General features: G+C 37.2%; 1 protein-coding gene and 1 long non-coding RNA gene across 12 annotated transcripts; one reads left to right on the forward strand and one right to left on the reverse strand.

Annotated features, from left to right (window-relative positions):
- Nucleotides 1–14,354: 14,354 nt before the first annotated feature.
- On the reverse strand, nucleotides 14,355–18,324 carry LOC141920450 (uncharacterized). Its single transcript, XR_012622344.1, has 3 exons — nucleotides 18,191–18,324; nucleotides 15,402–15,559; nucleotides 14,355–14,952 (listed from the first exon to the last, which is right to left on the reverse strand). It is a non-coding gene; the product is annotated as an uncharacterized LOC141920450 (long non-coding RNA).
- PEX2 (peroxisomal biogenesis factor 2) lies at nucleotides 18,050–42,081 on the forward strand. Of its 11 annotated transcripts, none has more exons than XM_074817146.1 (4): nucleotides 18,290–18,424; nucleotides 21,514–21,612; nucleotides 22,579–22,682; nucleotides 38,110–42,081. In XM_074817146.1, the coding sequence occupies exon 4, from the start codon at nucleotides 38,127–38,129 to the stop codon at nucleotides 39,039–39,041; it is 915 nt and encodes a 304-aa protein (XP_074673247.1). In that variant the 5' UTR covers nucleotides 18,290–18,424; nucleotides 21,514–21,612; nucleotides 22,579–22,682; nucleotides 38,110–38,126; the 3' UTR covers nucleotides 39,042–42,081. The 11 variants fall into 11 exon arrangements, with proteins under 11 accessions (XP_074673285.1, XP_074673193.1, XP_074673247.1 ...); XM_074817135.1 differs by having other exon boundaries at nucleotides 22,582–22,682; XM_074817110.1 differs by lacking the exon at nucleotides 18,290–18,424 and adding an exon at nucleotides 18,699–18,789.
- Nucleotides 42,082–72,089: the final 30,008 nt, after the last annotated feature.

A 72,089-nucleotide genomic window follows, 5' to 3' on the forward strand; every position in this document is an offset into this window, starting at 1 on the left:
TAGCACATTTTTAAAACGGAGGTATTTCCATGCATCTCAAGACACTTTCTTTTCACTGTAAGTATAAATTAATGTTCCATACTCCTCTCATACAGAATCACAGAATCACGGAATTGTCTAGGTTGGAAAAGACCTTGAAGATCATCCACTCCAACCATCAACCCAACATTAACAGTTCCCAACTACACCATATCCCTCAGCGCAAAGTTGACCCTACTCTTAAACACCTCCAGGGATGGGGACTCCACCACCTCCCTGGGCAGCCCATTCCAACGCCCAACAACCCGTTCTGTAAAGAAATGCTTCCTAATATCCAGTCTAAACCTTCCCTGGCGCAACTTGAGGCCATTCCCTCTTGTCCTATTGCTTGTTACTTAAAGAGACTCATCCCCAGCTCTCTGCAACCTCCTTTCAGGTAGTTGTAGAGGGCGATGAGGTCTCCCCTCAGCCTCCTCTTCTCCAAACTAAACAACCCCAGTTCCCTCAGCCGCTCCTCGTACGACATGTGCTCCAGACCCTTCACCAGCTTCGTTGCCCTTCTTTGGGCATGCTCGAGTAATTCAATGTCCTTTTTGTAGTGACCAAAAAATAAACATTTTCTAAAAAGTATTGCACATTTAACTGAACACATAAACTAGTCAACTTAATTAAATATATCATTTATATGTAAGAGAAATTAATAAAAAATATTTCCTACTTCCATTTGAAAGCTTAAAAAATACTACTTTAAAAGAAGTATGAAAAAGATACAACGTGTGACAAGTGAAAAAATCCAGAACAAAATCTAAAGTTAGTATTAAAAAATTGACAAAAGAGGTACACAATAAAGTTATCTCTACTATCACGTTTGACATAGAGAAACATTAGAACTCCTAAAATAAATCTTGTGATTATCCTAAAAGAAAAGCGATACAGGTAAAAAAGATTTTACTATCTGCACAAAGCAACAAGAAGTTTACTAAATCAAACTGCTATAAAGATACCAAATAAACTAAAACTGAATAAAAATTAAAATAAAAATGAACTGACTTGTTATCTTTTCTATATTACCACCTGTGAAGGGTAAAAGAAAGCAAAATAACTGGGATGTTATATTGTTTTCTTAACAGTTCTTATTCCCAGTTACCACATACTGCTAATTCTGTGCTCCAGGAATCATTCTGAAAGAAGCACCATGTAATTGGCAGTGATGGGTTACAAAAGATGAGTAAAACAAAAAAATAAATATTTAACTACTCACAACATATGGCAACATGTAGCAGAAAGTCTGTGGCTTTCCACGTATAAGATGGTTTATCTTATTTTTAGCGTATTAGGAAGAATAAATGTCGCCATTTTAAACACAGAAATTATAATAAATACACTAGCCATGTCTGGTTTTGACACTAAAGAATAAAAATATCATGCTGTGTAGTGCCCTGTTTTCCACTCTTGGTTTTGCATCATAGAAAGAAACACAATTTCTGATGGTATCTCATTGATACATCCTGATTTCCAAGGATAAATCACAGAAAAATGTATATATATATATATAAAAGAAGATTAATATATGTATGTTACTTATATATGTCTAAGTTAAACTTTAAATACATTTTGAATTTGCCAGTTAAGCTAAAATTTTAACCTTGAGTATTCAAGCTATTTGTCCTTTAAATGAAGGGACCTAAAAGAAGTTTTTATTTTTGAAATTTTTTCAACATTTTTTACATTTTAAATTTTTCCAGACCTCAAGGTTAAAACAGGCAAACTGTTTGTTTATGTGGTGCATTATCTTCCTAAATCCATCACCAACACCACACCCCTGACATTACAACACATTAGTGGCAAAAAGCATAAACAGCTAATAGTAAAAGTGCATCTTGTCACTGTATGGAGGAAGTGTTAAGCAGCGCCAGCACTCAATATCACCAAGTAAACAGTAAATGAAGAACAAGCAAAAGAGAAATACATTTTGATGTCAAAATATCACACAGATCTAAGTTTAAGCTTACCCAGTTCAACCAACACATGCACCCAAGAGCATTAGTCTTAGAGGAGATTCAGCTGTCCCCATCAGCTGGCAAAACTATCTCCTACAGCTCTAGAAAATGGTCCCAGGGTAGAAACATCAGATGTGCCCAAGAGTTATATGCTACTTGTCAGCTCAGCTAGAATTTACACACCACAGAGCTAAAGAAAACTCTAATAAATGATATGACACTTGGATAGCATACTCTATTTAGTAATTCATAAGCATGATAAAATTTGTTTCAGATGAAGAATAATTTGCCTGTTCATGATACTTCAATTACTTTTTAGATTCCTGTTTTTTTCAGCTCTTCATTTTGAAAGTTTCATTTGAGGAAATCACATTACAATTAAATGTAGAGGTAAGCATTACTACCTTGATGCAAATGCAAGTCTAAACTTTTTTTTATTTTTTTAAGAAGGCTCTTCTAAAAACACCCATTATCCCATATTCACATTTTGCTTTATGCACATGTATACATGGTTGAGAATCTGCGAGACCTGGCTGACTATCAACTCTTGCTGCCTCCAAGAGGAAGAAGCGGTTGTTGAAAAGATGCTGCTTCTTGCTTCCTGTTGGAGGGCTCAGATGGCTGTCTCTAATCTCTACTGCTGCTGACTTCCATTTCAGGAGAATGAAGCACCTCCCAAGGAGGACAGGAGCATTTCTCTCTTTCTCAGCATAGAAGAATGACATAGGATTAAGTTGAAGCACTATTCAGTGATGCCAGTACTTAAGCACCAACCTCTCTTCTCTTCACACTCCCATCCTTCATATCTGTTGTTGTACTGTGAACTGACAGACCAGGCTTCCCATCTTTCAGTAAGGTGGTCATTTTAGTATACCTATCCACAGGAAACAAGGCAAAGGTTTCACTACACTATGCAAATGCCCTAAAAGCAGACATGCTCAGGCTGTAAATGAAGGACAGAGCAAGTGCCTTCCTTCCATCTGTAGCCCAGGTACTTTGCTTTCTTGTTAGAGAAAGACATACTAAAGGGGTTGAAGAGATGCTGGAGTGCTCACCTTACATCTACAATCAAACCTTTTTCCTCTAAAAAGGTAAAACATGTATATATAGACTGGTAGTCTATATATCTGCCAACTGCACCCAAGTCAAAATATGACAGGCAGTCATACGAACAAATGTTGGCATTAATTTTAGCTGGTTACTCTTTTTTGTTGACTTGACCAGTAATTAAAGTTAATTTGTCTGTCAGAGACAACATAGGCACAAAGGCTACTTACTATATGAGGTAGATGAACAAAATCCATTAAGAAACTAAACTAATGAACTCTACTTAAAAGCAAGGATTTCCTAGCAAAATATTTATGCAGTTGCTCCAAAAGAAATCAAAATGCATTATACATTTAACTGACATTTGTTCCTTGCACAAATGGGAGAAATTCCTCAAAAATAAAATCCTTCCAGGAAAGTCAACGGCAACTCCAAGGGCACACTGAGGCCATCCAGTGCATTGTTAATGTTAGAGACAACTAATTAGCACTAAATCAGCTAGTATACTTACATGGCATATTAAAATATTATACAGAAACACTAGCTTCAGTCCTAACAACAGAATAACTTCATTAGTAGCACACTGTGCATAGGCTAATTACTTTTGCATTGCAAGGTGCAGATAGGCTTTTAAAATTCCCTCCCACTTCCTATTTTGAATGAGAACATCTTCCTCCCATTAGCTAATTGAGTGCCATACCTATGGAACATCATTCTGGGTAGATATCTAATAAATAAGTGACAGATCTTCTGTCACAGTATTACACATTACTAGGACAGTATTGCACAGTCACAGTATTACATGTTACTGTGTTCTTCCTTTACCTTCCTTGCTAATCCAGTATTTTGCTCTTTCTCACATGGGTAAGAGCTCAAATTGTAGATTTATAGAACCTAAGGCTATGAAAAACATTATGATTATCTACGTTGGCCTCCTGAATAATGCAGACAACAGAATTATATGATTCCAAATTAAATCTATAAACTCCTGCTAAAGCAACAGTTTATTGTATTCAATGACCTCCAATTCCAATTTAAAAGACTTCAGGCTCTAAAGAGCCCATCATATTCCTATACCATTTGTTCCACTGGTTAAGTACCCTGACTATAAAATTAAATCTTATCTAAATCTGCCTAACTTCACCTACCATGCATCAATCTGCTTAGCCTTCTACCAGATGCATGAGTCTACCATCAGAAATCTCCTCTAGGTTTCTGTAAGTTTCTTAATTCTTTTCTTAAACTTCTTTAGTTAAATCAGCTTTCTAGTTTCTCTCAGTCATGGTGGGCTGAGGAAGATAACATTAATCCAATTTAGCAAATATTTTGGAGAATCAGTAAACCCAAAGTTTATGGAGAAACATATGGGCAAAAAATATACAGTGAACACAGGAGTAGAAAGATAGAATAACAAACAACCCTAAAGATGGAAGAATGATCTTACATTAGTTATCTGCTTTCAAAAACATATCATCGGACTGAGCAACTTCGTCACTGGATTCCTTAAAAATATTTAGCTGTTTGAAGCAAAACTCTATTTTGATCACTTAGATCATTTATACAGAACTGAAATAGTCTTATTTGCACATGAATTGAAAATAAAAGAAAAATTAAGCCCATAACATTAAAAAGGGACCACCTCATTCAAACTTTTGGCATTTACCATGAGTTAAAATACTCATTTGTTCCTCAGCTGTCAACATTATTTCATCACGTTTCTTTTTTTACTAATTGTCCTAATAAGCATGCCCATGTAAGTTAATATGTATTGAAATAAAAACAACTAAACAGAATCAAAACGTTTAAAATGTAGCCCCAAGGAACTGCTGAGGAAAAGGGCAAGATTTCTTACTTTTATTAGAAGTTTAGACTGAACTATGGGTTAAAGGTTCTGTAACATTCTAACAACATGGTTTCCTTTAGGGTATAGCTTTTGGAAGTTTACCAAGACAAATTTTAACTCCTTGTACAATTCTAAACCTGTTTCTGTACAAACTTCTTTGCCTCATTCAGCTCCTTCCTTAAACTCATGACTGCCACAAAGACTGGAAGAAGTGAAATTATTTTTCTAACTCACAGTGAAAATATAATATTTATAATTTTCTACAGCTTCATCCTTTTCTCCATGTGAACAGGATTTTGTCTCCTCTGCAAAACACCAACATAGTTTAAAGTAATAATTAATTGTTATATGAATATTTTAAAAATAGAGGTTCTATACAACAATGGATTCTATACATTTCCTACAAGTGAGCTAAAACAGTATCATGTTTGACCAAACCAGATTTCACATGAAACTGATAATTATACAGAGTTGTGCTTGAAGATTAAATCACTGTGTCCTGGTTTCGGCCAGGATAGAGTTAACTTTCCTTCGGCTGAGGGGAGCACAGCTAGCCAGATCAATCATTGGAGTATTCCGCATCATGGGACGTCATGCTCAGTATATAGGCGGACACGGGCTCTGACAAGCCCCATTTCAGTTTCCAGGTCGGTGTGGCGGGATTTTCTGGTGCAGTCGGATCGCTGCTGTTGGGGGGCGGGCTGCATACCTGTCGCCGTGCTTGGTAAGCCACTGCTGCATTTTACCCATTTTGGACTTGCTGTTGGTTTTGTTATTAAATTTTTTTTATTCAACCTACGCATTTCTTCTATTTCACCAGGGCGGGGGGCGGGGGGGGAGTAAACAACTGTCCACGTGGCAACTGGCTACCAGCTGAGTTCATACCACAACACACTGAAAAAATGCTGAAACTGTATGATGAGCATCAGAAAGAAATACTTTCAACAAAGTATGGAACCAGGAAATTAACTTCCAGAACAAGAATAAAAATGCTATTAAGATAAAAATATAAAAGCAAAGTGACCTAACCAATTGTAACCAACGGAAAAATGAGACACACTGTTCAGAGAGAGTGAGGACATTTTCTGAAGTGATACATTAGTCAGAATAAAGTAGGCTATTTGAGAGAAGTCTGAATGAACAGAAAGCTGGAATTTTAACAAGAAAATTCACATGTTGACTAGATCTTCGTATTCCTAGGGACTATGAATGAAATGTAAGTCTCAAAATTATTTTTAACCCAACAAGTACAGTTAATTGCTTAATTAGGAATTATAACAGCTGTACTGTAAGAAAGAAGAACCACTAATTAAAAATACGAGAGAGACAGGACCTCAAATGCAATTTCTCAGCTGGTCTTTCCTATTTAATACCACTGTAAAAGGAACACTCTTATTAGATGCCTACATAAGACTAAAATTCACTGAAAAAATTCTTCCTTTGTAGTAAGCATCTTATTCATCCCATGAATGATAATGTAAATACCTTACCTTCTACAGAAAAAACATCAGAGAAAAAGTTAGTGCCCTCCTTTTTTCTCCATAGTTTTGTATGGAAACAAGAGGTACACAGTATGTTATCTATCTATTCATTCATCATGTTTTACTTAGCTGTAAATGAGCATATTTTATAGGCTTTAAGTAGCAGTAGCTGCAGTGGTGACCTATATGGGAGGAGGTCATGAACTGACATGTGTCAGTCAAAATTGGCTCCAGTCTGTCCTAAATGAGATAAAAATGGTGGAAAAAAATTTCAGTCTACCAGAGAAGCACACAGCATCCCTGCCTAGACATATTTAAGACAGACAAAGGCAAGTGTGAGGGGCTGGAAACACTTTTGGTGGGGATGGGGCACTCCAAGCCAAAAGGCAGTAGGGACATACCTGAGGGACTGTGACTGTGGGCAAACCACAGCAGGGCAGGGACACCCCTAAGGGTCTGTGGCTTACCTGTGGCCACAGGTGATCCACACAGGAACCACTGGCACGGATTAGCAGACAGAAACCATCACACAGACCACCTCAACCTTCTGGCTGCCCATTGCCACACCAGAGGTGTTTGCATGGACTGAGTACAATTTACAGCAAAGTAAGTACAGTTGGACTGGGGCAGGGGGGGACGAGATGTTTATGTAAGTATGTGCCTAATTGCTTGTCATTTTCTTCTCAACACTCAAAACAGTGACCAGAGACTCATGCTGGTTCAGAAAGAATTATCTCAAGTAAAATTCCTAACTCTAGACTGTCTCACTGACTATATTACCTTAAATTTTAATTCAGTGACCTAGTTCTACCAAATTTGAGAGCGACTGAGTTGCCAAAGACATTACAGCTGTTGTGGTACTCAGTAAATAGAGGTGGGGGGGGAGGTGGGGGGGGGGGGGGGCGGGGGGGCAGGGGATAGAAAGGTGGGTATAATCTCTAATTCCCTGGCTGATGGTGGAACAGAGAGACTTTAGATGTTACTCACTGACAACTGCCAGCAGGCCATTCAGCACATGCATTCTTTGGAATAAGCACAATCTTTGTTTGGAATACACCAATGCACATGATGCCTTTTGCCTAGCTAACTGAAGCAAAAGGAAGCTGAAGGTACTACAAGCATATGTTTTCAAAAGGACATGAGAAAGAAATGTGAAAACTGTAGTGGGATTCATGTATAAGGATATAAGGGGTAGCGCTTTAGAAATCCCTAGGGAGATATAGGAGTACTACTGAAAGATGCCAAAGAAAGAGGGAGGTAGCAAAAAGCTGGATTTTACAGTGGCAGGATGCAGGGAACATACGATACCCTCCCCCCCCCCCAAAAAAAAAAAAAAAAAAAAAATCAAAGAAAACATACTTCATTACTTATCACTGAACAAAAAGTATTGCACTACTCTAAAAATAGAGCATTAACATGGAAAATGAGATACAGGTTATCTTCTCAACGTAAGATGTATGCTTTAATTCCACGGCTCCACGGCGCTCTAGCCACCAAGGATGGTTAGAGAATGGGGTACCACTCACCTTTCCTGCAGCTGCTGCTGTAGGTAATCAGGAATGCAAAACAGCTGGGACCAAGTATGCATAAGTTCGCCTTTACATCCTTGTTCCCAAGAATGCTTACTTTCTCTACAAGATCCACTCCTACACTCTTTTTAGATTTTGCTGTAAAATGACAGAAAGTTATCTTTGATGTCAATTATGGCAGCTTCTTTCATCAGTTGCTAATTATTTTTTTCTAACAATTTTGATACTACTTCTCATTCTGCCTTACTATGGGTAAGATGGTCCCTATAAGACTGTGCTACATTTTTAACTTTTACTGGGGAAAAAAAGGAAGTATTTTACCAATAGAATACTTTAACAAACTAATTAGTATGAACTTGAAAGCTATTAACTTATTGAAAAAGCTATTAACATATTTTCATTACGTTATCTTGCAAATTAAATATTATCTATGAGACTCCAGAATCAGGTCTTTATTCTGAGAGGAAATGTCTCTGCTAAGGAGATTAATTTTTTTTTTTTTAAATTAGAAAAATAAGGTAACTTGACAAACGTGTATATGTTTTCCTTGCACATATTTGTAAGAGGTGTTCATTGTACAGCAAATGTTTAAAGACATCAGACCTTGCCCAATTCTAAAACCTAGTATTTCAGCTCCACAAGCGACAAATCCTTACTTTTTGGCTGGCATGTTTTATGCTTGTCCCAGACTGAACTCTTCATTTTTGTTAAACCAGGGAAAGAATTACACATATGGATGTCACAAAAAATGTTGCATCCACTTCAGAAAAGAATTAGATAAGAAATGCTTTGTCCTTATTAAAAGTGAGGAAATGTTTTGCTTAAAAGCATAAACCTCATCACACAAAAGTTTGAAATAAAGCATGTGGGATGAACTATCTCAATACCATGCTTTCATGAACCTTACAGAAATTCTCCCACCTTTGGCCAAGTTGTGAATCTCTGCAAATTATATTTTGCATATGCTTAGCAGAAAGTTCATTCCAAAAGCAAGTCTCTAAAAAATATCACTACTGAGTATTCTCCAGACTGGAGATGAAGGAGCTAACCCAGCCCTTTGTAGTTGCCTCTGTTCCAGGCTGTTATAATGCCAAAGACAAGAATAGACAGCAAGGGAACATTTCCTTCTGTGCCTTTTGTTCCTTCACTAATTGAGCCCTGAGAGTTCACAGATGAGAGAAGCATAAAAGAGGGAAGAAAGACCAAAGACAATTAGGTAGATTAGACAGACAACTGCTACTTGAAGGATGATACAAAAGGTCAGGGGGGGGAAAAAAAAACAACCAAACAACCAAACAACAAAAAAACCAAAACAAAACAAACAAAAAAACCAAAAACAAACAAACAAACAAACAAAAAACAGCAGAAAGGGGAGAAACTAAAATGAGACAGTTTTAGACCTGTATTTGCTCATGAAGGACAAGGAGAAAGTCAGGACAAAAAGTAAGGTGAGGATATGGGTTAAGCAAGATGAGGAAAGATACCAGAAAAAGAAAAGCTGTGTTAAACAAGAGGGACACAGACAGATGTGGTCAGCTAAGAGGAGGTAGAGTACAATTCTGTACCAATATAATCCATCCTGCTCAGAAACTAGAGTTCAATCTGAGTTTACAATCTCAACAGTCTTCAGTGGTCAGCAAACCACGTGCTTTAAAAACATCTAGAAGTTGGCCCTTATACAGATGATTATCGCTAGTAGTCTCTCAAATTAAGTAGCAGATGTTTGTATTATCACAATGAACTATGTGAAGATCAATATAATTCCACATCATGGAATTTTTTTTTAGTTGGCTTCACTTAAAAACTTAGCAGTTTATATTGATAAAACTACAATTTTTCTGAGTGATCGTTTCCTAACTGGATAATATTATTTCCCAAATTACTTTTATCCCTTCCTTCATGTCATAAATCACTGCTGGAGAAGCACTCGTATTATATCTAAAACTGACAAAGAGTTGAGCTGGCACCACCAGTAACAGGGTAAATATTTTTTAAAGATCTTTCTAGTGCTTTGCGGGAAATATCACCATCACTGCCCCAAGCCAATAAATAATCCTGTTGTTGGATAAAACATATACTAAATTTATCCTTCCAAAGAAAAATAAAATCTTACTGAATAAACCTGAGATACCAAGATCCCTCTGATCGTACATAATGAGTTATTAAATTAATCAGTTTAATTCCTTTACCAAACACAGACATTTAAGAGAAATATCCTTCACAGTAAGCCAATTTTTAAAAAATAAAATCAATATTGTAAAAGCAATATTTGTACTTAACATGTTTTCCCAGTTTAGATAAACAGAAAGATAAGAGGGAGACGTGTTTTGATGAATGTGGCCCCATTTTTTTAATTCAAATTTTTTTATATTATTTTTCGCTAGGAGGGTCATAAAAGAGCGTGCCTTCTTTCTTAGTTGCATGCAACATTAAACTGAAGCTTCCAGAGAAGTTCAGATTTTAACATTAATCTTTGTATTATCCTCAAATATAACAACGTAGACACACTGTAGCATCCCCACTCTTGTGAAAACCTACACAAAGTAAGAGACACCTTGCTTTGAGAATCAAGTTAGTATACATAGTAGCGCTGCGAAGGTCTAACAGGACAAAGGATGCCAAGAATTTTATATGAAAATCTTAAAATGACATACTTACTAAAAGATGGTCTCCCCAAAAGAAAATGAGACACACAAGTGAAACTCTGTACCTTCCTTATCTCTAGCTATTGTTCTAGCTATTGAAGAATCTTAGGTCTCGTATCAGAGAAATGTTGACTGCAAAGCACAGAAAGCAAATTTGTTGCATTAATAGGTACCATTTTAAACAGTTACTTTTCAGATTAAAACTGCATTTTAAAGTGAGGCAAAGAACTGCAAAGCTGAAAAGAGGGATTATAAAACAGAAAGGGTACTCTTCAGTTTAAGAAATATTTCTATTGCTCTCCAAGGAGATTTATTTCATCCACCATATAGCATGTGTCAAGAGTTATGCTGATCCTTCACTGGGAGCTAAGTACCCCAATAGTTTTTACATTACTGTGCACCACAATAGCAATCCTTGACATTGGTTATAAGTGTCAGGCAAAGCCTTCATTAATTGTCATCATCTTTAAGACATAAAAGAAACCCTCTCTTCTTGAATGTTATTACACAAAAAGTGTACATGTTATCTATATACAGCAAGTGCAAAAATGTTTTGTACTGTAATAATAATAATTTAGAATATATGGGATAGAAAGTGTACTATTGTTAAACTGTCAGTCAAAACCCTTGTTATACAAGGATAGAACATCACATCCATCTATAACAGCCTTTTCTGTCAGTCAAATGTGTTGTTCTACACAAATCTAGCATCAATTTGATTTTTAAATTGGCAGAGGCTGTAAAACATTATTCTGATGTGATACCAATGTGATCTAAGTTGCTGTTGATATCAGAATACAACACAGATTTCCTCTAAAATCCAGTTCTCCTGCTTTTAGGCATCTGCATAATGTAGATAATTTTGCATATATAAGTACCTGAACAGTCAAATGAAATTTTTCTTTCATTACATGCCAAAGAAATGTTTGGTGATAATCTCCTCTAATTTGAAATAAACCATAATTTGAAAAGTCTGTATCAGGGTGATGAAATCATTATTAATATGTACCCTACAAAACCCAACAAATACCCCTGTTTATCCATCACATACCTCTATTCAGAACCAGATTAGTCCCTTTCTCCCAGCTATGAGTAACTGTGGCTTATGAAAACTGAGTTAAAAAGCACTGAATTCCTACAGCCTTTTTCTGTGACATTAGCTGCAGAATGAACTGAATGGGACAAACTATTCACTCATAAAACAATGCAGAGTTGGACTGTTTCTTGTCCCACTGCAAAACTGAACAGAAATAAAAAGGACAGACGAAATTTAAATTTCATTATAAAAAAAAAAAAAAAAAAAGGAAAGAATAAGTGAAGACAAGGTCTGGCCCTTTTTATCCGATTCCCACATACACCCTGATGTCCGCATTTTTTGTACTAACATACTAATTTTTGTAGCTTGTTTCAACACAAGCTAGAGAAAGTATATCAAATCAGTCTCTCCATAGACCACTAACAAATTTAACCATCCATTTTCTTCCATCTTTGAAGTGTGCAAGTAGAGGTAATAAAAAGTACAGGTAGCCTAACGTTGCTTTTGGTATTCATGTCATATTTTTTAATTTTTATTAATTTCATATAGGAATCATTAATCTAGAGTGATTTATTAGCATACTTACTTTTGGGGCATATGCAATGTAGCAGACTTTTGCAGGGCTATACTCAGTGATTTCTAACATACTTGGCATACACAACAACTTTATGGAAAACTACCTAATGATTGACAAGATTCTAAAATCCTCAAGAGCTCTGGGGGCAAGTTCAAACAAATTGCTACTGAGATGGTATCACCAATCTGTTTTCCACTTGCACTGTTTCAGTAGCACCTACAGTCAGAAGTCAAGGGTGCCGAGGCCTAAACCATCCAAGTTTTCAGAACACTAAGGCTTACCACTGTTAGTGAAGGCACAGGACTATGAAACAGAGAGGCTAAAATGCAAGTTCGTGCTTTAGCTTACCAAGCCAGCTACCTTTTTACAGAACTGAGGTAAACAGCTGGCTACAGTAAACCTCAGTATGTCAGAGTCAGAACTAAATTATGTACAGAATTACTCAATACTAGTTTTCAAAATCAGGCCATAACTCAAAAAAATCCCAATACCTTGCTTTTGTTCTCAGCTTCAACACCTTAATTTCCCAGTAAACCACCTAATATTTCTATGACTCGGTTAAAATTTAACTATTATATCTCAAAAAATCTCTTATAAGTTCTATTTCATTCATGTTAAAACTATGAATACTTAATATAAAAGCGATTTGTAAGGCAATCAAGAGTTTACACTAAAAATTAAACATAGGTAATCAATGCAATTAATATTTATTGCAGTATTTACTTAGTATGTTGAATGAGGCTTAAAAATAGGCAGCTTGCATATTGGTACTGTGTACAGTCTTTCCATACTGAGAAAACTGTCATTTACTCAGCACAGTGCATTGTACATATTCAACTGTTCAGCCTTATAAAATTCCACGTGGCCAATGATATTATGCTAAGTGTTTCTGTTTATGTGCTTTTAATTTAAGGATAAAAACTACTCAATTTCAATTACCATTTTAAATATTTGAACTGGTATTTGAAAGCTGGTCTACAAAAGTCTCAACAAGGTAACTACAAAAATTACAGAATCACGGAATGGTTGAGGTTGGAACGCAACGCCAGAGGTCATCTTGTCTAACCCTCCGCTCAAAGCAGGTTGTGAAGAGCTCTGTCCATTTGAATTTTAACTGTCTCTGGGAATGGAGACTCCACAATTCATCTGGGCAACCTGCTCCAGTACTCAATCACCCTTAAAATATGGGGATAGAATAAATCATTCACTCTGAGTCAACCATTATACTGTTAAAAATAATATAAGCATAGTTATGCTGGAAAAAGAAAAACAAAATCTAAATCCTTTTGAAGATGTTGCTTATTCTACTTAGAAGACTGGCCTATAAATAATAGCAAAAACAGACTTTTTTTTTTTTCTCCCAGTAGAAGCTTCATGAGAGGGCAGGTGCTTGACACTGTAAAAATACATAGGGTGCAATCCCTGTCTCTGGCAGTTTACAGTATGCCATAAAAGCAAAATTTAGGACAAAGAACCTCAAGTACATAGAAACACACCTAAAAACTTGGAAGTCAAAGGTATGCAGTTTGCCATGGCCACAAAATAGAACTGTTCCTTCTTTTTTTATGGATAAGTACACATATAAAAACTGAAATGATTTAAATTTTAATTTTCAACTTTAACAATATTCTACATAGCCTTAATATAACACTGATAAGATCAACTGTTTCTTCTTTAGAAGGAAAGAAAAATGGAGAAATAATCACAAATTACTAAAAAAACCAAGAAAATTATTGTCTGAAATTCACGTGAGGAAAAAAAATTGATGAAACTATACCATATATTTTATACACTGGAGTCAAACATAAGTATATTTACAAAACCATTCTCAAGATTTTTCCAGCTATTTTAAATTACAGAGCTAAAGGCATCACAGTCTCAGTGGAAATTTTCTCTTAAGGACTAAGAACCACATAAGGACAAAATACAATAATTATTTTAAAAAAAGATGCAAGATCTTTCTCTTACTTCACAAATAGCAAAACTGAATCATGAAATTGAGTTTATATAATACCTTAATCTGACAAAATAATAAAAAAAATCCCAACTAACCAACTTTAAATGTGTAGGTTACCACATAAACCCTTCTTTTCCTCTAGAATGTCAATATTAAGATTTATTCTTTCGCCAAATTTATATCTTCAGAGAAGACTACATCATGGTTAATTTTCAAACATACAGAAATAGTAACATAATACAGTACACAAATTTTCAGAGTGATGGTCAAATTCTATTCTTTATTTCGATTAATAAAAATGTCTATACAATGTGAATTTGCCTACTGTACAATCTCTTCCACCAAAAACTACACCAAAGATTTTTCAGTACCAGTCCACTGCCTTATGCATCATTAATTATGGAACAGAATCAGTTCTCTCAACAGATCTGCATCTCCACCAGGGCTTCTGCCGTTATCAGGTAGCTGCTATGACTTTTTCCTCCTCCTGTGCTGTCATAATTATGCCAGCAGAATATTAAGATTGGATGTACCAATCTTAAAATTTCAAAGCATAGAACAGATATTAATTTACGTCTACAACACTAAGAAGCAAGAAGATATTTTACATACCCAGAAATCAAAGAAAGGTGAAGTGCTTTGTCTAAAGGCACTTGGAAGAAATGAGTAACAAAGCCATAATTAAAATTCAACATCAAGCTTCATGTTAATCCTCTAGACCTAACTGCCTTTTTCAAAGTGCATGATTTGGAACATCAAAAATAAGAATCAACTCAGTCACTTTTCTCAATACACGCTTTAATGATAAAATAAACCACCGCATTCAGCTTCTTCCTCTGGACTGGCATGAACAATCATCTGTAAAAAAATAATATAACAAAAATAATAATGATAAATAATAATATAATAATTTTAAAATAAAGGAAGCCAAATCACAGTTAAAATTTAAATTCCACATTTGATTTAGCCTCTACCTCTGTGTACTGAAGGACTCCCTGGAAAACACACATATGTGCCAGGTATGCGAGTATACCAACTTATACTTGACTGATTTAATTAGTTTGCTTTCAATGCAAAGGTGCAGCACCTCAGCAATTATGAGATCGTTAATACAACAGAGCATAACAGCACCTTTAGAGATCTTGTCTAACCTCTAGGCACACATATAACTCCCATTAAGGCTAATGGGAGTCACATGTGTGCATCCAAGGGAGAAGAGACCCATTAAAACTGATACAACATATCCATTAATCTTCAGGTCACTCTTAAGGTCAAACATTATAAAAATGTTTATGAACAGTACTTACTAGGTATGCACAGTGGCTACTTTGGTTTTAGGACAGACCTGTGAGCAGTTAAGGCCACGGAAAATGTCTGCTTTAAAAGCATAACCACGTTTCAAGTAGTGGCATGGAAATTCGAGTGTGCTTTTCTGTAGTCAGAGAGGACATTTTTCTGTCATCTTCTGAAAGAATTAGAAGGATAGAAATGACAGGGAAGGTTAGACAGGAATGAAAACCTTGGACAAAAGTATGCTCTAGCTTTTCATTTTTCTTCCATCCCCCATTCTTTCTTCATATTTCAGTCCCTCAGTTGTGGTTTTCCACTTCAGGAAGAACATTAACTGCAGCGACTAAATTCCTAATCTGTGCAGTCTCCTACAAAGATACTACAAATAAGATTTTGATTACTGAATCACCAGCAAACCACAACAATTGAAGCACTGCTTGCAGGGGAAAAGGGGTGTTTAAAGTTTTTCAAAGCAAAAGGTAACCTTAGTTTGCTATCCATTTAATTCTGCATATTTGAAAACTCCCTTTTTCACCACAGTAGTATAGTTTAAGTAAGAATGTTCATTTCCAGCTTCGAAAAAGCTAAGGCTATTCAGTCTGTAAAACCAATCTGATCAGCAATGAATTTGCTGTCTTCATCCACACTGAGTCCTGGAGGAGAGAGAGAGATTGCTCAGCAGCATGGGGGCCAGATGATCTCCATATGAACAAAGCAGAAGGAACAGCGGGAGGAAATGCAAGTGTCACATGAGAACAGAAATGAGGACAAACTTCAGATATGACCTACCCCTATTAGTTTACTATTTCTTTCAGGAACTGAAAGTGGCTTCATCAAGAGAGTGACTCATGAACTAGTCTGAAACTCATCTTCCAGAACTCATGTAAAAACTCTTATTCTACGTGTGAGACTTGTTCAGCACTTCCCCATTACACTTCCTGTTACAGGGTCTTTAAGGATTCCAGGCATTGATGACTTAGCATTGCAAGCTTCTATTCAGAGACCTCATGTGACAGACACAGATGGTGAGCTGCCTCTGGAGCGTCAGGTCAAAACACAGGTAAGAGGCTGGAGAACAACCTCTCACCTAGAAAGCATGGCTCCCAGAGACAATCACAACAATATCAGCCACACCAAGAAATAGCACATCGCTTTAGTCTTGAGTTGCAGGTCCACTATTGCCTTCCTCTGGTATGCCCATGTCACACAGGGTCTCACAAGATTTTTAAACGCTGATATAGTTTACAGTGCCCTGCACAAGGAAGTCTTTTTCTTGGTTTGTAATTCAAATATGCAATGATAAATAAATTATAATAAATAAATTCCATGATTCAATTATGAATTACTCCTCAGCAGAAATAAATGATCGGACGGTTTTGTTTCAAAAACAAAGCAAGAATCACCCCAAGTACCTTGGTGTATATGGTAGACTATCTAAACATCTGGGCATGATTGTTTTTCCTTTACTAGTGGTCATAAGCTTTCCACTACAATGTCTTTCCATGAAAGAAAAGAGCTGTCCTAGCTCAAAAGATAAAATTTACCTCATTTTGCTTAAAATGCAGTTTTCATATAAATAGATCTAATCTCCATTTTGTGAAATCAGCCATATGAATTAGCCTTATTCACTTCAAACAGTTCTAAAAGAGGAAGTTAGGCATCTGTTTTGAGGATGCTTTACCATTGTGAAAAATGACATGTAAATATTCAGCTAAACTGTTCTTACAAGATCATAATATCCATAAAGGGCTGTATCCTGTTTTGTGACACCATAAGTAGTCCAGAGTGCTACCTAATTTCTTGGCTGCAAGTTAGAAAAAAAGGTATAGAATCCATCAACACGTGCCCATGGAACCCCCCTACAGCCTCCTTAGCACAGATAACCTCAGCAAGGTATCTGAAGAAGTGGGACCCTTAACATCACCTGTGAACCTGTATTCATAAATACACCAAAACTATAGTTACTGTTTGGAAATAAATAAGCCACTATTTGAGTATCTTTTAATTTTATGTTTACTAAACAATGTAGATTCCTCTCAACCTGTTCATAGTCATATTTTACAGAGTTCTCTTTAATTTGCTTTCTAGAACCGTAATAGCCAACTTGCCAATGCAGTTTTCCTCAACTGTGTAATACGTTCAAAACACCTAAAACACTTTGGGAGGACTTGGCTATCACTAACGCTGGCAACCAACCGATCAACCATGCATCAAACAGCGCTGGAGTAACGCTGCTAGAGAAATACCTGCCTGCAGTACTTAGAGGCTGTTGCCACATTTCCTCCCTCGTCTGCTCAGTTTCTTCTCTCTCAGCCCTGTGAATCATGTCAGCAAATGCTGCAGAAGCCCCTCGCCCCCCACGGGCCGCGGCTACGCCCCAGGCTACCCTCGATTCCAAGTGGCTCGGCCTCGCCGCCCCCACACCACCCTCGGCGACCACCCCACCCCCAGCCGGGAGCCCCTCCGCCACCACACGGACGGCCAGGGCGAGCAGGAGCCGCTGCTAGCGCTTGCAGAGCTGAAGATGGCGAAACCGCAGCTCCGCTTCCACCGGGACGCTCGAGTGCTCACAGGGCCTGGGAGCCACCCGCTGCCCAACGGCCCCCCGCCCCGGACCCCGAGCTGCCTTACCCCCTGCCTCTCCCATTGGCTTCTCATCCTCACCCCGAGCCACTGATTTGCTCTGCGGCCTGTCAGTCAGAGAGCCCCGCCGTTCCCCCTGGCACGGATGTCATCCCTGGAGCCCTTCTAGCGCGTCATCTCGATCTCTCGGAGGACTTCCTGCAAAGCCGCTCTAGGTGTTTACCTGCCGTATTGATTGTCTGTGCCGTAGCCGCTCTAGGCAGCAGGAGCTGGCTCTATGACCTGGCGGGGCCTGCTGCTGGGACGGTGTCCGTGGGCCGGGGGTGGCAGCTGGGTGGCGGAGTGGAGAGTCCCCGAGGCTCCGTCCGCGTAGGCCTTCGCTAGGAGGCTCGAGGTAGAGTCTGTCGCACCCGGACCCCTGCAGACTCCCGGCGGCCTGGGCCCGGCGGCGGCGCAGGTCAGTCGGGGCGCGGGGGGGGTGCTACCGGCCTTCCCGGCCAGTGGGGCTGCGGCGGGCGGCGCTGCCGCCGTGCGGAGGCTGCTACTGGAGCCGCGGCCTTCGACGGAGCCGCAGCTCCCGCGGCCCACCAGGCTCGGGGCGGCTGGCCGGGACGCGGCGGCGGGCCTGCAGGGCCGGCGGGGGAGCCTCTCTGGGTCCGCCCCGGTCGCTCCTCCAGGCCCTGTTTATAAAAAACTGTGTTTCGCCTCGCCCTCTCTCTGGGCCTTTCTCAGTTTCGTGAGCCCCGCTGACGTTCCCACGCCTGTTGCGTGCCTCGGTATACAAAGAGGCGGCAAGGGTTCCAGCTAGGCCCGGGGTGTGAGGTAAGAAACGACGGAGCCTGGTAACATGCTCTATAGAGAGGAAAGGGCATAATATTCTGTCAGAGGGATATTTTAATCCGAATTGTTGTGCTGATGTCAGTTGAGAGAGTGAACCCATTTATGGACCTTCAGAGGTCTTTCCTATGACTGCCTGCTATGGGTGGCAAGGCTTCCTAAAGGTACTGCCTGCTCAAGGTGACAGTTACTTTCTGTTAATCCAGTTTTGTGCAACCTGTGAGTAACAAACCATTAGTTTGCCACAAAATTAATGTACATTTAGTATGAGTGGCCAACATATTTTGGCAGAGCGATTAATTCTGCTTATGATATAGTCCATAATGAGAAACAGCACTGTATGTTATTTTCAGTTCCTAAGTATATTTCTTGTATCATCTGTCAGTGAGAGGGACATATTCACGAAGGTCAAAGATGAAGTATGGCCAGTTTGTAGTAAAATCTGATTCTGAAAATTTAGCCATTTGTTTGATTTTACTGAAAGTTAGTGAATTCCTGTCTAACTCCTTTGCTGCTGATCAAGTTTTCACTTTAATACTGTTTTTATTCTTTATGAAGATCTATTTTTTCAGTGCTTTCTTCTACAAACTTTTTTTCCTCTTTATGCTTCAGTTTCCACTCATCAGCTGTTTGTTTTTCGCTTCCTGGATGTCCATTATCACTAGTTTATCTAATGAAATGTTTATTAGGAAAACAGCTGAAAGTGTCATTGCTGGGACATGAATTAGAGTAACAAATAAACTCTTAAAGAGAGTAGCAATTCACACCTCTGAATTATTTTTTTTTAAAGTTTTTTTCATACTGCATGAAGTCATCAATTTCGGTTACTTGCTCCGGAGTTAGAGGGCTAACTTCACACCTATTAGATGTATAAATTAACTTATTAAAAAGGCTTTTTTCATTTTTTTTTTGATAGAAAGGAAATAGACCAGTAGAGCACATAATCAAGACTATTGGAGGGATTTGACACTTATATTTTAATTCTTCTTGAATTTACTATGGAAATAGATGATTATGTCAGTACTGGAACACCTACTGTGCCCGCTAGTGCTCTAGCACTAGTCGCTAGTAAGGATACTTTTTTGGAGTTAAAAAGTTGCATTCTTCACAAACCGTTTCTTTGAAGAGAGCAGCTCACCACTTGTATCTGCAGCGATGTATGTGGAGAAAAGACGGTGCTGTGCATGAGAGATTATACTGTGAATAGGCTAGTTCAAGCTAATTTCAATTTTCTGTTAAAAAAAATGCTTCCAATATTTTTCTATCCTATACACTGAAGTAATGTTTTGAAAATAATTTGTTTTCTTTTGGGTAAATCGGATGTTACTTTTATTGCTAAAGATTGTCAGAAGTTTGTGTCTGCCTGTGCAAACATATTCTTCAGAAAGCAGCATTCTTATTTTTTATTTTAAAAAGATCTTAATATTAGCTTATGCATTTATGCTTTAATTACAATAATGCTTCTAGTGTTCTCCATATTGTTAAGTAATTGATAGAGTCAGTGAATTGGAAAGTGGAATACATTTAAAGCTATTGTCTATGAAGGTTTTGCAAGGATCTTAACATTTACATCGTTGTTCTTGCCTACCAGTCTGGATTGTATTGTGGGAGGCTGAAAGAGGTGGGGCGTTACGGTATTTTTATAAGTGGCAATTTTTATATATATATATATATATTTAAAAAAACCCCAATGTTATGTATATATATATTTGCAGTTTTTGAAGAATTGAGTATGGTTTTTGAGTACGGAGCATAATGAAATTGTATTAATGTGGGGCCAAGGCAGCTGAAATAAGTCTTTGCTTAGAGTTTTGCTTGTAAGTCCTTTTAACTTCTAGGCCCACCTTGGTTCAAACCTGTGGCTTTTTATTTGTTGAGATCCTTCTTTTCACCAAAAGAATAAAATCAGTTCCCATTAAAGCTTTAGTGAAACTTTTAATGTTGATATAATTGAGTAAATAATTAAAATTAGACACCTCTGCATAAGTGGCAAAGTATCTTTTACTTAGAAGCGTTGAAAACTGTGAAGTGGTGAACTTACATGTATGTGAATCAGCTCATGCTTAAGTCTCTCATAGCTAACCTTAGAACTCTTAGTACAGCAGTACAAGCATGTAAAATATCATCCCCTGAATTTATTTTTAAAAAGGTTCATTTCTCAGGTAATGGGCCTTCAGGTACATTATGAATCCACCCACTGATTAAAAGGCTGTCAGGTAGCTGGAATGGTATGCCCCAGTTCATGTTGGTGGATTATTAAGGATTAAGCTAGATATATGGAATGTCTGTTTTGTGCAAGGAGAGTGTTTAGATTTGGGAGGGAATTTGTTTGTTTGAGAGCTCTGTGTTTGTCTCCTATTAGATTCTTTTATTATTCCCCTACCCCGAGACTGTAGATATAATTTCTTTTATTGGAGAAGGTAGTGAGTCACAGAAAGGTTTTGATACTTACTGTGGTTCAGGAGATGTAGGAGGCAAATGTTCTTGTGATGAACTAAATAAAACTCAATTAAAACTTGCAAACAGGTATGGGTAGTATATAAAGACTCTATTCAACTCTTAGAATAAAACGGGAAAGGTAATTTCTGTACTCTGATAGTTTTTGACACTGTTACTAATCTGAGGACCTTCATTTGTGCTTTGACATCAAATGCTGTGGTGCAAGTCAAGAAAAACATTTGATCTTCTCCTGTGTTTAATCTTTTGTAGTCTTTTAAAGTGACAGTTCTGAAGATTGCTAAAGACTGATACCCAGAGGATATTTGGGAAGGAAAGAAGCTGTGCCCGATTCTGGACTCCCCAGTATAGGTGAGGCCTGGACATACTGAAGAGTCCAACAGAGGGCCACAAAGTTGGTTAAGGAACTACGGCATGACTCCAGTGAGTCTCCTGGCTGAGAGCTGGGGCTGTTCAGCCAGGAGAAGCGAAGGCTCAGGGGGATCTTAGTAATGTATATAAATACCTGGAGGAAGGTGCAAAGAGGATGGATCCAGGCTTTTTTCAGTGCTGCGCATTGACAGGACCAGAGGCAGTGGGCACACACTGAAAAGCACGAAGCTCTGCCTGAATGTAAGGAAACAGTTTTTCAGTGTGAGGGTGACCAAGCACTGAGAGAGGTTGAGCAGAGAGGCTGTGGAGTCTCCCTCCTTGGAGATATTTAAAAGCTGTCTGGACGTGATCCTGGGCAACTGGCTCCAGCTGGCCCTGCTTGAGCAGGCACGGATTGGCCATCATAAACTTACAATAAGCACACTGATCCCTTTCTACTTGCCCCTATTATCACATTTATAAAAAATAAAAAGGGGGGGGTAACAGTCAACTCTGAAGTTTTCTCTTTTTTTATTTTTTTTTGTTAGTTTGCAGTAAATACAGAAGCAGTATTTGGCAACCCACCAGTGGACTTTCACACACATACTTTAGGAAATTCAGAGAGGGGAAACCGCTCCATACTACTTTAGAATGACTGCAAAAAAAGGACCCTTTTGCCAGCAAACTTCCAGAGAGGCATATTTTTCTTTAAATCACAACCAACTCCATTCTATAAATATTATAAAGTGTCTACTGGTCCTTCACATCATAAGTACACTTAACTCTCTACAAAGATATTAGCCTTATACATATGTTGAGTATGTACTAAGCTGAACAACTTGTAAGATACAAAATATGAAAAGGGTGTATTTGCACTTGTATGTAATGTGTACAGTTAGAAGATGATAATTTCATCAAATAAAATCAGTCTTTCACTAGAATACCCTAATGTAAATTTCTCCCTAGCAGGGTCTGGTTTCCAAATGTTAACTTTCCAGGAACAACATCTGAATTCACACAGTTTTTTAGAGCATGCAGAGAGTGAATTTAAATTTCCAACCTAAATGATGGTAAGTTGTGTATGACTAAAACTGGAAATAGACTCAAACTCACTGTATTGCTGCTGCAGTTAATGATGATAGCCCCTACAACTTGTTACATCTCTTGGACTGCAGCAGAGGGTTACTTCAGTATGGTGTTTTCAAGCAGGCTGCTTATGCTGGTTTGGGGGGTTTTTGTTGGTTTTTTTGGGGAGGTGGATAAGGTTGGTTTTTTTTTCCTTCTGAGACCTAATAGAATATATACTTTTTCACATAGACCAGTGAAGGCAGGAAGAGATGCTACAACTCTCATTTTAACTAACTAGTATGGTCTCAACACCAGCTACTCCGCAGCACTCCCTGTACTCTTCGAGTAGTAAAGTTAAAAGCAGCAAACAAAAAAAAATAAAAAAAGGTGTGTTCTGCTAAAAAGCTGCAGGCTTATAAGTCATGTTGTACGTGGACAGAGAAGGTAGCAGGCTATCTGTACTGAAGCTTCTCTGATGAGCTAAATGGTTCCTGCAGCCATGCATCTGACCTACATCTACAAGCATTGTCAGTTCACATCTAAACTTTACAAAAATCTTCAGGAGAAGGAGAACAGAAAGGATGCTATCTGTAATGTGGCTCTCTCGGAGATGGTGGTGTTTGGGTTGGGTTTTTTTTGTTTGGAGGTGGAATGCAAGAAATTTGGAAGTCTTAAGATTATTTCAGACTTTTCAGAAGGAAACTGCAGATTTTTCAGAAGAAGAAAGGGTAAAAATTAAGAGAAATAAAAAACTGAGATAGAGGAAAAAGAGGACAAATAGATGATATGGGAAGAGAGAGGAATTATGGCAGTGGTGAGACTCTTGATTCAAGCTTGAGTCTGGGTCTGGGCACTTCTTCCTTTCCCTGCAAGAGAGGACCTGTGGAGATTTTTGGCCTTTAGAAGTAAGCTGAATCACTCCTATTATTCATTGTGTTTGTATCAGTAGCTGACTGGGAACAACCTTTCTAAAAATGCTGTCTCTGCCACTACTTATCTCCACCATCTCCATTTTTGCTAATGTTGGCAGTGGGGTTGGGAAGGAAAGGAAATAATCCAAATTTAGATTCTAAGAAAACTTGAAAAATACTTTCAATAATAATATTATTCAAAAATAATATTATTAATTCTATAAGCAGAGGAACTGACAGAAGATATCACAGGAAGGGACTGACAAAGAGAAAGGAACTTTTCCTGGAAAAGAAATTAATATAGGGCCATGATACTGTGGGGCATAACTAAATCATGGAGGGGAATTCACATTGGATTACAGAGGGATTGTAGAAGCTGTCACAGTGTACAGCTCAGACTGCCTAGTAAGGAAATTATTATCCCTCTTCTAAACTGTTACTTGTAATATGTATGTGTAACTGTGCCAGTGGATTCTAAAATGCTAATGAAGTTACAGGATTGAAGAGAGCATGGTGAAAGCATATCAGTCTTCCCTTGTGTGCTTAAAGTTACCATAATTATGAAGTAATAAAACTGTCAGGGTTTGGGGACACTGAGCACATCTAATTTTCCCAGCATCCCTATTAGTCACTGTGTATGCCAAACATTTCAAAGTAAAATCATATCAAAAAGAGTGAGGAAAAATTGCATAGTGTTACTTATTTAAACAGAGTAGCCTCTCATCTGCAAGTCTGCATGAGTCCTACAGCGGACTTGTACAAATAATTCTTTTTTTCATTTCTGAAAGCAAAAAGTTTCGTATTTACAGTGTTGCAGCGTTATCCATGCACATTCAGCATGTTGGGTTTGAAGACCATAAGAATAGTTCTTCTAATCAAATGAAAGCCTTGATTTTCTATCTTGCTATTGACTGGTGGCAGATGTAAGAGTATAATTCTCAGATTCAAAAGCAGCCAGTTTCATGACTATCTGTTTTTCCTGGCCCTGATGCTCTTCTTACTGGTATTGCATGCATCTTATGTGATGCTGTGCTGACCTGTTTGTGTACTAAATCTACAGGAAAATAAATTTAAACAGGTTTGTTTTCTGCCAGTTTAACATGCAAGAACAGTTCAGTAGAGGGTCAAATAAGTGTTCGCATTAGTCTGTAAGAAAAGGTGGCAATACAAAGTTGAAGGAAGGTGGGATGGAATGACTGTAGCTGTCAGAAATTACATCAGCTTATGTTTCTATAGAACATAAGTCTAAAAAATTAGATATATACATCAGGTAAAGTACTGTTCTTTATCCTTCCACCACTTGAGAGTTCTTGATTATAATTAGATACAATTATTCCTAAGTTATGCCATATGATACAAGGCCAAAACTTAAAACTTTCAGTGAACAGGCTTGTCTTTTATTGATGGAGGGCCTTCTTGGTTTTAATGGATCATAGAATGGTTTGGGTTGGAAGGGATCTTAAAGATCATCTAGTTCCAACCCCCCTGCCATGGGCAGGGACACCTTCCACTAGACCAGGTTGCTCAAAGCCCCGTCCAACCTGGCCTTGAACACTTCCAGGGAGGGGGCAGCCACAGATTCTCTGGGCAACCTGTTCCAGTGCCTCACCACCCTCACAATAAAGAATTTCTTCCTTGTATCAAATCTAAATCTACTTTCACTTTACAACCGTTACCCCTCATCCTATCACTACGCTTCCTGATAAACAGTCCCACCCCATCTTTCTTGTAGGCCCCCTTTAAGTACTGGAAGGCCACTATAACATCTGCCTGAAGCCTTCTCTTCTCTAGGTGAACAACCCCAACTCTCAGCTTGTCTTTGTAGAGGAGGTGCTCCAGCCCCCTGATCATCTTCATGACCCTCCTCTGGACCTGCTCCAACAGGTCCATGTCTTTCTTGTACTGAGGACTCTAGAGCTGGATGCAGTACTCCAGGTAGGGTCTCATGAAAGCAGAGTAGAGGGGGAGAATCACCTCGCTTGACCCGCTGGCCACACTTCTCTTGATGCATCCCAGGGTACGGTTGGCTTTCTGGGCTGTGAGCGCACATTGCTGGCTCATAGTCAGTTTTCCACCCCCCAAGTCCTTCTCCACAGGACTGCTCTCAATCCACTCTTTGCCCAGCTTGTATTTGTGCTTGGGATTGCCTCAACCCATGTGCATTGCACTTAGCTTTGTTGAACTTCATGAGGTTTGTACAGGCCCACCTCTCAAGCTTGTCCAGGTCCCTTTGGATGGCATCCCACACAGCTTGATGTCATTGGCAAACTTGATGAGTGTGCACTTAATACCACTGTCCATGTCTCCAACAAAGATGTTAAACAACGCTGGTCCCAACATGGACCCCTAAGGAATGTTGATAGCAACTCTTGTGTGTGACCATCACACACAAGTGTGACCATCAAGCCAACTCCTTACTCACCAAGTGGTCCATCCATCAAATCCATGCCTCTAGACATGGATTAGAGGCAAGAATGTTGTATGGGACACTGTCAGATGCTTTGCACAATTCCAGGTAGATGACATCAGTTGCTCTTTACCTTATCCACCAGCGCTGTAACCCCGTTGTAGAAGGCCACCAAGCTTGTCAGGCACAATTTGCCCTTACTGAAGCCATGTTGGCTGTCACCAGTCACCTTATTTTCCATGTGCCCTAGCATAGTTTCCAGGAGGATCTGCTCCATGATCTTATCGGGCACAGAGGTGAGACTGACTGGCCTGTAGTCCCCTGGCTCCTCTTTATTTCCCTTTTTAAAAATGGGGGTTATGTTTCCCCTTTTCCGGTCAGTGGGAACTTCACTGGACTGCCATGACTTCTCAAATATGATGGATAGCCACTTCATCCACCAGTTCCCTCAGGACTCACTGATGCATCTCATCAGGTTCCATGGATTTGTGCACCATCAGGTTCCTTAGATGGTCTTGAACTTGATCATCTATAGTGGGTGGTTCTTCATTCTCCTAGTCCCTGCCTTTGACTTCTGTGACATGGGCGGTGTGGCTGGACCCCTTCCTAGTGAAGACTGAGGAAAAAAAGTCATTGAATACTTCAGCCTTCTCCATGTCCCAGGTAACCAGGTCTCCCATTCCCTTCTGGAGAGGGCCCACATTTTCCTTAGTTTTCTTTTGTCACTGACGTACATATAGAAGCTTTTCTTGTCCTTGATGTCCCTGGCCAGATTTAATTCTATCAGGGCTTTAGCTTTCCTAACCTGATCCCTGGCTGCTTGGACAATTTCTCTGTATTCCTCCCAGACTACCTGTCCTTGTTTCCACCCTCTGTAGGCTTCTTTTTTATGTTTGAGTTTGTCCAGGAGCTCCTTGTTCATCCATGCAGGACTCCTGGTGGTTTTGCCTGACTTCTTCTTTGTTGGGATGTGTTACTGCTGGGCTTGAAGGAGGTGATCCTTGAATAATCAACCAGCTTTGTCGGGCCCCTCTTCCCTCTAGGGCTTTATCCCATGGTACTGTACCAAGCAGATCCCTGAAGAGGCCAATGTCTGCTCTCCTAAAATCCAGGGTGATGGGCTTGCCATGCGCCCTCATCCCTGCCCTAAATATATACAGTCTGTAACAACATTGTTTTTACATACAGTCCTCCTTTTGGTACAGATGTGGACAGAGGTTAATCATGAGTTAGCTGTGCATTTAGGACAGATTTTACCTTTCTCATCTAATAACTATTTCTAATAAAAGGTTAAATGGTGTTATGTTCCTACAGTGCAGTACTTGGATCAGCAGTTTTGCTTGCATATCGCTGAATATTCATGACTGTGCAGTTGGTATGCATATGTATGTATAAAGGAAGAAAGTTGAAATAAAATCTGGGCAATGACTGTGTTTCACAAATGATGAGCCTAAGGTGTTTAATACAAAATTTCAGGGTTCTGTCATCTGTGGTAAATTGTATCAGTATACAGAACAGGCATTGCTTCTGAATCCCTTCGACATATCTTCTTAATCTTCATTCGGGTGTCTTCATACCTATCTGTTGATCCTTTTATATGGATCAGACAGGTAGGATCAGAACAGAAATACAGAGATGTGAAATGGGAATTTAAGTTAATGACTTTTTTTTTTAAGGGTAGTTTCAAATGGAAGAAAGGTAAGGAGGGGCATGGGAAAAATGCATATAATTTGGATTGACACTGCTTGACAAATAAGGCTACATGAGACACAGTGCCCTTACCATAGTGAAAAGCAGATGCTATGTATGTCATGATGCATAAGGCCAACTTTTCAGGTAAGTAATAATAACCAGCAAATGAAGAGTTTTGGCTATAACTGCCCACAGTGTGCTCACAACCATGCATCCATGTTCTGTCTTTGAACCATTATGAAATGGAGCTGCATACCTCTGCCACCATGTGATGTTTCACCTGCTTTACACAAAGGATGGCACATCTACTAAACTTTACATCCTTTTCACTTTTACACATGCGATGCAATATAACTTTCAGTTATCTGTCCTTACACCAGAACCTCATATCCTCATCATAACACAAAATATCTTCAAACGCAAGGGCCTCCTTGTCATCAGCTGTGTAGTTGAGACCTACATTTGTAGCTCAAGGGATCCTTATCTTTCCTGTGCTCTTACACCTCCTGATACTGGTTTAGACAGAGATGTTGCCCCTTCCTTTGCAAGGGGCAGCTCCTTTTTAGTTAACCATCAGTCACAACTGTTAAACTGCTCCAACCAAACTCTCCACTGTTTTGATTCAGCAACAGTAAATGTAAGGCACTTCTCCAGATAATTCCCATTACCTAGTTCCACAGAAAAAGAGTTAATATTGTGTATTGGGCATATATTTTGGCTCTTCATCTTAGTGTTCAAAGAATTTTTTTGAACCATTTTTTTTGGAAAGCATCAAGTTACAGTGCAGCTTTGTCTTGTTAAGCTTTTGGGTTCTTTTATAACTGATTTAATTAAAAGGAACAGCAGCTAGATTTTATTTAGTACAGCAGAGAATGAGAATTTACAAGCAGAATTGACACATCCCTGTAGAGATGAGTTTGCAATTTGGCATACTAAAACGAGGGATAACAAACAAGAGGAAATAAGATGTCAGAAGAAGACGAATGGGATATGGAATAAAGAAGAATAGTGGTTGAACATATGACTTGTTACATGCTTATCTTCCTGTTTATTCTAATAAAGGAAAATTAGGGCCTGTTGTGGTTTGAACCTGGCCAGCAGCCAAGGACCATGCCCCCGCTTGCTCACCCTCCCCTGCTTCTGGGGAATAGGGGAGAGAGTTGGAGGGTTAAGGGTAGGGAGACTTGGTTGAGATAAAAACAAATGGATAACACACGTTGTGATTGCTCACCACCTGCACCTGCTGACTGATGCCCAGCCCATTCCTGACTAGTGATCCCAGAGAAGAGAGAATCCTGAAACCACCATCCTGAAAAACTGAGTGGAGCTTCCCAATCAACCCTTATCTATATACTGAGCATAACATTAGATGATATGGAATATTCCACTGGCCAATTTGGATCTGTTTTGGCTATGCTCCCTGCCAGTTTCTTGTGTACCTGCACACTAGCAGGACATGAGAAGTTGAAAAGTCCTTGATTTCCTACCAACAACTAAAAACATCAGTGTATTATCAACATTGTCCTCATATCAAATCCCATACTGAATCCAAACCACAGTGCTATTCTAGATCCTAAAAAGGAAGGAAAAAAAAAACAGTTAGCTCTACCCCAACCGAAACCAGGACAGGGCCATATCCAAAAGGTTGGTAGGATGATGCTATCTATGACTTTTATACTACAGGAAACAGAAATGTACTTTGAGCCTTTGTAGCCTTAAGTTTAACATCACAAATTTTAAAAGGTAGTATTTTAAATATTAGTTATGCAGTAATTCGTCTATCAGATCTAGATGTTTGCATTTAATAATCTGTCTTTTAAGAGTGCTGACAGATCACAAGTTTTTCTGAAGTCAGTGGGAGGTTTTAGCATTCAGAGTATCTTTAACAGTGGCCAATAATAGTCTTGGTTGCTAGCATTCAAGAGAATGTATTACACTGATGTGGGATTTTCAGTTTCCATCAAATACAGACAGAAATGACTGATGTACAGATTCTAAAAGTGCAGCACTTTCCTACTGCTCTTCATTGCTGTTGTATCAGTTCTGGCTCTTCTGAGCTGGTTTTGATTTTGTAACTTGAAGCCCTAATATTTCAACTCTAGCAGGTAGTTTATGGAAGATAAATCAATGAGCTATCCTTACGTTTTCTTGCTGTCTCCAGGCATTCAGTAGTGGCTAAACTCTTGTATCCCATTTTATGAAGTCTAAGCTTACTGAGTTAAAGTTGGAAAAGCAACCTGTGATTTGAATGTATCTTTGTCTTGTACTTGCTCTTGGGACATAAAGGATTCTGGGATTTGTTACTAGTTCCTCACTCAACTTCCTTAGTGAAAATCTTAATTTCATCCATGGGATTGATTTGTTACACAGTCAGTTATTCAGTGTTTTCCTTTACTTTGTCTATTTCGAGAAATAGTCCTAGGAATATAAGAAACAAATAGTATTTTCTGTGATTGCAGTGTATTACTCGTTTTTCAGTTAGTGTTAGTAGTTATTCCAAATGGTTTAAGAATCAGTTTATGTTCTTTGCAAAATGATATGTATTTAGCTGAAGTATACAGAAATCCAGACAGTAATACAAAATCAATCTTTTGTAAGGTTAGTTGAGGTAATGATATAGTGATAAGTTAATTTTACAGTGATTAGGAGACAATGCAGTTGGGGCTCCCAATGAGAGTTTGATCTGAGGATATTTCTCTCTGCACTTTGAGCAAGAAAGAGATGAGAATTAATGGTAAGACATGAGGCTTTCACTAGCTGGGGTCTAGGTTCCGTGTTTTATTATGAGAGCTGATGTAAAAGAAGATTTTAAAATTAACTGGATACATATCATTTGATTTCTCATCTTTAAAGTTTATTGATTTCAAATTTAACATCTAAAATATCCGTTGCTATTGAGAGTAACTAAAGAGAACAGTGAAATGGAATATATTTTCACACAAACACACAAAAAAACCCAACCAACAAAAAGCCGCAAAACCAACTCAAAAAACCCTCACCTCGCCTTAAAAAAAAAAAAAAAAAATCTCAGCATTCTTGTGATGGGTGGAAAGATAGGGTTTTTTTGCTATCTGTTGATATCTTAACATTGTGAACATAAAAGGAGAGATAGTAGACCACAGGTATGACTTGTGTGCTCTCTCTCTCACATAACCAGTATGGCAACACTGAATGTGCAATACGGAATGCATTGTAGCTCCTGAAGAAAAGAGGAACTGTGTGTTAGTGATATTCTCTCCAGAGAAGGTATGACTTCTGGCATGCACACCACATACTACTTCCCCCTGGTTGGTCTATAGATCTGAATCCTGGGACTTGGCAGAATCTAGTCTGTTGAAAACACTGAAAAATGGTTCTCTTTAATGTATGTCCAGTTATTTCTTTGTGTTGAGATAGTTTGTTATTATTTTAGTTTATTATTATAATGAATGTTAAAGAGACTTTATATATCAGGAATTCTTCAGTGGCCTGGAAATCAAAAGAGTTGTCCAGGCAAAAATAATGCAACACTATTAACAATGAATGTATAGCAATAGCATAGGAATGTAAAAATAAAATCAGTGACTCTAAAGAATAAAATAAGTTTCAATTTACAAAGCAGAAGAAAAGAATCAATGAAAGGGTTCAAAAATCTAAGTGAGAGGAGACGCAAAGGGATAGGTCCATTACCAAGATCTGTTATTAAATAAGACAGGAGAACAAGTAACAGATTTTCAAAGACTGATTCTTTATGGCATACTTTATAAAAGAGATATATTGTGACCTGCTACCTTCATAAAATTAATCTTAGACAGGAAAAAAGAGTGGAACCAAAGCACAGAAAGAATAGCCTAAGGAATCTTAATATAGATGTGCTCAAGTGACAAATCCTAATAAAATTCATCCTAGAATGATTGAGGAATTAGGCACCACTGATTTTATTTATGTATTTATTTATTTATTTATTTAATGTCCCAGAGGGTGAAAATAGCCAGCGAAATGGATTTGTCTGTGTTTTTGTGTCTCTTTATTCTTCTGTTAAGAGAATTATGGAAGCTGTCAGTTTTGATTCCAAATAAAGATTCAGGACTACATAGTTTAGCAATTAATTTTTATCTAAAGATGTGCAGAAGAGAGACTGTAAAACAGCCTTACTGGTTTGACATGACCTGTTCATAAGGAACCTCAATCTGTTTCTCCTCTTAGAAAGGATGACAAGCTTAGTAAGTAAGAGGAAAACTATAGGTACAGTACAGCTTGATTTTAATAAAGTCTTTTTCCCTGCATAAGCAAGCTAGGGAAACGTAATATCAATACCGTCTCCATTAGATGCTGATATTATCAGCATCAAGTTGAAAAATTGCCTTTACAAAGTAATTACCTATAGTACCTTGTCAAGATGAAAAGGCATTAATGAGTTGGATGATCGAAGAGAATACACATTTTAAAAGTTACTGATCATACTAAGCTGGAGAGGGATTGAAAGTTTTGGGTGTTTTTTTTTTTCCTTTGTTTTGAACATAAGACCTGAATCCAAAATACTCTTGATAAATTTGGAGAGAATCTCTGAAATCAAGAAGATGAAAAGCAATGCAGGAAAATATGAAACACTGCATTTCAGAGGAAAAAGTCAAATACATGAATACAAAACAGGAAAGAATTATTCGGACAGAAAAATGACAGAAGATGATCTGAAGATACAGTAGACCTCAAGGTAGATACTAGCTATGCCACTGGGAAAAGTTAAGGGGTTTTTTCCTGGAGGATCATACCAGCCATGTTGTAGGAAAGAGGATGTTGTCTAGTTTGGCAAATCTGTATGTAGTTGGTCCTCTCATATGCCTCACCACTTTTCCCTCTTGAGAAGATGCAGACAAACTGGAAATTCTTCTCCATTGTTGTTACTGTTTTCTCCTGTGAAATGAAAACCATCTTTATTTGTAATAAGGATGCTTTAGATTTCATATGAGAAAAAGATTCTTTGTAATTATTAGGGTGATAAAAGACTGAAACAGACTAGCTAGAGAAGGTATGGAATCAGCTTTCTTGGTAGTTAAACATCTGTCAAGATATTCTTGAGCCTGCATTCATGCTGAGTTAGGATAAGGTGAGTCTCTTGAGGTCCATTCCATCTGCATAAGTACAGTGCTCAAACTGCATGTTTTGGCTGCACAGAAGAGATTATCTAAAATAGTTAAATCATGAACTCAGTGAAGTGAATGGGTGTGCTACTTCTTGCATCCTAAATTCAATTTTAAGTTAATGACTTAATAAAGTCTAATTTTATTTGGCTTCCAAAAAAGTGTTTTGACAAATCATACTTTAAAATGTTTTGAAGCTTCTGCCTATATGTCTGTCTGTCTTCTAATGATTATGCTAGAAAAGCAGGGAATGGGATTACAGTAGCACTGAGACAGTAGAAACCCCTTGATTACTCAGCCACAGTGGAATAGACCTGTGGAAAAAATGGCACCCTAGAGGTTAGTTGGATTTGTATATTTCTGCAGGCAAAGTTTACAGACCTGTAAATTTAAATGTAGAATTTTTGTGGGCAGTATGCATTGACAAATATGCCTGATGGTAATACATCTCATACTGATAGTCCCAGAACAGGTCAATAATAATGCTTATATTGATAGCAGCAATGCAGGAGATGTTACTTGGTATTATAGCTAAAATCCATGTTATCCCCTTAATCATAATTACATTAATATTGACAGGCTGTTGACAATACTCACATTACTATTGATAGATTTCTGTCAATACATGTTTCCAAATAAAATATATTCATTCATAATTTGTACGATGCTCGATAACAGCACTAACATATACCAGAAGAAATTCCTCTTTCCCTGGTGATATACAATAATTATTTTTTTGTTGCACAGTGTACTGTACAAGTGGGATTGTTCATTTGTTTAGTTTAAAAAAAAAAAAACAGACAAACTATAGGTTATTTAAGAAATGTTCTGTGGGTTGTTTTTTTTCTGGAGGGTTATTTTTAACTTTTTTTCTATGCAGTATCTGTGAAAGTATAAAATCAAGGAAGAACCTTTCAAGTAGTAGTCTTTAGTGTTTTGTCTTAAAGTGTATTTATGTAACAAGTTGATCACATGTAGTTCATTTCCTGATTCAATTCTGGTCATGCAAGTTAAGCCTGATGGCATCCTTAACTGAGCATTGATATTTGTCTCTTTCATTGCTGGGTCTACAATTCTGAGTTGTATAGTTTTAAAAAATTTAAAATAGACCATATAAGATGTTAAATCAGTAAGGACATGACAAATAGAATTTAATGCAGAAATTTGGAGGAAAAACAACTTTCTCTCTATAGTCTATGTAGCTCAGCAGAATATGGAATGCAAAAATAGCATAAAAAGTGCAAGTTAAATGTTGTGACACAGGCTGTGTTTATTATCTAGTTTTAAACCAGAATATTTCTCATTTATTCCTACTCCAGGACCACTATTTGTGAAAACAGTACAAACTGAAAAATGTAACAAATATCTGAAAGGATTTTATATAGAGAAAGTGATTTTAAAAGAGAAAACTTAATTATCATGTTTTTATTCTTGAAAAAATGCACACTGTAGATAAAGAATATAATGGCCATTCCCTACTATAGCAAAATATCAGAATTTAGGCCTCTACTTTCAAACAGTTGCTGTTATCCAGATCATTAAGACGTTTGCAGACATTTTTCATAGGAAAATATGTATTTCAAGCTTTCCCTTTTAATGTTTGTCTATAGGAAGTAAGTATCTACCCTATAAGTGCAGTAAAACCTTAAATCCGTTTGGAAGTAAGGACAGTGTATAGCAGAACACGTCAGCCTGTACTTAGCAGTAAGCACACTGAAATGTGCTTACACATTAAAACCAAACCTATATGTATATAATCTGTAAGTAACTTGCAGGGTCCAGTTAACAGCTATGGCCTATGGCAAACATTTAGTGGTCTTAGCAACAAAGAACTTAAGAACAATATCCAGTTTTATTGCTTAAATTGAGAATGCTTACCTAATTGTTCATCAAAAAGAAAGCTTTGCTTACATAGGAGTATTATAAGCATAATTTAAAGGATTTTAAAGGATTACATCTGTATTATTAGTTGCTTATGTATTTGTCTAATAATTCTTCCTTTTCCATATAGTTTGTCTGAAAGTGACTTCCAAGTCAAATCAATCTGCTAGTTGGTAATTCAGGAAGAGACATTAAATATGTCACAGTTAAACAGTATATATGGTGTTGATTCTGATTTTTTTAAAAAAGGAGACTTGTTGGAATTTGCACAATTTCTAAGGTTAGCAAACAGTGGTTGGACTTGTTTGTTCAGAAGTGGCTCCCATTTTCTGTATACAAAGTTCCAACCCACACTGACAAGTTCACTGAAGTTATTTCCTTCAAGTAAAGTTCTATAAAGGATCATGGACATGAAACAAATATGCATTGTAACAAATCAATTGGATTCTATAATGAGGCATGCACAGATTTTTGAGAAGGTCAAGCTCCAAGTTCTGGGGAAGATCTTTAGGGCATTGTTGGGTTAAGTTTTAAGAATCTCCAGGGATGGAGATTTCACAGTCCCTCTAGACAAACTGTTCCAGTTTCCTGATGTCCAACTGGAATTTCTCATGTAGCAACTTAGAACCAGTTGCCTCTTTCTCTTTCACTGCATCTCACAGAAAAGTTTGGCTTAATCTTCTCTGTAACCCTTGGGTAGTGGAAGGTTACTATTAGATCACTTCTTAGCTGCCTTATCTTCAAGTTGAGCAATCTGAGTTCGTTCATGCTCTCCTCATATATCAGGTGTTGGGGCTCTCTGGTGATATTAGTGCCTGGATTTTTTTCAGTTTCTTGAAATTTCTTTTGTACTATTGATAAAAAAGAGGCAAAACTGGACTTACTATCCCAGGTGTAGACTCACCAATGCCAAGTAGAGGGGAATAAATGCATCCTTCAGTCTGCTAGCTACACACATGCTAATGTATTCCTGTAGGCAGTATTGCTGCAAGAATGCGCTGGTGACTTGCATTCAGCTTGCTGCCTACCAGAATCCCCAAGTCCTTTTTCGCAGAGCAGCTGCATAGCCAGTCACCTCCCAGCCTACAGTGATCCATTTTTCTTGTGTATTTTATGATCCATTGTAATACTATTTGACATTTTTTCCGTGAACTTCAGAAGGTTCCTGATTACCCATTCCTCACTTGCTGAGGTTTCTTTAAATAATCTGGCTATACTTAGGGGAAAAAAAAATCTGCACAGAATCTGCCTACCTTATTTATGAGAAATCTACAACAGCAGTTTCTCATAGCATCTGGGATAATGAAAGACAGCTGGAAGAGGTGGTTGAACTGATGTTGGAAAATAATCTTAGTAGATGGATCAAGGAAGCTTATTGATAAGATGACACTTTCAAATAACTTGAAAGGTAATTTTGTGTATTGGGAATTGTATAGAACACTAGCGGGAGGTGAACTGAAATGAGTAGAACAGAGTGAAATGAGTAGAAGGGACTGAGGTGTTAGCAGAAACTAACAAGACACTAGACTTCTAGGGGTTACGAGTGAATAGCACTAAACCAGAGTGACAAGTTCCAGAGCAGATGGTTATCAGAGGATGTGATTCCTAAAATGGTAGTGGGATGAGAAGATGAGGGGTAGGAGGGCAGATAATCATTGGAGCTGGAGTTTTTGAAGTGATACAACAAGATCAAGTAGGGGTTGAATTGACCCTCTGATCACAAAGTGGAGTAGGTTGGGATGATACTGGATAATGTTTTCCAACCACACTTCCTGAGACAGGCTTGGGTATACTGCCTTTGTATACTGGCTTGTGAGGCCAGTGCAGGTTGATGCAATGAACCCCATAGCTGTTTGCCCAGAGGAGGTGGCCTAACACTAGCTTCAGCCATATTTTGCTTGAAAATGAGGGAGGAGGAGTTTAAAGAAACTGAGTGGAGCTCTTGTATGCCCTACCCACGTAGCCAGTCTTAGTTAATTGGAAACTGCTGTTGTACAGCATACATGAAGAGCAAAATCATATTACTTGTTAGCTTTGCATGATATTTTCCTTACAGACATGACCAATTATAGGTATAGAAAGCAGTAGGAATACTATATATAATGTTTTATACTGGGATTTAAAACTTTTGGTGCACTCCATTTCAGCAGTTACTGGTTCTGAGAATTTTTTTTTAGTATTCTTAGCATCATTAGGAACGATTCCTATATAGGATCCTCTACAGCATCTTTTATTCAAAGCAGATTTGTGTTACAGCAGATTTTCCTCTTATGAATAAGGATTTGAAGTACCTTCTTCTGTACTTCCTCCAGAAAGCTGTTGACCCTTGCTTGTCTGTTATGCAAAGAATCTGGTTTAGCAAGTGAAATATGTTGCATTCTACCTGAAATATACCACTTCTAAATCACTTTATGTTTTTTATGTGGGCAAAAGGAACCAAAACCAGTTACCCCACAACTTTGCATTACTGAGGTGTTATTCATATTTTGCTCTTGAAATTTATTGCATATATTTTCTTAGTCATGGAGTTCCAGATACAATAACATTTAAACCAAGTAATTTTAAAAAAATATTTTTATTTTTCTCTGTAATGCTTGAACAAGAAGAGTATACATTTGTTGAAGTTGCTAGTATACATTAATCATCTTGCCAGGAAATTTGTTATGTGACAAGTAGCACAATCCCGTACCTGTCAAGAGACTCTAGAAAATATATGCAGGCTTCAGTGATGTACTGTATGATAATTTATGGCTGAATGCTGAATATTTCTTTAATCTCATATAATGATTTTTCTCTAAACTAAACAAATCACTGCCTTTCTTTAGCAAGTTTTCTCACTCCCACCTTAATTTTCATCCATATCTTCCTGTAGGTAATCCTTAAATCTGTTAGTAAATCTAAGATGTTACTTTCAGCTGCAGCTGCTGAAGTATTCATATGGCAGTATTTTCTATCCCCCCCACACTGTTCTCTTCTAGATTTTAGTTAGTATGTTCATTTTCCCTATTTCTCCATAAAATACCATATAGATAGATAATCCTTGTTTCTGATCTTCTATTTCAAGGTGCAATTGAATATTGCAGTTATGCCCAGCAACTTTTTTTTTTTTAATTTATACAGTGAAATATTAAATCTGTGGAGTTTTCTAAATATCTGGAATGTGTTAAACACTTCTCTGTGACCAAATACAAATGTTACTCTTTGAGAAATAGTCCAATATAACTTCTTCTGAGATGAAATTTTATGCTGTTAATGTAAAGCTTCCTGAAAGGACTTGTAGCATATTAATATAGCATTCTGAAGAAGATTTTTCGTTATTTCTTGTTTACTGCTGGTATATTACAACTTTGTTATCTTTAATAAGAATAAAAATAGGAAATGCTCCATTATGCTTAAACCCATTTGTGTTTATTCCTAGAATTTTTTTGTGAAGAAATGGCTTCCAGCATTGGAAATGAAAAGAGTCTGAATCCTGTGCTCAGAATAAGTCAACTTGATGCTCTTGAACTGAACAAAGCCCTGGAACAACTAGTGTGGTCCCAGTTTACCAGCTGTTTTCATGGATTTAAACCAGGGGTGTTGGCTCATTTTGAACCAGAAGTAAAAGCATTTTTATGGCTTGTATTATGGAGATTCACTGTCTATTCCAAGAATGCAACTGTGGGACAGGCTATTCTGAATATTCAATACAAGAATAACTTATCTCAGACAGAGAAATACCAATCTCTGAGCAAACAGCAGAAGTTATGGTACCTTATTTTCACTGTTGGTGGAAGATGGTTGGAGGAAAGATGTTATGATTTATTTAGTAATCGTCAGCTGCAATCTTTCTGCAAAATTAAGGGTTATATTAACTTTGGAGCCGGACTTCTTAAACTCTGTGGACTTCTAAATTTTCTGATTTTTCTTCAGAAAGGAACATTTGCAACGCTTACAGAACGGATTCTAGGAATTAGGTCAGTTTTTTGCAAGCCGCAAAGTGTTCGTCAGGTAGGATTTGAATACATGAACAGGGAACTCTTATGGCATGGCTTTGCTGAATTTCTCATCTATCTGCTACCACTTATTAATTTACAGAAACTAAAACTTACAATTTCTTCTTGGTGTTTGCCTATTGCAGGTCTTTCTAATAGTGAAAACACATTAGCAGCTCACTGCAAGGAATGTTCACTATGTGGGGAATGGCCTACCATGCCTCATACCGTAGGCTGTTCACATGTTTTTTGTTACTACTGTATTAAGAGTAACTATTTATTTGATATGTATTTTACATGTCCTAAATGCGGCTCAGAGGTACACAGTCTTCAGCCACTGAAATATAAAATAGAAATGACAGAATTACGTGCCTGATATAAGATTGGTTTGTTTTTCTACTGTACATGAAATATTATGTTGAAGAGATTAATGGAAGAATTCAGAAGATTTGTAAACAGACAGCTTAAGGATGGTTTTGGAGACTGTAATTTGTTGTAACAAATGTCTTTACTGGTCCTAGTTTTTTACTGAGTAACAGCGCCAACTTGCCTCTCTGAAGGAAAGCAAGCTGTTCACCAGCTCTTCTACTCTCTGACTACTTGATCCCAGTTTGGTACCCCTATCTTGTCAAGTCATTCCTTCTTAGATCTAGAGTCTGTCAGCCTGCCACTTCCTAACTGCATGCTATATACTTCCCTCAAAGACAGAGAAGGTGCCCAGTAAGCTTTTACCCCTTTTGTGGATTTTCTCAAACTTGTTGTAAAAGCTTCTGCCATTACCAACTTACCTAGTAGATGGATTTAGTGGAAGAGTCATCCTTGTCTTGCCTAAAGAATAATTTTAAATTTGAATTCCCGGTGTGATGTTCCACTGCAAAAAGGAAAGGTGTAAGATAAATCGTCATTTTAGCAGATTATTATAGTTTTCATCATACTCACCCACCATAACAGGACATACACTTTCTCTAACTGAGAATTGCTTTCTTATCAATAGACCATAAGCTTTAAGTGATCCACGTGGTAGACAGATAGATGCTGCATAGTTAGCATGTGCCTACAGGAAATATAACCACTTCTTGGGCAGATACGGTGCACCTGCTAGACCTTTGTGGGATAACTGGACTCATTTTCTCAGTCAGCTATATGTCTGTGATCTTCAGTGACGTATATATGACCACCTCCCACTTCTTCCTTTAAAGCTGAGGGACGCAGTCCATCATCCATTGGAATGTGACAGCTGCCCAAGGTAACCCACATTCTTCTCAGTCAGAGACACCGGAGAAAACTCATTACTCACAAGATGCTGTATTTGGAACTTGCCACTCTTCTTTTTTTGGTGTGGTCAAGGTGGGTGCCAAACTTCACTAATAGCTCACTACCACACAGAAAATAGATCAAACACAGTTATGTGCATGTAGACATATTAAAAAAATAGGTAACTATTCCTGGTTTTTACAATTACTACCTGTTTTCTCTACTGGCTTTGCAATGTTTTTATTATTCCCTGTTTTAACACTTTATCCATCCTCTGACCTGATTTTGTAAGATTTTTTTTTTTTTTTTTTTTTAAATTGCAGTCCTTTTTTAACGGGAAGTCTTATCCAGAAGTGTCTCATTAATGCAAAAATACATTGCATCCTTTTTTGGCTCTTAAATCAAATTCTCATACTTACACAGTTAAATGGAGTAAATCACTTTATGGTGACTGTGTTCTTGATTGGCTATCATCAATAATCAGCCCCAAAAATAGTATGGTAACTGATCCAATATCTTTGATCTACTTTTATGAAATGGTTTATTACATTCTTCAGTATCTGATTAAAACAACCCACCAGCCTGTTTGTTTGAAGATCTTAAATTCTAGGTTTTGATCTTTAGAGTGACACACAGCGCTTTCATCTGATGCAATTAAATATAGTTAGTGGGTTTGTAAGTATCTTTGGGCAGCCTAAAACTTCATTAATTCTGCTACTGTTCTGTGAGTCAACAGAGACTTCAGAACAACTGCTTCCAGATACTGTGCTGCAACATATTATTGCCCATCAAATATGTGTATCAGCAGCCTGACAAATTTCTGTTATTCACCGTTGCAATTTGAACCAGCAGGTACAAATCTGTCTTTATTAGAAGCATCAAAACTGGCAAGTCTGGAGAATATTCTGGAGTCACTTGCTGGTTCTGAAGTGATTCTCTATGGATTGTCCTTTCATATCACTTAATAGCTCTTCCCAAAGAAATACATTAGCAACCCTGACTTTGAGGTGGTCAGTTCAACCTTCGTTCAGTTGTGGTCACAACTCAGATTGAGACCAAGGTTTCAACTTGCATATTGATAAACTCCTTCCTACCAGGTTAGCTTTTTAGGACTCCAAAGTGAATACTCAGCAGCTTCCTTATAGCACTATTAAAAACATACCTTTTTTATATTGTAATTCTGTTCTGCTGTGTCTTGTAATATATAAACTGCAGAAGAGTCTTACTTGAAGATACTACAGAAAAAAAGTGAGATAATTTGTAGGCTAATCAAAGGATAATTAATTTTACATACTAATTGCATTGATAATTTGTCCTCATAAGCATTATATTTTCAGGTTAAAACTCTCCTGTAACAAAGGACTAAGATACATCTGGTGATGCTTCCTGCAGTAGAGAGAATAAAATTTATTTTGGAATGTTAATCTCCAGTTATTTTCTCTAAACAAAAGGTTTTTAGTGTTCACCTGCCATGAGAATGTACTTCTGAGCAGCCATACATACATAAGGAAAAAGGATAAATGCCTAAAATTTAAGAAAGGTAAAGGACCAGACCTTTTATTCAGTCTTGGATAGGAGTTACAGTCCTGTATTAAGTTTTATTTGTGCTCTGTGGTGTGTCTTTGTGTGGTAGATGAACGTTTTCATTGTATCAGAAATCAAAAAATGAAGCTATAACTGAAACAGACTAATTATATTAATAAACGTCAGAAATTTTTTCATATCTTCACTTGAATGAGAATTACTAGTTATCACAAGGTGTGATTTTTTTTTTTTAGAGACATTTAGATGAAAGGAGTCAGAGAACGCTGATTCCTTGCTTCTACAAACCTCCCATCTACTCTAGTGCTTTAAGAGAGGTCTCATTTAAGTAATGTTATGGAAGACTTAAAAGCAGGAGTTTCAGTATTCTGTAAAAGAAATAACAGAGATAGTATCTGATCTCTGCATTACCTGGAACTATTTCTTTATTTTTCCGTAAGTGTGAGATGTGATAATTGAGGATTATCTGTTATTTCTGATGTTAAGAAAGATGAAAGAAATATATTTGCTACATACAATCCAATTAATATCCTTGTTTGAGAATATTACTGCAGTGTTATCTAGCATGTATCATTCTTATGAAAACCAAGTTGACAAATAAAAGATACGTCTGAACAGGAGGTTCTGAAGTCTGCCTTTTTTCTAAGAGACCTTTTTGGAAGGCTAGTTATGCTTATTCAGTGGTTTGACTGTCAGGTGATATTCATGAGACTAAAATACAAAGCGTGAAACTAGTTTATAGTTACAGTTCACTTAAAAGTTTCTTCAATTTTAGGTTCCAAAGCAAATTATCTCTTTAATAATTCTCCTTTTGAGCAGACTAGTTATAGCAATAAATTGTCAACTGTTAACACTTTGCTGTGTGTTTGCTAGGAAGCTGTCTTTGCTTGTACTAAGAAGAGAATCTTGTGGCATGAGTAGACACACAGGATAGGGTCATGTGGTTACTGCCCTGATAGATATTAAAGCTGATGGTCATTTACTTCTAATAACAAAAGTATGGTAGCCTGGGCTACTGTAAGTCACAGTGCATTCAACCAAAACACCAGAGAGCAGTTTCAAAACGGTGCTTCATACCTCTTGAATGTCAACCCCTTGTGCATTACCAGGTAAAACTCTTAGTAGGATTGGTCAAGTAGATTACAACTGCTTGCCTTCATCCTCCCAAGAGGGTTTTCCATGTTTTCATCATCAGAACATCCACCTAAATTGTTACTGCAGTCTTAAGTGTTTCCACCATGCCAGGGGAGGCCACTTCCAAGGCAGGATCTGACGCAAGCCTGGCACAGTGACCAAATAGATGGCATTCAAGCAAAAGACAGTTGTGGGGGGATCCCTCCCAGGCTGGAACAGATAGCTGCACAAATATGCACAGAGATACTTGTTGAGCATCTGCTAAGGCTGAGAAATGATCTTTTGCATTCTCTGGAGCACACCTGCGTTTTTGTACCTCTGCTCAGACTGTCTGTTCACAGCACACAGAATGCAGACCTATTTCAGGTAGGAGGTATGGACAAACTTGTGCAACAGCAAGTACAGGTAGTTCTAAGTCTTGCAGGCAGTTTTTAATAAGTATAAAATCTCTAGTTGCATACCTCTCTGATCCTGAGTCTTACTTGGAGAACAGACTGGTGCAAAGAACAGTAAAGTTGGCCAGTGTGCTACCATGCATCTCAAATGAATCAGTCTACTTTCAGAGAGATATTTCAAGGTTATTTCAGCGAACAAAAGATTGTCAGTCTGGTAACCACTCTGCGCTATGCTCTGTTGGAAGAGCTGTAATGGAGAAATAATCATAACATGTTGGAGTAGCCCAGTAGAGGGAAAGAGACTCTTCTCCTCTTTTCTGCCATTTTCCATATTCATTACAACCCTCTGTCTAACCTCTGACTGCAGAACTGCCAAGTTTGATTAAACTAACCAAAGTGTCATGTCATGTCCTGTCATGTCCCCTAACTGTTAGACACTTGCCAATAGCTGGTGTGCCATCTTATTTAGAGATCTTACCAAACTAGTCTTTCAGGATGCAGTCTGCCAAGGAAGTAGCCTGACCTAGCATCTCTGAATGGTTTCTTACCTTTAGGAGGGATACTTCTGGTGCAGTAACTGTGTCAAGGATCTTCCTCAGAGATACATTGTTGGGAAAAGAAGTCACGGCTTATAGGTTCAGTAGAAACTTCAGGTAAATATACCCAATTCCCTAACAAGTTTGCTAGCCTGCCCTCTGTAGTTAGATCTCATGTTGTTTGGGGCCTAAAGACAGGGTGCAGAAAGGATCAGGTTTCTCTGCAAAGAGGCATGGCAATCACTCAAGCTAGGTGACTAGTGGAGTGCTTATTGCAACAGGCAAAGACAGTAAGTAGTGTTTGTGGTGGCATTGAATCTGACACTGGAATCTGTATTAGCACTAAAGACTTTCAAAGAGTTTTGAAACTTACTCTGCCTTAAATCAGGTCTACTGCCTGTTAAATGATTACTCTGAAGGAATCCTCTCCTATTATATCCAGTCTCGATGTAAGGTCTTTAGTAATGGTTGGGCATGGTACGTAAGGTACAACAATGAGCTTGATATCCTGGATGTTGATACCCAGTTTGTCACTGGTGATCTCCATCTTACTTTCAGATGCATTAAAGCACAACAGGAACTGAACATTTGACTGAACATACTATGTGAGACCCAATTATCTGGGTAGAGATACATGGCTCATAACGAGGCATAAGAAGCAGTGTACACGATGCAGACCCAGAGGCTAATTAAGCTTTTCTGAAAATACTTTTGCATTGATGAAAAGAAGGTTTTAGTCTGTTTGTACTTAAGTAGGTAAGTTTCTCATATGAGTGACTACCATAGCCACTTATAATATCCACAAAAGTCTCTGTAATTAGCAAAAGCCTGTATGATGTGAGTGCAGTATTTATTGATAACTCCTGCCTTCAGCCTCCTTTGATGTAGGCTCCTACCAAAGACCATGTATCCCATGGATTGCCCCACATATGGTTCAAAGATAGATACAGAGAGCAAATATTTACCATCGCTTCGGGATAATTTTCACCACAGGCTGTAACATCTCTATGACTACTACACTATCAGTAATAGCAACCCATCCCTGATTTGTTCCATACTAACCCAAAGGATCAGAATAGGGCCAGACTAGAGGCAGTGAGTGATGTTGGACACAGGGATCAGAGCTCTAGAGGACTATGGCTTCAGGGTAAGCAGCATGAGAATTTTGAAGAGGCCTTTTCCATGCACAAGCTTTGTCCTCCCTGCTGTTCATTCCATATACAGATGACAAAATTGTCCCATGTGGTGAGTAGTATTTCTTCTGCAACTGCAATGCTTGAATGGCCAGAGCATGCTGCAAATGCAAGCTTAAGATGGGCAATTAGCCAAGTGGCAACAGCTTCTATCACATGCATTGTAGAAAATAGGATAACAGTTAAGTTGTGCTTGGCCAGCTGTCTCCAGGTTTAAGCAAACCTGGCCATTGCAGAAGGTATAGATGGACCTGCAGCATGCCTTCTCAGTTACATCCTTTTTACAATCCCTGTGACCAACAGCAGCAACACTAGGCACCATGTAACAATTTCAAAAGTGGTAGATGTTTGGCAAGGCACAAATGAATGCAGATTGCTCATTGCACCATTGCTGAGTGCCACAAAAACTCATCTTCATAAACATATAAATTGATCCAAGAAAGACTGGTACATTAGCAGTACTTGCAGAACCAAGACAAGGAGATAAGTATGAAGAAAATATCACTTGAAGTTTTTCAGATACACAGCGAAACAGCTTTTGCTAAAGAAATGCAAAATGCATTAGTCATTAAACATATATCTGCACAGCTATTCCTGGAAATATTTGTCAGGATACAAAAAGAGATCGCATTCAAGCAGTGACATCTTCTACTGAAATATCTCAAGATACCGAAAGAAATGAAGTTATCATAGGAATCAAACTCAACTCTTGTTGCCATCCCCCAATGTAAGAATAAACCAATTATTTCAGTTAAATTCTCAAAACTAGCTCCACTAATTAATTTGCAGACATACAACTGTGTTGAGACACATTTGATTGTGAAATGGTCAGTTCTTATCTAGATCTATAAGTTTAACTCTTTTATAAAAGAGTGAGAATGTTAGTGAAGGGGCATGCAAGGAAGAGCAGGTTGTCTGTGATTACAGAGAGACATTGCTTGCTTTTTGAGGAAATGCTCATGAGCATGATTTTCTTCTATACTATGTTTCAGGTGTACTTTTTGAAGCAGAATACATATTTTTTGACAAAAGTATTCATTTTAAGATACATTAACAAAGTTAACAGTGTTAATATTGTCCCTGTTATTTTTTTCTCTTGTAAGACCTTAGAGGATGAATGGAAATTTTAATTCTATTATAGAAGTCTAAAAGCCCTTTTTTGGCATTTTGTAAGCAGATGATATTCTGCTAGTGACTGTCTTTTCAGTAATATGTTGGTCTAAATTCTGAATTCTATTATTTTACATCTACAGCAACTGAAAGTATATCTTTTATAAACAGCAAACTTCACCTCATAAAAATTCATTACATAAGGGCATAAACAAGTACTTTTCCTTCCAGTCTTTGGCAGTAAGTGATTCATCAGTTTTCCACAGAAAACCAATTTTGTTGCAGATGTTCTGCAGACTCCCTGAATTGTAGAATCATATCATCCAATCCCAGTGCAAGAAATGTAGGATTTTTTTAAAAGGGGGGAAAAAAGGCTGTGCTTATTCTTTTTAATAGGATTGAATATCATTTGCTGTCTCATCAGTTTTGTGAAATAACCATAAAGTAATCAGCTTGCCATTCTTTCCTTTCCCATACAGGCTATCAACTTACCCACAATGCTGATTCCATAGCAAGTGCATAAGTGAATAACTTGAAGGAGAGAAAAATCTTCCTTTGAGGTTAAACAAAATGTAACTGGTTTACATAGTTGTCTCTCTTTTCTTCATTCTTTCTCTTCTCCTTCCTTTCTTCTTTCCTCTCTCCCTTCTTCCTTCCTTCCCTCCTTCCATTCTTCCCTTCTTTTCTTAATACTTCAAAATACAGAAATGTCCCATAGTTATCAGCCACTAATTTTCATTGTCTAACAAACAGACTTGCCTTTTTTTTTTTTTTTTCCCTTTTTTGATTTTTAAATTAGGGTTTACTTTTATAAGAACTGGGAATTAACTATTAATTCAATTCTGGTTTATACCAATGAGACAGAAATAAAGGAGGGGCCCAAAAGCTACTTTTTGCAAGTGTATGCAATTTCGTTTAATTCTCTTCTGTATAGCATATGGAATCCACCCTACTGTATTTCCATTGCGTTAAGTTGTGTAGATACCAAATTCAATTCTGATAGCTGAAGGAAAGAAAGGAGACAAAGCAAAGAATATATTCAGGTGAAAATGAAAAGGGATGGAGAAAGTTTGAAGCAGAGAAACCAGAACAGTAGCCAGCAAGCAGCAGGCACCAGAAAGAAGAATTATTTTCCAGTAGGGAGAATGAATTTTATAGATAACTCCAAAACAGGGTTGAACTTAGCCCTTAGAGAAGCAGCTGATAGTAGCAAAATGCACAGATTAACACAGCAAGTAAATGTTGGCTTATATTCCTTTAAGTCCTGCTGTAAATCTTCTATTTCCCATTTTGTTTTCTTCATCACTACTATCCTTAACATAGCATGATGAGAGAACATTTCTCCAAATGTGTGAATCACTCAACTAGAAACAGAGCAAGATCCAATCTTGTATCTATATCCACAAAAATAGTATATAATTTGGTGCTGAAAGAATTGGTGAAAGTCCTAAAGTAGAAACAGCAAAATCTGGATCCAACTGAGTTTTGTTGACCTGATCAGATTCAGTATTTCACCAGATTTAACAGGTTCACTATGTCTATACTAGAAAACCAGACCTGTCAGGACTTTTTTTTTTTGTTGTTGTTACTATGGCCAGTTTACATGACACAGTCCCCATCTATGTTAGTAAACTCACTATCCATCAGAACAAGAAGACTTTGAATGCTGGGGCTCAGCTGAGTATATGTGTATATCTAGAAACAACCATGGAGACTTAATTTCTAAGTAATTTAAAATATATTTCACATGGTAAGCACTTCCCATGTATTGCAACTATGCTCACAGATTGTGCAGTGTAACTGATATCAATAATAGATAAAAATAGACAGAGGATGGATGTTGCCTTCCTATACTAACCTCCACAGAAAATGGACACCAGTAGAAGTTATGGAGCCATAAAAGGAGCATTGGTTCCAACTTTGACATCACTGGTTCTACAGAAGGATCTGTGAGTGCCCCCAGAGTGCTCTCTGTTTCTTTATTGCATCTCCAGTTCACTTCTTTCCAGGGCAGAATCCTTGCATGGTTTGCCTCCTGTGACTGCTAGAATAAGCAAAAGAGCTCAGACTGCTGGTGTCCATGTTTCCAAGATAAAGTCCATATGATTTGCTAATAACAGTGCTACAGAAATCGTCTCCCCATGCCCATTCAAGTTCTTGCTGTGTAAGGACACTGGGGTAAAACCTAGACTGGGTTTAAGCATGACTATCTCTTAAGCTCTTTCTTTCCAACCTTATTTCTGGCTCCAAACCACATGGAACCAGGATGTTGACTGTGTGTCAACAAAGAAAAGCTGGATTTGGCATACTTCCTAGAGGACAGTGCACTTGAGCTACCTGTATTTGTCCTTTGCAGGTTATAAAACCAAATACTTGAGCCCATACTAAAGCCCTGAGCATATCCAGTCGCTTATGCCTTCTGAGAGCTACGGAATTTAACTTGTATGTTTGTATTTAACTGTGTTGTTAAAAATATGCATGGCTAACAAATCTAAATTCAAGAACAGGCTCAGATACTTAAATTGATAGCTTCGGTATACATAGAAAGGATGAACACCGATGTCATCATTAGTCCCTTTTCTTGTGTATCCATGAAGATGGAGCCATGGAGTAAGTGCCAACCAACGCAAAGAGATCTGTTCAGTCCTAAATTCAAGTGTGGTCAAGAATGAGAAATTGCACCCTGATAGTAAGGAAGAATGGATTTCTACATATATAATTATATATGTACATAAATATATATCTAAAAATATATATGGTGGTTTATTATTATTTTTAGGACCTACTGTTGTAGCATTATCAACTTTCCTGTTCTTCTGAAACCAGTGCAGCTGTCCCTCAGGGTGCCAGAGATTGTAAGATCAGACACCTAAGGAGAAGAGTTTACACAGTTTTGAAAGAATGACCTGCGACAAGACATAAAAATATGGTCAGGGAGAAAAAAGCTATAGACATATGGACAGAAATTAAAAGAAGTAATTTTAGAGAAAAGCATAAGGAGGACTTGAAAAAGGAGAAGGCACTTGGCAGCTGGGGACAAGAAAATTTACCTTATGCAGCCTCGTGGAGTTGAGAGCATCAGATAAAATGAAGGAAAGTTGATTCTTACTGAGGTATTGAAAAATCGTATTGAATTAAATTTTTCCTTTAAGATGCCTTGCTGGAGTTTTCTGTCTAAAAAACAATCAGCCTGCTAACTGCAGGCTCCGAGTGAATATGTGGGAAAAAGATTTTTCTTTCTGTGATATAGGTTACACTGACATGTAGAATGGAAGCTTAATACCGTACTTCATCATTAGCCCAATGAAATTACAGATATCAACTCCGTTAATAAATTAAAGTTATACCACATGGAGAAAAGGATTAAACCACATACAGAATTAAGGCTATCTTCATTCTTTTCTGGTCTTAGACCCATTGAAATGAAAAGGGCCGGTTTGAGAAAGTTGCTAGGAGACCATAATCGCAAGTGTCAGAATAATACATTTTTATTTAAAATAGGAAATGTTGATTAATGAACATACTTAACAGATAATAAGTAAAGGTATTGAAAGCATCTATGTTCTATCAAATTTCAGGTGAAACATTTAATTTATATGTTGAAAAGCCAATGAGAATCAAAAGTCTTCAAGGTAAAGCCAACCAATACATGCAGTTAAAACTGAAGGACACAACAGATTCATAAGTACCTGATTAGAAGCCCCTAGATACTGAAAAGCAAGAGAAAATGTTTCCAGTGTGCAAGTCCAATAAGAATGAAAACAAAGAACAAAAAAGGAAATTATTTAGCTGTCAGAGTCTCATGTAGGCATGTTGTTGAAACTAAGGTAAGATGAGCCAATGGCTTTGGAAGCAATTAATTAATTTAAAGGTGAGATGCTGTGTATATAACACATTATAATTAAAGAAAACTAAACAATAAATTAATTTGATGATAAAGAAACTTCAGCCTAAATTAAAAGTTAACTTGTTAAACCCTGAAGAGAAGGGTCCTAAGATTTATTAGACCAAATTTTCCAACAGTGTCTACTGCAGTAGCCATGTTGATTTAATTTGTGTCATGACAATTTAAACAGGTATTATGCCCTGGAAACACTAGCATGGTATTTTGCATACAAGATTTATGATCTTTATGTTCTGGGAACCAGGAGTCCAAGAATGTTACGTAACTAGGAAATCTGAAACTCCAAGACACTGACTGTCCTTTCTCACATTTAGATGTAAGTGGTGTTATGACCACCTCAGCTTCATGTGCATAGCATGGATTATGTTCCTACTGATTCATGTCAGTGTCTTGACAAGGAAACAAGTCAACAAGACTGTCCATCCAAATCAATTAAAATAATTTTAATGCTATGAACAAATTGGTTCCTCTGTGCTAATAGACACCTGCAGAAGACAGGGAATGAGATACTGGTCCAGTGTCTGGCCGCTTATCACTCCTCCTACTAGTAGCAAGAAAAGCTTATCGTAGATACAAATTTGGCTAAGTCTTCTAGGAAAAAGAATCTATACGGACAGGACAGGAATCACAAAGTACTCTTGAAATAATGGTAGTTTGAAATAAAATGATAATTCCATTTTTAATGTGGAATCATCATAAAAGCATAGTATATTTCTGTGGTGGTTTTACTTGATAAATAAACAATCCAGACATTTATTTTTACTAAGCCATCACTTAGCTAATTCTAACTTAAATATTTCTAATAAAGTATTATATGCATAGGTTTGTTTCTACATACAGCACATATTATTTCTAATAAGAAAGTGTAGTTGCTTGCAATGAGAAAACAGTCATGCCTAAAGCAATTACAGTGCAGGAAAAATACATTGTTGGTGAATTTAGCTGAAACGACAGCTGCTTATACAGAGAAAGCAAAACCAGAAATAGTGCTTCACTTAAAAGCAAAACAGATTAATGATGTTTTAATAGTTGGCTCAAATTTGAAAAATCTTATAAGTACAATGTACAACTGATAGTTTTCCACTATCCAGTAAAATAATGAATTTAGGAAATAAATGTTTCGGTAACTTGTAATTTAGAACAGCAAGTGTGCCTTGTGTGTAAGAAAAAGACTGAGGTAACACTAATTTGGAAATGGTTTGTACTTCCAAAGTTTATAGTTGTTTCCATTAACAGTTCTAACAACCTTTTTACTTTTGATCTGAAGAAAGCTTTCTTGGCAAATTGGAAAGAACTGACACTACAGATTCCTCTCTTGAATGGTGCCTTCATCATCTACCAAAAAGAAAAGTAAGAAAAAAATGCTGGTTATTATTTCTTGATAGAAATTGCAAACTCTGACAAAACATATTTGAACTTTGATAGTATTATTATTTAGTCATCTTTGTATGGTAAGATATTATTCTGGGATTGTTTATTTCATTTATATTGTGATTTAATTTAATACCAGGTCTTGAATCCTTATATTAGTTCATTAATCCAAATTCATCAGAAATGCAACATGACTAATCAACCAATAATTAGCAAAATTACTTCATTTCTATTGTGTAAAGGAAAAACCAAGGTAACTCTCTGTATAAATTAGTGAACTCTCTGTCTTCCTGCACTTTAGGTAAATTATTTGCTGAAATAAATAGCAGAGTTTGCTCTTCTTAGGAATCTTGGGAAAGCAGTTACCAGTTGAATTTCATAGCTATTATATGGGGGAATAAAGGAGATATGTAGAAATTAGTCATTTCTTAGGAACATTTAAGGGACCACTTTTTTAAACTTCATACACACAAACAAAAAAGACTAAATAGTAAATAAGATAAATGTGATCTGTTCTTAAACAGAAATGATCGGGTTCTAAGAACGTATTCAAAAAAGTATTTCAGCACCTAAGTCCAAGAGAGTGATCCACAACTGTCACAAAATATTTAGGCACCTTGCTTTCTACCAGTAGCTTCGTTGCTACCACAAATTTCTTAGACCTCATCCTGGTACTATGTATGCCCCAAAATACAGCTCTTTTGGGAGAGAAGAACATGCCAATGCCCACCTTGTGCCTAAGAAAACTTGGGGATTTATAAAGCAACTATCCTTCTACCTATGTTCCCTGAAAGGCCTGTTTCAGCACTCATGCACCAGGATCTCCAAACATGCATTGACAATCATGAGTCATACATAAAACATAGAAAGATGTAGTGAGAGCTGCACCTGCCTGTATCCATATTTTTTAATAAAACAATGGGTAGAAATGGAAGATTTGATGTCTGTGATTTCCACCTCCTGGAAGTTCAACCCATACATGCCTGTGAGGAGTTAACACCATCTCTAGATTAGGCTACAGGGGAGGCAGCGGTCAAACATGTAAGCATTTATAGCATTTAAATCCATCTTTTTAATGATCATAGCATAATAAAATAATAGAATGGTTTGGGTTGGAAGGGACCTTAAAGATGATCTAGTTCCATGATGTGAGAGATGAAAAAACAGTGCAGGGACACTTTCCACTAGATCAGGTTGCTCAAAGCCCCAGCCAACCTGGCCTTGAACAATTCCAGGGAGGGGGCATCCACAACCTCTCTGGGCATCCTGTTACAGTGCCTCACCACACTCTGTACTGCATCTGGCTGAGCCAGAATTGGTTTTCCCCTATAGCTGCCCTCATGGTGCTGTGTTTTATGTTGGGAGCTGGCAGGGTGTTGATAGCACACCGGTGTCGTGGCTACTGCTGAGTAGTGCTTACACACCACCAAGGCTCTTTCCGACATTTCCTCCCCCAGTGGGACGGGGTGGGCAAGGTCTTGGGAGGGGACACAACCAGCACAGCTGACCCGAACTGACCAAAGGGATATTACATACTATATGACGTCTGCTCAGTATAAAGCTGGGAAAAAGGATGAAGGGAGGGGGGGGTCACCCTTAGTCCTCCGAGGCAACCACTACGCATGTTGGAGCCCTGCTTCCTGAGAAAGCCCGACATCGCCTGTTCATGGAAAGTAGAGAATAAATCTGTTTTCTTTTTGCTTCTGCGCGCAGACCTTGCTTTGCTTACATTAAAACTGCTTTTGTTTTACCCACATGGCTTGTTTTTTTCCTATCTTATTTACTTTCCTCCTTTTTGCCCTGTTGAGAAAAAAAAAAAGGGGGAAAGAGTGGGAAGTGATAGAGCGACTTGGTGGGTACCTGGCATTTAGCCAAGGTCAAACCACCACACCCTCACAGTAAAGAACTTTTTCCTTATATCTAATCTAAACCTACTCTCTTTTAGTTTAAAGCCATTACCCCTTGTCCTATCACTACACTCCCTGATAAAGAGTCCCTCCCCATCTTTCCTGTAGGCCACCTTTAAGTGGCCCTCCTCTGGACCCGCTCGAGCAGGTCCCTGTCTTTCTTACACTGGAGTACCCAGAGCTGGACACAGTACCCCAGGTGGGGTCTCAGAAGAACGGAGTAGAGGGGGAGAATCACCTCCCTTGACCAGCTGGCCACACTTCTCTTCATGCAGCCAAAAATGCGACTGTTTTCTGGGCTGCGAGTGCACATTGCTGGCTCATATCAGTTTTTCATCCCTTTTTTTTGATCTCTTTATTTTCTGTGTTAGGTTCCTCACTGTGCTTTCCAATGGGAGCAAGTTATCCCTTATTTTCAACTGAAAAGTTAATAAAGTACTATGTTGCCAGAAATATTTTGTCAATTAATATTTCTTTTTACCTCTGTTGACTGCTAATTCTGTATCTCTTCTTGGAGTTTAGCACTTGGGAGATACTAAAGATCAGCTTCCATAGATGTTGATGGCAACTGAGTCTTTCAATAAGAGCTGATGGCACTCAATGTATCATTGAATATAATAGGTTCTGCATTTGTCTTTTTTTCTTCATCATCTTTACCTACTGGACCTAAATTATATTCAGTTGCATCATTTCCAAATGATTTTTTTCTGTGAGAGGTTCACCACAGACAGTAAAATTTATTCTACTACATGTTAATAAAAACTGGAAATTCTTGTGCCCTTCTGAACTGTTCAGTTCTGAGAAGTGACACAAGACAAAATACTTCATACTGTCTTTTTTAATAACAACAAAAATACTTCCATTTTAACTTACAATATACTTTACTCACTTTCTGGGCCTGAGTCCAGAAAACTCTTTGAGAATGTAGGCCTTACTGTCTAAGAAAACAGTCATCTACTATTCTTGAAAAACAAAATCTTCTATTTTGCATAATACCTGTTTTAGCCACTTAAATACATCATTTTTCTTACTTAATTGCCCAAAGATTGGAATTCCAGTACAGTCAATCATATAGCAAAAACTAGATTTTACATTAATAGTTTAAAATACTTTTCATATTGAGATCTGTATATATATATATAACATACAGTATATATACTGTTGGATGAGTTATGGTGTATACATACACAGACAGGAACTTTGGCTTTAAGGTTTGATAGCTGAGGAGAAAGATTTGCTGTTGTGCAGTTCCTCCTCCACACAGTGAGTTTGCTCTGAGTCTTTATTTCCACTTGCTTAAAAATACCCAGAAATGAATTCAGATTCTCTCTGAATGGTGTTGAGAGTTGCATTTCCTTCTTTTCAGCTGAGGAGTGAAACAGTATAATCAAAGTAAACATGGCTTTGTCTGCTATTTCCCTCCCACCTTCAAAGCTGTTGATGGTGCTCAACTGTTATCTTAAACAGCATTTAATTTTACCCTCCAAACACTACATGAATTTCATGCATAAAACTAAGATGTATAAATTGATGCCTGTGAGGCATGGAAGGTCTGGCAGAAAGAGTAGCTGTGTGGGTTTACCGAGTGTACAGTGCCATCATACAGTTTTACATAGACCATCACAAGAAGAGTGGAGTTATACAGTACACAGACCCATTCAAAGTCCTGCCTGGACACTGAATTTTGCTACTGCCATTTGTAAATGTATATCTATCTATTAGGACAGAAGAGAGGAAGAAAAGGAAGGAATCTAACACGGACTGGCAATTCAGACCACAATTTATTCTTAGTGACAAATTTCCTTTGCAGTTTCCCTGATTTCACCTGGTGGGCTAGAAGTGAAAGGGCAATTTCAAAGTAGATGTAGCACCCCCTCTATTAATCAATATTTTTTTTGACAAAACTTACAGATTTGCACATTTATCCACAAATTTTGTTTGCTCCTGCCATCTGTACCACCAGAACAGCAAAAACTGTACTTACCCAATAGCTCATCTAAACAGTTTCCAGCAACAAATGTAAAAATTGTCCATTTATTTTTTCGCTCTGGTGTCCCAAATCCTCTTACATAGGCTGGTAATTCAAGGAAGTTGAGCAGGACAGGAGAAGAGAGAGACTGGCATATTCAAACTCCCATTTTTACGAAATTGATAATATTCTTAATAAGAATTTTAAAATTCCTCTTTCATGAAATGTTTTGTCATGTTGCTGTTTTCCATGTACAATGGTCAAAGGCAGGTATTAGATAAGCTTTTGGATGTTGCACAGAAGTTTTGTAACATCTACTTTTGAAGTAGTGAAGACAATAGGAAAGGTTCAAACAGCAACAGAAGAAAAATTGAGCCTTACATTCAACTATTTTTCTTATTCTTACTATTGTCTTCTACTATGTTACAAACATTTAATTTATGGTCAAGTTCATGTGTAACATGTATTAGGATATTTTCTATCTTCAAGACTATTTCTTACTCTTTTCTTTTATAAACAACTAAACCAATAAAATAGTACTGAGTGAAAAGAGACTTCAAAATTTAAGAAAAGGTGAATAAAGTTTCATTCTCTTGGGTTTTTGTTTCATTCTGCTCTAAAAATGCAACAGAGATTCATGCCCAGGATCTTTCCAACTCTCTCATTCTGCAAAAGAGAAAATAATGTATAGACCGTTTTCCAGGCTTTCCTAAAAATTGGGTCTATCATAGTAAACATAGTCTAGATGTCAAAGTAAAGTGTATTTTGAAAATTTCCCTGTTGCCCCCACCATCCACACCAGTGTCCTTCTCACCCTCCCACTCTGGTTTTGTTCTGTTGGAAATCAAAGGGTGGTAAGATGGGAGTGGAGTGTTTAGGTTTTATTCCAACACCAAATCAAAACGTGGTTTGAGCTTTCAAAGGGATTTGGGAAGAACCGTTGCATTTCCCAACATAGTCATTCACCATAGTTACAAGCCTGCCTTAGTGTCTCAGCTGTATTGAGTAGATTGTCTGATGCTATCAGGTACCAAACATCTTTTTCAGCACTGGAGGAGGAAAAATGTCTCCATTACTCCTTCCTCTGCCTGAAACTCAGCATCTAAGCCCCAAACAACAGGACTGGTTTATTTACAAATCATAGATAAATTCTCCAAGACTAAAAGTGGCATTGTCTCATATTCTACCAATGTTTAGGAAAGAAAAACAATGAAACTTAAACATTCATTAAATTTCTAGATGAAACCGTGAAGCAATAGTGAAAAGGGAGGAACTGTAAGGCTCAGTTTCTGCCTATCAGTATTACAAATAAATGCTTTACACTAAAAAAAAAAATATGGAAGGACTTGTGTGACTATAATCCAACCTTTTAAAGAAAATTTATATCCCATAATTTGTTATATATAACATGTCTAACCAACAATACAATTGAAAGAGTAGTCCTGATTGTTCTGTTTGGTTTTTTTTCAAGTCTAGATAAATCCTTCTTAAAAACGCATTATAGATTTTTAGGTTGGACAAATAAAAGACTTTCTAAAACTGAAATATTTTCAAAAGGTGTCAAACATCAGGATTCTGAAGAGTCCTTCACAGCGGGGGACACAAATTAAGACACATGGATCCTATGGTCACTTTTGAAAATCTTGGCAATCTAATTTTAAAATTTTAATCTCATTTCCTGTGCTTATTTATAGAACAGTGCAAACTAAGCCCTTTGTTGAACTGCAGCCATCCTGTGAATTTATGTTATCAGTTATAAAAACGTACACTGCCCCAATTTCACAAGTCCTTAATTACTCATCTCCTCCCACAGAAACCATTAGCAAGTGATACACGATATGTATTTCTTAAAATATAACATGGAATGCAAAGCAAAGTGTCAGGCTATTCAGAAGCTATGCATATTTTGGTGACTCAGAACAATGCACTACAGTATAAGGAGATTAATAAAATTAAGAGTTCATATTCATTCCCAATTCCAACTGGTCTTATTTAAATGCTGGGCTGTCCTATGGTTAAAAATAAGCCCTTCTAGTTTTAAGCCTTTAAGTTGTAGCTTTAATCCTTTGTCTCATTTAAATTTGATATATTCAAAGCAGATGGGTTATAAATATTCATGATTGATTTATTTATTTTTAAATGCTACCCATTGCAAACCAAAGAGGTAAGCAAAATGCAATTTCATAACTTTCCACTGATTATGAAATGTATTTTCCACATGACCACAAAAAATGTTGTTTAAGTTTTGACTTAATTTTTGAACTCATTATTTCCTCACAGAAAAGTAATCTGGTAGCAAGTATTTTTAAGGAGTCCATCAGAATGTGAGACATATTACATTTGGTGCAGAAAAAACAAACGCATATAATTAAGGAAGGGAGATACATGATCTGGATAATTACAGGCATAGTAATCTTACCTCATGAAGATTTTAGAATAAATCTGGATCAAAGTATAATTAATTATGTAGATCAGAAGTGAAATATAATTCTAGATAGGTTCAGCAAAGGCAGATCATGCCAGGGTAATGCTGTACCTTTCTTGGCTATATTAATAGGTTTTCTAGGCAAAGAAAATGTAGTAGCTAAAATATATCTGGATATCAAATTTACTACAAAGTAATTCCTATAGGAAATTATTTATTAAATTAATAAAGGTAGCCCAGGCAAGAATTGTAATATGTATAGGAAAAGAGAGCAGGTGATACAGTTAGGGAAAGCTGTTGGTATGAAAAGTAAAATAGTTTACAATGATACTAAATTGGATTAGCACACGAGAGGTCCAGACTATCAGACAGAACAAAATGAAGAACTGAACATTGGAGAAAAATAGATGGGATGACATACAACAGTAGGAAGTGTGAGCTTTAGGATGGATAACAAGACTTTGGTGCTTACAGAGTAGAAATAATAGAGGAAGAATATAAAACTTGGTACTATTAATCAGTCACATAGAATATGTCGACCACCAATGTGAAGAGGCTATCAAAATGACAGATGTGATCTGAGGTTGTGGCAAGTAAGGTATTTGCAATAGAGAAAGGAAAGCAGTATTACTATTGTAGAAACATTGGTGAGATCTCAGCTGAAGTACTATTTAAAGTTTTTGCCATCTGTTTACCAGGAAGATGTATAGAAATGAAAAGAAGCATGAAGAAGTGGACTTGAAATATCTGCCTACAGAAGACAAAAAGTACGTTTAGCTGCACCTATTATATGCAGAATAGTTCACTTTCCTTAGCCTATGTACTGAGCTTACAGTGTTGTAACTGTGTTAGAGAAATACTATGTTTGAGCTGATATAGTCTACCTCTGACATAAGTTTGTTCTTTTAGGAAACCTTACCTAAGAAAAGAATGTAGAACATGTAGGCAGAAAAAGTGGTGCTCACAAAGGTCATCTTTAGTCTGGAAGGGCAATCTTTCTTTTCCCTGAAGTCTTGCAAGAGTCTGTGAAAAAAAGTTCCTCCAAAGAATGATTCAGAAAACATAAAATTAAGCTACTACTCCAAATGGACTGGAGTTGATGGTCTGTATAGTGGTTTTTCTTTTGAAGTATTCAGACAATTGTATGTTTAATGTAAATGACTAGGAGAACTGAAAATTATGGTTCTCAGTGGAAGTTTCCAGTATATTTTACTGCCTAGCTACTTGGGGAATGCAGGGACCAGAGACATAGACATAGCCAGATTTTTTAGAAGGTGAAGTGTGTCAAGTTGTTTTATCAGCACACTCATTTATACTAAACCCTTGACCTGATTCATGGGTGGACTGTATGAAATGTGAGCTGTTGGAATCAGGGGAATGGAATTTTTCCCAGAAGAAGAGGGAAGATGGGCTGGTCTACTACTGTAACCTACATCAAAATGGAAAATGAAGCTGCATGTAGAAGTTAAGAGCCACTTAAATTCAAATCAACCACGTCAACCTATATCCCCACCTTCTAAAGAACAGGGTGTGCATCCAAGTGAAGCTCAACCAGCATTTTGAATTAGATAGTGAATAAAATAAAAGTTTATTATAAAAATTTTCTACATAATTAATTAGAGAAATAATATGATATTGTCTTGAAAATTTATATTTCTTCAGCCAAACTATCGTTCTTTCTTCTGCAAATGTTTAGAAAATAATTTATGTTGCTGGCTTTGTCAGTGGGATTTCAGTTTAGCACAATCTACTGAGTTTTAACAGTCGCAGCAAATAACTGAGATCACTAGCTTGAAGTGTTTTATTTTAGAGCATGTTTTTATCAGGATATATATCAAAAACAAATAATCCTCAGGCTGAAACTTTTTATACTCTGGAGCTTCTTCTCCCATGAATCCATGAGAGATTTGCCTTGATAGCTCCTATTAACACAAGTGGGAGTTGCAAGCCAATCCCCTATGCATTATTTGAAGAACTTATCTCAAAGCATTGCCCAAAGCAAATTTTTATGATAGCTTGGCACCCCTGGGAACAGGGATTTATAATGGCAACAACTGAAAAAGACCCTAATCTATAGTTTAGTGATGGGAATAAGAGTACTGTTATAGGTTTTCAGTTATTATGCCGCTGAACTTGAACTCCAAATTGTTTCCTTCTTGAAGAAATATTTGAAGTAGTTTTATTGAAATAACTATTACAATGCTTTAAAGTTTCTAAAGGATTTTAATATTGTCTCAGATTTCAATTTTTCTTTTCATTCCTCAGTCAAATGGCACAATATGTAACAACATGCATTATTAACAGAATTTATATAAAATCCTTGAAAACCACCATGTAAAGCAACAAACACTCTTGTATGTATACCTTTAAAATAATGTTTTCCTAATATCTATACAGTTAATCTATTACTGGCAATTTTCTCTGTGATAAAGGATCTGACTTGTTCTTTGGGTAATCATCTCTGTTTTAAAAACTTCCAAAAGGAAATAAGAAACAGTAAGGACTTTTAAGCTAAATGGCATGAGTAATGCTCTGCAAATTATCTTGTCAATAATGCAGCCCAACATTTAAAAAACCAAGGATGATAAAAGCATCTAAATTAGAACTCTGTTTAAGTTTGGGATTTTTTTTAAATCTTTTGACATGTTAAATGTTGCCATTTTGTAATTTTAGAATTTTTGCTAAGTTTGAAAAAATACTAATGAAAAGTTAATGAAACAAAGTTTTGAAAGTTAACAAAAACAGTAGGAGGTTCATATTAGGTTTTTCGTGGTTATGTTTTTGGATATTTTGGAGAGAAAAAAAGGCTTTCTTAAAATACATAACGTTTTTCATATGAAGTGAGAATTTTTATTTATAAAGACAGGTTTTGAAGAACCTTGAAAAAAATGGACAAATTTTAATCTAGTCTAAGTCTCTTTGATCCTACATACAATAGTATAGTTCGTAGCCTGAGAAATGCACTCAAGTGAATCCTTTCACTCAAAGTCATCGTTGTCAAAGTCAAAGTAGTTGAGGATGGAAGAGACCTCTGGAGGTCATTGGTCCAAACCCCCTGCTCAAGCAGGGCCCCCTAAAGCCAGTTGCCCAGAACCATGTCCAGATGGCAATATCTCCAAGGACAGAGACTCCACAGTCTCCCTGGGCAACCTGTGCCAGTGCTTGATCACCGTCACAGTGAAAAAGTGTTTCCTAATGTTCAGGCAGAACCTCCTGCGTTTGTGTTTTTGCCTATTGCCGCTGGTCCTGTTACTGTACACCACTGAAAAGAGCCCAGCTCCGTCTTTTTTACATCCTCCCTTCCAGCATTTATAGGCATTGATATGACCTCCCTGAGCCTTCTTTTCTCCAGACTCAGCCACCTCTCAGTTCCAGCTCTCTCAGCCTTTTCTCATAGGAGAGATGCTTCAGTTTCTTAATCATCTTTGTGGCCCTTTATTGCTCTCCAGTGTGTCCATGTCTCTCCTGTACTGGGGAACCCAGAACTGAACACAATACTCAGGTGGGGACTCACCGGTGCTGAGGAAAGAGGAAGGATCTCCTCCCTTGACCTGCTGACAACACTCCCCCTAATGCAGTCCAGGATAACGTTAGCCTTCTTTGCTACCAGGGCACATTACTGGCTCACACAGGAATCTCGGGTCTTTTTCTGCAAATCTGCTTTCCAGCTGGGTGGCTCCCAACATATACTGGTGCTTGGGGTTGTTCCCTCCCAGGACTTTACGTTTCCCCTTCTTGAACTTTACGATGTTCCTGTCAGCCAATTTCTCCAGACTGTTGATGTCCCTCTGGATGGCAGCACAACCCTCTAGTATATCAACCACTACTCGCTGTTTTGTGTCATTAGCAAACTTCCTGAGGGTACGCTCTGCCCTATCATCCAGATCATTAATGAAGATGTTAATGAAAATGTTCTGAGTTCTCATCTTTTATTGTCACCAAGCATCTTTCCCCTATTCTCTCCATATTTTACTAGCTCTTTTGTGCTTCCAACAACAGGAAATTATTTAGGCATGCTGGCTGGTATGAATACTCAGAAATCAAAATGAACTCTAAACTGTGTAAGGAACAACAGAAAACCTTAAGTGAATAGGAAATTCAGTCTAGGTCATATTACAATGTCACAGAAAGATATAATGGAAAGACTAAGTTAGCAGCCAGTTCATGAACTGCTATCATCACACATGTATTCACACATAGTAGTCCAAACTGCACTCTCCTTGTTGATATCTCTAAGTAAGGTGTAGAGAACAGTAGAGACATTTCATCATCAGCTTAAGAACTAAAAGTTGGATTTAGAACTGCACTTCCTTATATCAATGAAATTCTTACACCACTTGGATGCTGTGTTACAAATAACTTCCTCTCAGAACCACTCCTAGTACAACATAAGTTTAATATGAAAAAAAAATATGAAATTGTGTACTCTCCTCATAAAAATATATTCGGATGAATCCAAGACTGATGAAATCTGTTGCAATTATTATACAGTTGTAGCAATGTTGATTTTGTACTGTTTGTCTGGAATCGAGTTTTAACTGGAAATCAGGAAAGAAAAGAAGAGGCAGGTATAAACTATTTTGGTCCATTATTTTGAAATGTAAATTTTACAATCAGGGGACTACACTAATGCATTGTTCAATTAACTTCAGCTTGTGGGAATATTGATACAGCTGACATGTTATTTCCTGCCAGTCATGACTGTTCTTAAATTATTTTAACCTGGCTTACTTATCTATGCAAGAAGGTTGTATTTTGAACAATGGTAAAAGCCAAGCAATTTATTTGGTTTTGTATCAATAAATTACTCCCTGACTTCTTTGTCAAGCTATTAGCTCTCAATATGCAAGCTCTGTGTCTTCTATATGAATAAAATACCACATATGTTCATCCTAAACATGGATATCTGTATATCGCAGTTCCCTTCCCTACTTCATATAGTATTAACTTATAAAGCTTAGTCTTTCTAACAAGAAACTAACAGATTCCAGGAATTTTCTTTAATGATAACCATACTTTTTTTCTCTCCTTCTAACGTAGCTGGCAGTCAGATGAATGATTCAAAATGTTTTGTCTGAATGAAGATGACCAGTCTCTTTATCCATGAAGTGTTTGCACCTATACAAAATGTGCCACACATGTCCTTTTGTGCTGATTGAAGTATTGCATTTGCCTGAAATAGGTTATAGCAGTTTCATTTTTCTTGGTATCTACATCGAAGTAGTATACCACATAAACAGAAAAATCCCATTGACCCTGAATATATTTGCAACACCGTTTCATATTATGGACATATTCTGATTTCATTTACACTGGCCTTCACCAAGGAATTAATTGAGAAAGAAACCTAGATCACTGTAATGAAAATCAATGTTAATATATATCCATACTTTCTGGCAATAGAAAGCAAACAAGTTGCTCTCTGCTTTGAATATCTGCATAAAAATATTGTATACAAAATAATTTCTCATAAGTTTTCTGTATTCAAAATAAATACTTCTGAATTGGTTTAAACTTGGTTCCATTATTGTTTATACCAGTAGAATTCCAGCTTATTTATTAAAACCTGAGGGCCCATCACATGATAGGCTGTAATCAATAAAACCTGTGCCAACCGATGTTATTCTGCATGTCAAGTCATATTGCTACAGTTCTGTCTCTAGGATGTTACAAAGCACTAGCTTGTTTGTGATGTTCTTTTCTACCTTCTTAGCACTGACTCAGGAATTGTTTCTCATAGCTATAGCAACAGGAAAAAACAAATCATATTCCATCTATTTCTAACAAAAGACAAAAACAGACCAGCAAAAGCAACAGAAAATATTGTTCTAATGCACAAACTGTTACTGCATTGCCTCAGATACATTATGCAAACTAAATAAATTACCTTCTGGTAAGAAACTTACATGATCATTTGGTCACATCAGCTTGTTGCCAAACCCGACTAATTTAAGCAAACAAACCAACTAACCTATGAACCCACAATCTGTATTTGACATTGTCAGATCATCTCAAATGCTACAGCATTCATCCAGATTAGCTTGGTGTATATATTTTAAAGAATAACCTAGATTTTGTTTATAAGAATTTTTTCTCTACATTGAGGAAGTTAGGGGAGAGGGGGCCCTTTGAAGGAAGAAGATATAAGAAAGAATCATCAAGGATAATGTGGTAAGTTTTATGGTAGAGATTCACAAGGGACTGATGAGGCCAAGTACTGTCCTTAATATGCACTACGGAAGCCAGTTCTATGACTCTTCAGGGATCAGCTGTTTAAAGCTGGTTTTGTTAACCTAATATGTATTTACATATATCCAGAGACAGGAAGGGATTTCTGTTGCCATTTGGTTTTTGACAACTGGTCTGCTATTCAGTTCTCATACATTCCTTCATTAATGTCTTGGACATTGCAGGAAAAGAAGACAAGACACCAGGAATGTGGTTTAAGTAGGCCGTGACTTCATAAATAACACATCTGGGAACCATCTGGCAAGGACTTGTCCAGTGCAGGTCATACTTCCTTTGTAATCCATACCACGTGGTGGCAAACTGCCATCAGCCCTCCACCCTGCTAACATGGCCTTAGCATCACTCCTGGGATCCATAGGCCCCCTTACCCCTGAAGAGGACTGAAAATATAAAAAAGAGGCTGTATCTCAACTCAAACATAGCCTCAACCTTCTTTGCAGTCTTCTGTTCTCTTCTCACTTCTGATTACAGTTTATCATAAATTAGATTCCTTAGTCAATACCTACCTTCATTGGACACTTCCTACACTGAGGCAACAACTTTTCCACCCCAGCCAGATTCTCACATTGTCAATAATTGCTTCCATTAGAGCAGCCAGCATCATATTCCCTCTCAAGTCAGAAATTTGAACAGAACATAGAATTCAATTGATTGCACACTCCAAATGAATAGTTATCTGATTTTTCTTTTCAGTTAATTTATAAATCAGACAAATTGCTCTTGTGATCACATAAACTTTCTGGTATGATGTCCTGAAATCATAGTTATTCTGCTGTAATATGATCTGGTTGTACTTATGACCTCTTGTCATAATCTCAATTCTGCCATTATTTTTTCCCTCCATTGGTTTTATCATGATTTATCTTGATCCATTCATACGGCCTCTCCCTCATCCTGAACAAATCAAAGCTACCTTCTGCCCCCCTGCTATGCCTTTCTGTTGGGCTAATGCCTACCTGAAAGCTAACAGATCAGCTTCCAGAAAAACTAGCTTCCTGATGCAAGCCAAATGTACAGTGTTAGCCAGACAATATATTTACAGTCTGACACATCATTCTGAACATTCTGAATATTGATACTACTGAAACTGTCCCCTCCATACTCATGTGTCGTCTCAGAAATTATCAGTCACAACCACAGTCTTTTGGGTTCCTATTATCACATCTGCTTTAGATACTATCCTTTCCATCTGGAATGAAGAAGAACTCAGTTTATGATGATAGTCTCTGTAGTACATATTCTTTGACATTAACATGAAGTTAAATATTCTTTATTAATTAACTGCCTTCCATAGGAAACAACAGTGGCATGGCATCTGTTGACCTCTATCCTTGTCACATCTGCATAGTTTGATTGAGAAAATCTTACATTTTTGTAATACAGAAATTTACTTCATCACATTTATTTTTTTAAAACAATATTCTCAGAAGCAGAGGAATTGTAAGAAACAAAGGCAGCTTTTCTTCATTTTGTAAATGCCTGATTTGTAGATACCGAAACCAAGACTCTACCAGAATTGTTTTGCCAATTTTTGAGAAACTCTGCAAGTATTCCACCCTCATAACTACTTAAATCTAATATAAAGTTTCTCTTAAGCTGATATACTCCTAAACTAATGATGAGCAATATTAATGCAAAATAAAACAATAACAGATTGCCTTGAACCCCTAACAAATAAAGATGGAAAATGGAAATTTGTAATATTTTAGGATAGATTATCTTTCTCCACTTAGGAAAGGTGAATAAAATTATTCATATTTACACATTTCTAGAAGTTTTGCATGTTGGCAAAATTTCCGCCAGAAATCAAGTTTCCAGAGTCCAACAGTACATGGATAGGCTCCTTGCTGGCCCCCAGCAAATACCCTCAATCTCTATTTTTTTTCCTCTTTGATTGATTTGAAAAATATTTATCTTATTTTTCACTATTCCCTAAAAATCAAACTAGTACCATTTATGTAAATGGAAAACTTTACTTGCCCTGTAATATATCAATCTATGTTAAATGGGTGTTATGGTTGACTGTAGTACTACGTTTCCATTTAAAATTAAAAAAAAAAAAAAAACAAAAAACCAAAAAAAACCCCAAGATCTCTCCAAAACTAAGTACATCATTTATTTTTTTGCCTTTAAGAAGAAATTGGTTCTGGTCATTACTTAAAACACAGCTGATGGGAAAGTATCAATTCCAAAGTGACTTCCCAGAATATTAAAGGTACCATATTTGCAGTTAATCTTTTTTAATATTGCAGTTGTCTTAATGGTTTTCACAATGTTAACAGCTTTAGTGAGCATTTAATCTAGTCTCCAGATGAACTAACTAAATGCAGCACTGAATAGAGAGGACAATTCACTATTTTTCATTTGTTGGCAGTATCCCAAACTTACTGGCCAAAAGAATATGAAGGCAGCAAACTTTTGTCCTTTTATGAACTTGCACTGAAGAGAAGTTCACTATGGTGGCTACTTTCAAATGACCTTAAACTTTAGCCAGTCCACATATATTGATCCATATTCATACTATACTGCACTTGTACAACCTGCATATCTTTTGGTTTGATCTTCTAAAACAACTTGAACTTTTCACTGAAAGACGGAATTAGACAGAAATCTACTTAATAAGGTTCTAGCTCATCAGAATATGAAGCACAGTGAAGAAAAAAAAAAAAAAAAAAAAGAGTGGGTTAGACTCCTGGCCCCTGGGAAATGGAAGACATCACTTCACAGGCTCTCAAACAAAGTCCTGCTGTTATGGCTGACAGATGTTAGCACACCTCTAATCCTTTGGACACGCAAAAGCAGATAAACACATGACAAGTGTTTCTGCTCCCTGCCTTCTTACAACAGCTTTTTCTTCTAGCACCAGTCAGGTACCAAGAGAGATCTTCTATAGAGATACAGATGCATACATATATATATATATATATATGTAGAATGTCCTCAAGGGAAACCACTCACTGGATGAAAAGGAGCCAGGAAGCTGAACCTTCTGCTTCATCAGTCAGCTACAGCACCCTCCTCCTGTCCTCTCCACACTTGAGAAGAGGCTGAGTGGCCAAAGAGAAGGTGGGTTGAAAAGATATGATACATAAAAGTGAACGTCTCTGTTGGCCCAGACTGTTTTCCTATCCTCTGAAAATGTGGAATGGGTTCTCCAGATGGACAGTGTACAAGGTGGTTGTTACAATGTAAACTTTAAAAAAAGATTCTCTAGTGTTTTGGTTCAGTAGCTTTCTCTTGTTCCTAGAGTTTTGTATAATCATATCATTCCCTAACTGCTACTGAGAGAATGTGCTTTGAGTTGCAAATTGATGAGAAGAGCAATAATTAAGAGGGTATACCAAGTACATCTGCCTTAAGCAAAAGCAATTTGCAATACTGAATTAATGTATTCTTTGTCTATCAGTGCTATTTGGTGCCACATTTGCTTCTGTTATTGTTTTGGGCATATTTATTTATTCTGACTGATTCTGTGTCCCTTGAGTGTGTTATTTCCCCAATCTCACTTTCTTTTTTTTCCTGAATAAATACAAAAATAAATATGCCAGGAGACTGCCTTTCTGTGATACCCTGAACAAAATCAAAAGACATTTTTTTACTGTTATTTACCAAAATCTCATAAAATACATTCATATCTTTTGACAGAGCCAACTGTTCTCTGAAATAGAAATTATTTTTTAATTAATTTTATTTTAAAAGTATCCTTTTCCTCCTAATTTTATGTGTTTCAAGCTTCTGTTCCACTATTGTTTCGATAAGCTTTCTCAAGACTCCAACAGATGCAACTATTATGAGGTCAATTTTATTTATTTGAGGGTATTATTTTAGGTATTGCTTTACCTAAACATGTTTCCTGAAAATCTTTCCACCTCACAGATTGGCAAAGGCTAAATCTGCAACAGGCTTTACGTGTTGAAATACAGACTATGACAATATTTTTGGTATCCTACCACCGTTCCCAGTTTCCCAATGCAAGACATGAGGTGAGTTGGGTTCTTAGCTGTTGACAGAAGCAGCTATAAGTGAGTGGAGAGCCCTCCACTTTAAGCTAAGGATATATGCATACTGCCTACACCATGTCCCTCACAGGGACTTAACTGAGTGTGAATTTAGACTGCAGTAAAGTGCTTCCTTCTATTCTGGAGTCACATCTGGAAACCCTTTCCTGAATGAGGCATCTATACCAAGTCAATCATTTCCTGAAAAATAAAATCTGTAGGGACTTTTTGGTTCCATTAAACCCAGCTGCCTAGTAGTTAAAGCATCTGACTACTTTAACTACATGAAAGGATGTAGGTGACCTACATTTAACTGTGTGTCTCCATGCCCCACTCAGAGCATACTCCTGCCTGTTGGGATAGTACACTAGCCATGAGGGTATAGTATATTTTGGGGTAAAATTCCTAGTCACTTTTAAAGCCTTTTTGTATAAACTACTTACATATTCACTTGGAGGAAAGAGTAGGAGCTGGATTTCCCTGGTGAGTGATTTAACCACCAGGCATTCTAACTCTCTCTCTGGCCTAATGAATATTTCATATTTTATTCTGTGGAACAACATATTATGCAATCATTCAATTAAGCACTGTCTCATAATGCATATGCACAAGGTGTTATTCATGAATAACACCACTGAAGCTGAGAGGCTTGTTTTGTAAAATAAAAAATGCTGTTCTTCATTATTAAGCACTACATCTTTATCACTCTGCTGTTGAAAGCAGAGTTCACATCTGGAAACAGAATATCAGCCAGCCATTATTGAAAATATCACTAAACCCCAGTCAAACTTCCAAATCAAGATGGAGATGTTTGGAGAAAGAGGATCATGGTCTTTCTCCATCACCTGAGGCATCTGTCTGAAGATACTGCTTCCAGGGGAGGGAAGACAAGAAGTAGTCCAGAGAACATAAATACCAAATATTGAGGCATCTTGTAAATGGAAGAGGCAGGAATTACAAAAGACAAAAATGAGTGAAGAAAAGGAGAACAAAAAGAATGAAAATTTCAGGGCTGAGAGACCAATGCCTTACAAATACCCTTTTCTTTTTCCTTCACTGAATAAAAAGAATTAATAAGTTGATGCCATTGCCTCATTCTCAGGAAAAAGCCAAAGGAAGAGAAAGAGGAGAGGAAGATCTCAAGAAGATAGCTTATCTGAGAAAACTGCTTGTCATTTTTCAGTAACTTGGTTAACATGCTCAGCTTCCAACGACCACAGGTGAAGGCTAGAGAAGCCTATGAAAAGGAGACTAGTAAATTTGCATTAACAAGTATCAGAACAGAAAGTTTTGAGAGCCTGAATTAAATCACCATATTAGAAAGATTTTTACTTTTACATAAAACTTGTATAATTTTTCTTAAGACACATTTAGTGTCATCTGTCATCCAGCGTTTTAGCAGTATTCTGAAATGGATTGAAATATACTGGAATCTGTCACAGGTTGGTGTGCTGGAATGGCTAGAGGTAGCTGGAGATACCTGCTGAACCTATAAACACCCCCGGTGTTCATGGAGCTTCCTCAAGGTCACAAACTTTGCTGGACACAAATGGCACATGGATAGGTAGCAAGCTCTTGGGAGTCTGCCATATGGCAGTGGAGAAAAATGTCAAGTTTGAGTTGTGCTAAGAAGCCATATCTGAGTGTTTTTTGTAGTTAAGGGAGAGACAAGGGGAGAGAAGACAGTAAGTGGGATCAATCTGTCCTTCAGCTCCTTAGGTAAGGTAACATAAGGACATGCATAAATATCTGTTGCTCATGAAAGGGCTATTAAAGGGCCTGATTCCCCATTCCAGGGGGATCCCCATATGCTTCAAGAGTGGGATTTGTGTGTACAGCAACTTAAAGAAGAGCTATGTTTATGTGTTTTCCATAGCTCTTTTGTTTAGGACGTAAATAAGACTTTAAACTTTCCCATAAAGAGATATGTTAATATGCAATTTTGACCTTGTAGAAAATAAAAAATTGTGACAGTAGCATCAGTCAATTGCAATCATGAGTGTTTTTCATTCAGTACCACCATGAAGAGATGAAGAGACAGGGCAGTCAAATGTTTATAATCTTAGCTATGGTTGCAAAGAGATAAAAACCCACAATTTTAAAGTCTGTTTTCTCTATATTTTAGTTGTATTACTAAATGCTGGCATGAAATCAAGATCCCTGCTTTTTACATTTTCATTCCAGTACTACCCATTTTAAGTCATACTAATTTGCTTTTTCAAGTTTTAAAGTATTCTAACCTTTTGTTGTCCTTTTTCAAAAATAGTCTGCTATAAAAAGTTCATATTGATCCTATGCATTAATCCTTGATGAGAACTCTTATATTGAGCTAGTTTGACCAAATTTCCTTTCCAAATTAAGTTACTCAAGGTCAAAGCTGCTACTGTTCAAACCATTCTCTCCAAGCATCATATACAAAGCTAAACTTTCAAGACTTGTGAACCTGGATGAGAAGTGCTGTAATTCCACAAGCTCCCAAATCTTTGTGCATTTCAATTTTCACAAAAGTTATGTACTTCAGCAAGAGAAAATAAAAAACCCCAAAACTTTATAATGATAACTAAAAAACCCACAACTTTATAACATCAGTCAGCATTTCCTGAAGGTTTCAGAGAATGCACTATCTTTTGAGATAGTATTACAGTCTACAAATGCCAAATTTGAAAAATTGCTGATACTATCAGTGACCATATAGAATCCATAATCACAACATTTCACAGATTTTATTCAAGAGCATCACAAGTTTTGCTGGACACTCGAAAAGGTATACTGGTAATGGTCTTCAATTAGAGTACTTCAGAAAGTGACCAAAAAAAGAGAAATCCACCCTGTGCATTGAATAATTTTGTGAATTTTTATAGCTACAGTTGTAGGTACTTTATATAGGTGAGGTTTAGTGCTAAGTTTATCAAGTTGAAGGAAGCCTTTTTCTCACTGCATTGATCAGGATCTTTTTCTCTAATCAGTCAGTAGTCAAGCCTCCCATCATTCTGCATTCTGTTTCTGGTTGGCATCACTATTTACTGAACCTTGCTTTCTCAAGGAGATGCTATTCACATTTATTGTTTAAGGACTGTGGGCATCTGAGTGAGGCTGAAAAGTCCACAAGGTGACTGAGTAACCTAAGTAAGTAGTTTGGCATTGACATTATATTTAGAAGTCTAATTTAAGAATGTGGTTTTACATTAATTAGTCTTTTAAGTTCAGTTAAGACCTTTAGAATTCACACAGACCGTGGGGCCTCTATTTCATAATTATCTTCATAAAAGTATTCTGCTTATAAAAATAAACAAAACCAAAATCAGATATTCACAAAGAGTAATGATTATCGTCTCCTTTCAGCACATGTATTAAAAAGCATCAATGTTCAATCTTTTTTCTTCCTGAAAATGTGTTAATTTGCAATTAAAAATTTAATACTAACATTACTATGTGTTTAATTGTAAATATTTTATACCATCCTTTTAATGGAAATGTTTTATTTGACCTTCTTTTAATGTGATTTTTTGCTATACAGCGAGATGGACAAATAAGTAGTTTTGACTGTTCCTTTGTTCGTTTTTGCAGTAAATACTTTTTTTTTTTTTTTTTATTGCAGTGTTGAATCACACTAGAACTGAAACTTTTTCTGATTTTTGGGGAAAAAAAATCCTTAGCCAGTATTTTAAATAAATTTAATTTCCAAATATCTTAGAAATACTCTGAATGTTTGATCTTTCTTCCTTTGCTAGAATAGGAAAAACCTCTTCTCTTTGTATCTCATCACTACTTGAGGTTAACATATTGTCTGTCTAGTTTTAATAGAAACATTCCTCATGTATTCTAACAAATCACGTATATCTGAATTCTACATACAAAGCTGTAATTCCATTGAGAGTTTGTAGTGACATTGATAAATGATGTCACCAGAACCCTTTGCTTGAATTACAATCTTAATTATGTACACCTGGGTTCTTATTATTCCTTATATTATTTCTGTCATAGCACTATCTTGTCCTATTCTTGCTCTGATGCTAATTTGTTTTATCAGTAGCCTAGGCACTGCAGCTGAGCAAAGCCTGTCCACAGTCTTTAAATGACTGTAAATTTCTTCCTTGTTATTGCTGTTTTAAAGACAGAGTGTAGCAGTCAAAAACAAATACAATTTTTTACATGAAGCTGTTGCAGATTTTACGTAAAGTTTTTTTGGGTTTCTTTTTGTTCTCCTCGGAGTTCTCTTACTTAGGACTAGCCAGCATTTCTGACTGCTTCTAGTTGTTTCATGTCTCTCAAGAAAAGAAGAGCAAAAGTGTTTGTTTATTTATTTATTTTTGTGGGAGAGGAATTCCCATATGGCTGAAGGTGGGAAACACTGTGTACAGTAAGCCTGAGAATGGGAAATACAGGTTTCTTCTAGTTCTTATTCTCTTGGGTTTTTTATATTCACCTTGTGAACCT

This window comes from Strix aluco, chromosome 1 (genome assembly GCF_031877795.1).
Source record: "Strix aluco isolate bStrAlu1 chromosome 1, bStrAlu1.hap1, whole genome shotgun sequence".
NCBI classification, from domain to species: Eukaryota; Metazoa; Chordata; class Aves; order Strigiformes; family Strigidae; genus Strix; species Strix aluco.

Bases quoted from the DNA above. Each gene is read 5' to 3' on its own strand.
- PEX2 (XM_074817184.1), top strand. From the start codon at position 38,127: ATGGCTTCCAGCATTGGAAATGAAAAGAGTCTGAATCCTGTGCTCAGA.